Consider the following 72,089-nt stretch of genomic DNA (forward strand, 5'->3'; position numbering starts at 1 on the left):
TTCAAATGAAAAACCCTGACTTGCCGGAGTTCCCAGGTTGGTAAGCGTGGAACATGAATCGGCACATTTCTTGAGAAATTTCACTATGGTGATTTTTCGACCTACATGTGGTCAATCAGGGACATTAAGTTGTACTTGATTTTCTACATGTGATTAAAGGAAAATAATGTGATGAAAGAACCCCGAATTTGTGAAATGACACACAAAACTAATTTTCCGGAAAAACCATTTTGATTAAAACAAACTTAAGTGTTTTGAAATCTAAATGGGAAAATAGTTTGTTGTCAGGGAGAGTTCTGATTGTTTATGCCAAATGAATGGCAAATTGAAGTGATTCGATATCAGTTTGTCATTTTATTTGTACAGTTTTCAAATTTTCCTTGAAAATCAAAATTGAAACATATTTTGATTTTAGGGGGAGAAAAATTTAAAAAAAAAATTAGAAAATTTGAAAATACCAAAAACATTGAAAAAGCAAAAATGAGTTTTGTAGAGAAAAGAGGAAATGATAGAAAATCAGCGGACTATCACAGCATGCTAAGGAAATGAATTGTCAAATGTGATAAACGGTCTCACTGATGATGTGTCGATAGGTTTTTGCACATTTAGTAGATTTATTCGGGATATAAACCTAAAATTTCAAACTTGCGAAAATTCGTGGGGAACACTACTTGGATATATAGGTAACCCCTGAAATCTCGTTTGAAAGGTCTCGTATTCTGATATACTAGGTTTTTGTACTCAATGATGTCTCGGGTATTATTCCGGGACTTCTGCTGAATGGAAGTTCTGACCTAGTCCTTGAATAATGCTTTGCCTGAAATGCTTGAAACATAGCATAAAGCCCTCAGCTGATTAGACAATAAAATTGATAATCATCTGTTGTAGCTGAAAAGATGCTCTAAAGGGGACATACTGCAAAGTCGAAACTGATATCTCTCTGCTGAACGGAAGTTCTGACCTGAGATCCCTCAGTTCTCGCATTTAACCCCTAAATTATGTACAGATATCATTGTAGTGTACTCACCTGTAAGACTGAATATTGGGATTCTGGATACGGGAGTATATTCAAGAGGTGGGACACATGAATTGAGCTAAGTTCATAAAAAACCTAAATCGTATCCTGGATAGATTGAAAATTGTGTGAAAATTTAAGAGGACAACTATATCGACAATCGACGCGAATCGTTTAGAACTTAAAATGATTAAAGCTTAACGGTGCTAGTGATTTGTCTGAAGAACTGATATGATCCTCTTACACAAACTCACAAAAATATCATCTGTATATATTTGTTTACTGCATTTCATTCATAAACAAAAATCCGAAAAAGATTTTCGACCAACTAAAGTTGAAGAGCTGATATTCAAAATTCAAGTGCTAAACATGATGAACAGGATTGGGAAATTTTGTTGAAAATTCTTTGAATGACATATATAAATGGTTTGTAAGATTGTGTGTTTAGTTAATCAAGGTCATTTATTTGAACTTGATGTAACTAATATGTTTGTTGAAAATGATGTCTACCAGTAAGTTTACTAAATTCAATTGTCATAAATTTGTGAAACTTATGTTGAGGTAGAGAATGTGCAGGATAAACAGGTTTGGACTTCATTATTCCCATGGAGGCTAATTGTCAAAGATTGAACCAGATATCTCAGATTCTAGCATATTGAGAGGGGGAGTCAATGAAAGGGGGAGTCTGGATCAATAGTCGAAGGGAAGATAGAAGTCAGAGTCAGGTAATGATTCTGAAGCCTGTGAAGATAGAGTGCTTATGATGTAAAGACAGAGAGTTGAAGAAAAGACTAAGACCGAAGACTCAGGGGCTGAAGATTGCTGAAGACTACGTCAACATCCAAGGGGGAGTCTGTTGATGCACGGAATGTCTGTTGACCTCGTCTACATCAAGTCTTTGGTCAATATAGGTCAACATAGGGTTTAGAATGTCAAAATTAGGTTTTATGTTGATTAGATTCGCTTTTATGTACATTAGTCAGTAGGTCCGCTCATAGGGTCTTATTAGGTTCGCTTATAGGGCATTTAGTGGGTTCGCTTTTGTGTCATTGATACAGGCCCGCTCATATGGTTGTCCATATGAGCGAACCAGTCATGTCTATATATAGCCTGTCAAATTGAAATAGGAAAGCAATAAAGAAGAAGAAATTAGAAAGGAATAGCTGTTGTAACTTCACATATACTGATTCCGCCTTTATACGTGAAGATGAACTGTCTCGGATGACTTTTCAGGGTCAAACAACGGTCTAACAGTCCCTAATATTATCAGTGACTGATAAATGAGTCTCAAATGTTAGGTATTGGAGAATGATATATCAGTCCCTAATAATTTAGTATCTAATGGTCACTTTTCTTGTAGTGTGTTTTTGAAGTCCGTTTCTCTGTTTCCACCTCTGAAACGGGTTAGAGCTATTCTGATTGACTCGTTTGGGTCACGAACCGATCCTACAAAGACTCGAACGAAGATGAAGTCCACAGACAACTGCACCAACACAATTCACTTTGGAACGTGGAACCAACCACGTAAATATAATATGCATACATATTTATTTTTTAGAATATATAGTTATGTATATGTATTTATGATTTTAAAATTTAATACATACAAATGATTTTGAGGAAAAAAAAACAATTCAAACTGCCCAAAACCCAACCAACCCAGCCAGTTCGGTTTGTTGTTTCCAAACCGAGTTAGCTATTCAGTCTATGCTTTACATCAGAACCAATCAAATGGGACCGCAAACACCTATGAACATGTATCTTTTACTTTAACTATGATACATAAAACTTTTATGAACTGCATCGTTAATGCTTTGTGATGACTTTCAAAAGGATTTGAAACGGATTTATCATAGTAATTTCATGCCATGATTGAACAATGAATCGATAATGATCAGGATTTGCAGTGAATATTTGTAATGGCATATTTAGTTTTTGTTTTCATATTATATTAGATGATCATGTTCGAATTTTATTTTTATTTAAAAATTACATTTTTTGTTAAAATGAAACAAAATTAAGCTTAAAAAAGCAATTCATTTTTAAACCTATAGCAAATAAAAAATCAATCCGAAAATACTTATATAAAAACTATATCAATTTAATATCAGGAAGCAAAATATTATCTTAAAAACAAAATATATTTGCAATCTAATATTAATTATAACTGCTATACATATCTATTACAACGAATATTTTTTCATTGCCATTTCCTGCTGAAATAAAGAACCTAAACAGGTCTTCAGGTAGTAAGCGATTATATTTTACAATTCACTTTAGCAAACATAAACCCATTCTGATGTGGCGTGCGGAGATGGATAGGATTTCTACGGTGGAGGCTTTGGCTAGGAGGGGTGTGCCGATGCTCGATGATGTGTGTAGCTTATGTGGGTCAGGTCCGGATTCGTTTGTCCATTTATTCACGGCGTGTCCGTTAGCTTTGGGTTTATGAGAAAAAATTACTTTATGGTGTAGGGTCATGAACTTCTTTGTCTTCTCGTTTCGAGACGTGTTGGAGTTGCACAAACATGGAAATAGAGGGGTGGCAGAGAGTGAGGCGTTGAAAGGTAATATTTACACTGCTTGTTGGTTCCTATGGTTGGCCTGGAATAACACGAGATTCAATGGCAAGAGAAGCGGTTTAGAAGAGGTTTTTAGCGAAGTTAGATCGGCTTGTTATTATTGGTACAAACATAGGGCTAAGAAGGGTTCGCTCCATTGGGGGGATTGGTGTAAATTTGTTAATATGTAAGTTGTGTTGTTTTTGTTTTGTCGTCCCGATTTTCAGGTTCGGCGTGTGTTAATGAAGTTCTCGTTTCAAAAAAAAAAAAAAAAAAAAAGGCAAACATAAACCCATTATGAATTCTTGGTTCTATTTGTTGTAACCCTACCTCATTGTTGTTTGCATAGAATTAAAATTTAGAATTTGCTGCTAGTAGGCTGATGGGAACAAAGTATATCATTGCTACATCTGTTCTCATGAGCATACTATGCTACTAAATTATTTATTAATTTTTTTGGTAAGAAGGATGGCACCGTAGTAAATTTTATTGATTTAAAATAAAAAAGAATACAACCTAAGGGCACTCGTTCTCCCAGAAACCCAACTCTAAAAAACAAAAATTTGCAAAGGCCTAACAAAATGGGAGTATATAGACTCCCGGCCTATAGCCATTAATCTAAACTTGTGGCCACAAACGACCAAAGTTAATAAACAGAAATCTATACAAAGATTCCAAACAGCCTAAAGGAAACAAACTATCAAAACACGCGAACCATACTAGAAAGTAAAACTACACATATAATAAGATCATACAAATCTATACTCAATAAGCTGAACAGGATTCTTCATAACATCAGGATCGGTTTGCCGACCAAATGAGTCGATCAGAAAAGATATTAGACAGAATCAGAGGCGGAATTCATTGATTCGGTCTTCGTTTAGCTTGTATAACACTAGAATCACTATTAACTGTCTTGTTTATTGATCTGGCAACAATTCACACCACAGAGACACTTCGACAGAGCTTCGCCGTCGAAAAACACCAAGCTAATTCCGTTACAAATGACAAGACCTAGACACATATATATAGGCTGGTAATTCCGCTTGAACATGGTTCATGCGGAATTATATTACAAGCGAAATTACATTACAAACGAGATACTCAAGCGAAATTAGGCATTCAATCGAGATTAGCTAGATAATTCCATGCGGAATTACCCTTGGTAATTCCGTGCGGAATTAGCTCCAAGCCTAATTTCATTTGTTTTCTCGTATAACGTGCCTAGATCTGTCAGTACTAATCCAAGACTGTTGGTGCATGCGTCTGTCGACTTCGTCTTGTATCGAGTCTTGTTCCTAGAATGTTAGATCAGGGCACGTAGTTCGAGAAATAGGGTGTAGTTGTAATTTCGTTTAAAGCTAGTAATTTCGCATAAATGTTTAAAACATGTAATTCCGTGCGAAATTAGATTCCGCATGGAATTCTAATTTCGCGTGGAGCAGCTTCATGCGGAATTACCTCCTCTATAAATAGTGGCCAAACGAAATCATTTGTAATGTTCTGTGATTCCGGTACCGAAGTGCTGCCGACGTGCCTCTTGATTGTAAACTGTGTTAAATCAATAAACAAGGTAATTTAAAGTAAATTCAGCTGTTTTTGAAGTCCGTTTCTCTGTTTCCGCCTCTGATGTGACAACCCTCACTAAATCAATCAGGTATCTGTACGACTTAATTAATAATTAATTACTGCTTAATTACTGTGCTTGATTGAAATTATGGATAAACTGCTACTTGAATACTGATACATGTACATACCTGCATCATACTTTATTTACTGTCACTACATTATTTACTGAACTCTAGTGACAATCTTGATGCACGAAAGCACAGTAGCACTATGAACGGATAACTATTAAACATGCTGATATAGCCAGCATCAGGCAGACACTAGGCAGACACTGCCTCTAAGGCCTGTATGAGCCAGAGATATTTTACTACACTAGAAGAGAGTGTAGGGATATAAGGGTTGTAGAACTGCGTCACTAGATATTAGTTACAGTGACCGGATGTGCCTAAAACGTACTCTAAGTACAAAATTCAGCACTATAACTAAAAATTCAGCATTTGGTTAACTAATAAAGTGCCAAAACATTAGAAAAATATTACTACACACTTTCCAAAGTGTCGGGAATAAGTTGTGTCACTAAAATTAATATAAACGACAATTTAAAGCTTTGTTAAGCGCTTTAACGGATTACTATCCAACCGAACAACCGGACTTTACCCGGAACATGAAAATATTGCCATTTACATTGTTTATCTTTTTCTGAGCCAGTTAGGGTCCCTGAATACCCTAACACCCGCTTTAACGCATAACACATTAGTAACCGAGTTAACCTTCACACTTAACTAACTAATGCTTAACTATTGGTTGGATTTGAACTAAGTTACCCCCCCCCCTAACCAAACCGTCCCCAAGGGGGACACCCCTTGTACTTTTGTGATTAAATTAATCACTAATGTCTAATATCTATTAGACATAGTGACCTATGGTTAATGATCTTGATAATTGTCTATAAGAACAAGACTTAGCACATCATAACATTCACCACTTAAACTCACAACACACACTCTCTCCCTCTCTCTATAAGCTCTCGGCCGAACATCCCCTACATCATCCATCCATCTTTCGATCTTGATTATCCAATTTCAAGAACATACAAGTGCTAAGGATCACATAAGAGGAGGCTTGGTGCATTCGGAACTCGAAGGACCTCATCTCATTTCTTTTATCCACTCATTCTTCGACTAGAATCTTCCCTAGCCTCGAGCTAGTAGTAAGTTGCTTGAAAAATACTCTCGATCTATTTTAAAGTGGTTAAAACGAAATATGACGGTTAAAACTCGTGAACATACAAGATATAGTGTTAAAAGTCTATTAAAATGATGAATATGTTGGTTAATAGCACAAGGGTTGTGTAAATCTTGTAAGATTTGTTTTGCGTAGTTATTTGAGGCCGATCTATGTTGTGGTAGCTCGGATCATCATCTAACCCGGATTAGTCATGATCACGGATCATGACATAGACTTTGTTTTAGTGTAAAAAGGGTTAAGTGATGAAACTCTACCACACACTAAACATGAACTTGGGTAAAATCAACTTTACTTATGAAATAGTGTTTAAAACTAATAGATCTACGGATCTACAAGCGGTATTTTCAAAGGACCAAGTGTCAAAGAAATTATATTTTCTAAACCCGGATCTTACATGAGCAAGAATGATTTTTGTAAACACACAAGTGTGTAAACACTTGTGTAACACTAAGTTTCGACAAAGAACTAGTTTTGTCAATTTTTACAGAAAGTTGTAAAGATAGAATTTCTTTAAAAGCGAGGTTTTTTACGAAACCGGATTGATTTATATAAAGATCCACTAAAAGTAATGGGATTTACTTCATAGTTTTGGAAAACTACAAGTTCATGTGATTCTTGCGATTTACATATTTATTGACTAGTTCGATGATGCTTTGGACATTGTTTTGGTTGAATAAGAAAAAATGTTGGTTTGACTTATAAAAGAGAATGATACGCTTGAAAGCGTGGCCACCTCCAGTTACAGGGGAAACTCTGGCGAAATTTTTACAACAACCTAACACTTAGGATTATTTTCACTACAAGGGTTAAAAATACATTTTTGACTTGTTTTCGAATCATAGATTTCGCCACGACTTTATTTACAAAATATCGGAGGTGGGATTTCACAAAATAAAACTCGATAAAAATATATATTTAAGTTACAACGGTATAGTTAATACCACCCGAAACGTAACTTACGCATTTTAAAATATTTATGAACGCGTATTTTGCAAGGTATTATTTTGGAAAATAATGTGAAATAAAATATAATATTTTTGAGAAAAAATATTTATATTTTAGAGTTAGAAATAAAATATATATTAAGTGAGACTTAATAATATATTTCGAAGTTATACGAACGCACATGTATTAAATCCCCCATCCTTGGGAAGGAAAAGAATTACCAAGTATTTACAAAATGTAAACACGAAATAGTTTTCTAACTATTTCCCAAAAACTTAAACCATGAAGCTAAGGCACGGCCGTCCGTCTAATAGAGTTAGTACGTGTAGGTCGTCGCAGAGCTGCTTGATCAGGAGATATACTTGGTAGAGACGCACCACTGTGAGTTCATGTCCCCCTTTTCTCTTAACTGTTTTCAGTTTTCTAAACCACGGGGGTAAAATACATGTTACTATATTTCTGAGTACTTTATACATGGTATGGTTAGCGTAAGGAGGTTTTACTACTTAGATCATGTGAGTGGGTAGGTGGAAACTTGAGGCCATTAATCCTCAGGGTAGGACCGAGGGACAGGAGCGGTAGATCTATCTGGGTGTAGCGAGCCCAGCCCTAGGCCCAACAGTACGGACCTCGGGGTGACTTTGTGCCCAACGCATAAATCCGCTAGGTTTGAGTCTTCCTACTTGCACTTCACACATATCAATGGCCTTGCAAACCATTGGTGATCTCTTTTTCCTTATTTGCTACATACCAGGATTTTATACATACAAAGGTTTATTTACTCACTTACACATGAACTCGCTCAACATTATTGTTGATTTTTCAACTTACATGTATTTCAGGGAATTAAAGGATCTTAAACTGTGTTTATTTCTTATTGGTGTTGTGTCGTATGACACGTTTTCCCGCTGCACTAGTTTCGAGGTCATCCGAGTTTAAGGGATGTGACTTTTTCCTGGACGAGTCACAGTTCTTAAACTGTGTTTATTTCTTATTGGTGTTGTGTCATTTGAACACTGTTTATGTTGTTAGGATGTAATTTCCGTTAAGACAATGTTGTGGTTCTTTACTTTTCAAACTTAATTTAATGGATGATCTTGCATGGTTTTTATTTCATATAGCTTGTTATGATTAAGCTATGGTATTAAGAAGTCACACCAAAATTAACCACGCTTCCGCAAAGCCAGGGTGTGACAGCTTGGTATCAGAGCTCTGATCATAGCGAACTAGGATTCCTTCTCGAGTCTAGACTATGATCACTAGGGCTCTCTCGAAAACATTTTTACTGCATACCACTTAAGTCCAGATCCAAAACGTTTTTATAAACAAATGTTGAGCACATTTTATTTATTATTTATAGGCTCAGTCTGGGAGGCTGAGGCTCGGTCTGGGAGGCCGAGGCTCGGTCTAAGAGACCGAGGTAGTTGTCTAGTGGGACTAGGGAGTCAGTCTGAGAGGCTGGGAAAAATTTGGCTAGTGGGACTAGGAAGAGCAGTCTAAGAGGCCGGGAAAAATTTGGCTAGTGGGACTAGGAAGAGCAGTTTGAGAGGCTGGGAGAATTGGCTAGTGGGACTAGGAATATCAGTCTGGGAGGCTGGGAGGCTATTGGGACTAGGAGAATTATTTGATTGCTTAATTGGTGACTAATGTGTTTACCTGATTGTATGACTGATTATTTGTGTATATTTGTGTTTATGTTACAGACACATGGACTCGTCCGGCACTGGTTATTCAGACACCACGGGCCCTAGACCCATAGTATCAGACGACCTAGAGTCTTCAGAGCGCGAGGTTCACATATCCGACGTTACTAGCACAGACGAGGATGACTTTCAGCCCTTTGCGTTACCTGATGGTGCTGATGAGCTCGCTGATGGCCCTTTGGCCGGGGACCTACCGCTCGTAGAGATCCCTGCTCCCATACCTTTGGCCGTTTATCCTGCTTACGATATGCTTCTCGACGCTGACGCTGATGGCGACGTCGATCTGTTTGATGATGAGCCCCTAGAGGATGATGTTCAGGGCGAGGCCCTTCTAGCTGCTGGTGATCTTGGTGATCTTTTGTTACTCGCAGATGCTCCAGCTGGGGAGTCACCTGCACACTCACCGGTCCCAGACTCCTTCAAGTCTGTGGCCTCCGCACCGTCACACACTCAGAGTGCGCAACACTTTTCTCACGGTTCAGATCCTGATAGGGCATCCTATGTTGCCCTTGCCCCCGAGCTTTGCTTTCGACCACGATGTTGAGGAGGATTCCGATCCTGTCTTTCCCCCAGGATTCGACCCAGATCAGGAGATCGAGTTTATACCACTGGATCAGCCTATGGAGGACCCGGTTGACCCAGTTGGCCCAGTTGATCCCATTGACCCTGAGTTTGATTTTGAGATGGAATTAGATGACCCCGAGCCTGCCATGGCCTCCGAGCCGGTAGCCGCTCTAGACCCTGTGTTTGAGCATGACCGAGTTCATGCTGGCGCACCCGTTATTGATCCTGTGATTGCTGACCCACCCATTGATGATCACCCTGTTGATGCTCCACTACTGGAGGGTGACTATGCTGTTGCTGCTGATCATGTTGATCCCCCACTCATCGCTGATATACCTGCTGACCCTCTTGTTGCACCCCATCTTGACCCTATGCCTGTGCAGTTTGATCGAGCACTTTTTGAGGCACATGCTGGCCCACGAGATGAGCAAGCCCAGCATGGATGGATTGATGACGATGACGAGTACCCACGTTTCGTGGTACCAGTTACTCCCGTTCCTGCACCCGTGTCAGTTTTCCCTGAGATCCCTTTGCACCCCGTTCATATTACTGGTGTCCACCACTCTGGCCTACCTGCGATGTTTCATCAGTTTACACCTCCAGCTCGACCTGGAGAGGGTTCCTCGGCTCATCCCTTTGGACACGTACCGAGACCTATCCCAGTTGTACCACAGTTTTCACCTGCTGTACCCCCTGTTCCTCCATTTCCTGTATCACCTTTTGATCCAGCAAGGGAGCCATTCCTTTGGACCTCACCACCTGTTATGCCACCGACCGACCCCTACCATCCTTTCCATATGGGGTATTCCATTGAGGACGTTTTGATGTCATTTGTTGTCCAGCACGAGGCACTCACACGGCGCATTCAGGAGCTTGAGAGGGCTCAGCCACCGCCGTGCCAGTGTCAGGGTCAGACCCACGCTGCTCCTTCGCAGCACCCTCGACCGCTGTTACCTGACTATGCTGCACGCCTTTTGGCACTAGAGCAGCAGGTTGCTTCTTGGTTGCGTACCCAGAGAGCCATGGAGGAGGACTGGCTCCATTTGCGTCGTTTGTTCTACATCCATTTTCCCCCTCCTCCACCGCCATCAGTGTAGAGCTCTTTAGTAACGTACGGGTAGACGTTGGTGAGAAGACGGCGATTGCTTCGACTTCACAGCATTTTTGGAGACTACATTCTGATTCTGACTTTTGTTGACATGTATATGGATGTATTGACACTGATTTGATATAGTTTTAGACATGGGTGATATAGCCCTTAGTCGATGATGATGTATGACACTATTATGTACCTGTACACTTTACTATGTGGTCTCGATATATGGCAATCGTAATATTCTCATCATATATGATGTTTGATTGATTATTTATGTTTTATGACATGGGATGTTGTGTGATTGATGTATTTATAACATGGGATGTTATGTGATTGGTCTATTTGTAACATGAGATGTTATGTACTGTTACTATCATTATATACGTACGCTTTATTATGGCCTGACCAACGTGAACACATCTTTTAGAAGATGCCGAGACGTCAAACGCCGATGCCTACCAATGAGGCAGAACTCCAGCAAATCATCGCTGCTGCCATCGCGCAATACGCCCCCTCTCAAGGAGGGACTAGTGGAAGTAACTCTGGCAATACTGGCAACAACAATCCACCTCATGGTAATACTAAGTCATTAAGACATACCATGACCTAATTGGACGTCTATAGCAAAGATGCTAATGCCATTCATATGTTGTAACGTATGTGCAGGGTGCACCTACAAGCAGTTTCTAGACTGCAAGCCTGTCAACTTTGATGGCACTGGAGGTGCTGTCGCCTTTGTTCGTTGGGCTGAGAAAATTGAATCTGTTCTTCGCATGAGCAAATGTGCACCAGTCCAGCAAGTCACCTACATTTCTGGGCTATTCTTGGATGGAGCCCTACCTTGGTGGAATTTGCAACTGCAGACTCTTGGAGAAACTGCTGCCTACGCACTAACCTGGACCGAACTGAAAGAACTTATGCGCAAAAAGTACTGCTCTCGCGCTGAAATCCAAAGATTGGAAACCGAGTTCTGGCATTTGAAAATGGAAGGTCCGAAGATCGCGGAATATGTTCAGAGGTTTCATGACTTATCGCATGTGGTACCTTATATGGTCACTCCAGAGTTCAAGCGAATTGAGCGCTTCATTTGGGGATTAGCTCCTCCAATCATAAGCATGGTGACCTCCTCCAAGCCTGCAACAATTACTGAGGCAATTGATCTGAGCGTGGCTCTCACTGAGGAGGCTATCCGCCTAGACAAGTTTTCTGACACAGAGCCAAAGAAGAAGGAGACTCACGTCGAGTCACCAGGAGGTAACAAATGGAAGGTCTCGAACTTCAAGCAAGGCACTAGTGGTGTTGTCAAGAAAGGAGAGTCAAGCGCGCCAGCTCAGGTTACAGCCGGTAGTAGGAAGAAAGGAAAGGGATATATGGGCACCCAGCCCAAGTGCAACACCTGCCAGCGTCACCATTCTGGCCGATGTGGTTTGAAAGTGTGTGAAGCATGTGGGAAACCTGGCCACTTGAAGGATTCTTGTTAGGCCACTGTTGTCCAGGGAGGCCAAGGAGGATTTGGAAACAGAAACAATAACCGGGGTGGGAATGGAAATCGCCCACAAGGAAACAATGGAGGTAATGGGAATCGAGGCAACAATGCGAATCAAGCGGGCGCTGTGAATCGTAACCAAAGGAATAATCAAGCTGGAAATGGTGATGGAAACGGGCAAAAACCTGGATGCTTTAACTGTGGTGATTTTGGGCACTATAAGAGGAACTGCCCAGAATTGAACCAAGCCCAGGGAAGAGTGTTCAATATTGAATCAAGGGAAGCGCGCCAGGACCCCAATGTCGTTACTGCTACGTTCCCTGTAAACCAAAGCTATGCATCCGTTTTATTTGATACTGGTGTCGATTATAGCTTCGTATCGTTAGAGTTTAAGAATATGCTTGGGTTAGCCGCTAGTAAATTAGATATTCCGTACTCAATCGAATTGGCCAATGGAAAGTTAGTAGAAGCCAATGAAGTTGTCAGAGGTTGTGTGATCGAGTTAGGAGAGCATGAGTTTGCTCTGGATCTACTACCAGTCCAGCTGGGGAGCTTCGACGTGGTGGTAGGAATGGATTGGTTATCAGGCAACAAGGCTAAGATAGTTTGTCACGAAAAGGTTGTTCGTATCCCAACCAAAGATGGTGAAACAATTGTGGTCCATGGAGAGAAGCGAGATACGCCATTAAGAATTATCAGCTGTCTGAAAGCGCGAAAGTGTTTGCAGAAGGGATGTGCTGCCTTTCTGGCACACATTGTAGATAAGAAAGCTGCAGAACCAAAGATCGAAGACATCCCTGTCGTGAGGGAATATCCAGAAGTCTTCCCAGAGGACTTGCCTGGACTACCACCTCAGAGGTAAGTGGAGTTTCACATCGATTTATTTCCAGGCGCCGCGCCTGTGGCTAAGGCACCTTATAGCCTTGCCCCGTCTGAGATGCAAGAACTGTCGACACAACTTCAAGAGTTGTTAGACAAGGGATTTATCCGACCAAGCTTCTCGCCTTGGGGAGCTCCAGTTTTGTTTGTCAAGAAGAAGGACGGTAGTTTTCGAATGTGTATTGACTACCGGGAGTTGAACAAGCTGACGATCAAGAATAGGTATCCTCTTCCAAGGATAGATGATATATTCGACCAACTGCAAGGTTCAAGCTTTTATTCAAAGATCGATTAGCGATCTGGTTACCATCAGCTACGGATACAAGAGAAAAGTATCCCGAAGACAGCCTTCAGAACTCGTTATGGACACTACGAGTTCCTAGTTATGCCGTTTGGGTTGACAAACGCACCTGCAGTCTTTATGGATTTGATGAATAGAGTTTGCAAGCCATATCTCGACAAGTTCGTGATTGTGTTTATCGACGATATCTTGATTTATTCAAGGACAAAGGTTGAGCACGAACAACATTTAAGAGCTATTCTGGAGCTGCTGAAGAAGGAACAGTTGTATGCCAAATTCTCTAAGTGCGAGTTTTGGTTACGTGAAGTCCAATTTCTTGGACACGTGGTGAATGGAGATGGAATCCACGTGGATCCAACCAAGATCGAAGCGATCAAGAATTGGGAAACGCCAAAGACGCCAATCGAGATTCGACAATTCTTGGGTTTGGCTGGTTACTATCGAAGGTTCATTGAGGATTTTTCAAAAATCGCTCAACCATTGACGCTCCTCACACAGAAAGATAAGAAGTTTGATTGGGAAATCAAACAGGAAGAAGCGTTCGAGATATTGAAGGATAAGCTCTGCAATGCGCCAATCTTAGCACTACCGGAAGGTACTGACGATTTCGTGGTATACTGTGACGCCTCGCGTCAAGGATTAGGTTGCGTGTTGATGCAACGCCAGAAGGTTATTGCTTACGCGTCACGCCAGCTGAAGGTACATGAAAAGAACTATACCACGCACGATTTGGAACTAGGCGCAGCGATATTAGCATTAAAGATCTGGAGACACTACCTATATGGTACGAAATGTACAATTTTCACAGATCACAAGAGCCTACAACACATATTCAATCAGAAGGAGTTGAATATGAGACAAAGACGATGGGTTGAGTTGTTGAATGATTACGACTACGAGATAAAGTATCATCCAGGGAAGGCGAATGTGGTTGCCGATGCCCTAAGTCGAAAAGAAAGGATCAAGCCCATAAGGGTTAGGGCTTTAGAAATGATTATCCAAACCGATCTTTCCTTGCGCATTCGTGCCGCGCAGAAAGAAGCTCTCAAGGAAAGCAACCTTGAAGAAGAATATCTCCGTGGGATGGAGAAGCTATTAGTACCAAACGAGGAAGTAACGTTATGTTTTGAGAAGAGGATTTGGGTTCCTCTGTTTGGAGGTTTGAGGAAAGTTATTTTTGATGAAGCACACAAATCGCGGTACTCTATCCATCCCGGAGCGGATAAGATGTACCAAGATCTCAAGGATTACTATTGGTGGCCTAAGATGAAAGGCGATGTTGCTGTTTATGTGAGTAAGTGTCTAACGTGCGCTAAGGTGAAAGCGGAATACCAGAAGCCCTCAGGACTTCTGCAACAACCAGAAATTCCCAAGTGGAAATGGGAACAAATCTCCATGGATTTTATTACAAAGTTGCCAAGAACGCCAAGAGGCCATGACACTATTTGGGTAATAGTGGACCGATTAACGAAGTCAGCGCACTTCTTACCTATCAGAGAGAAGGATAATACGAGCAAGTTGGCTGAAATTTACATGAGAGAAATTGTTACACGCCATGGAGTACCCCTCTCGATCATCTCTGATAGAGACGGAAGGTTCGTATCAAGGATTTGGCAATCCTTCCAAGAAGCTTTTGGCTCACAATTGAATATGAGCACCGCATTTCACCCACAGACCGACGGACAAAGCGAGCGGACGATACAAACTTTGGAAGACATGCTGAGAGCGTGTGTTATGGATTTGGGAGGAAGCTGGGATAAGCATTTGCCACTAGTTGAACTTTAATACAACAACAGATACCACACCAGTATTGGTGCCGCGCCATTCGAAGCTTTATATGGGCGCAAGTGCAGATCATCGCTTTGTTGGTCTGACACAGGTGATAGACAATTGGTTGGTCCTGATATGGTCTAGGAAACCACGGATAAGATCGCACAGATCCGAGATCGCATCAAGGCGGCTCGCGATCGTCAAAAGTGTTATGCGGATCGAAGAAGGAAACCTCTAGAGTTTGAGGTGGGTGATATGGTATTGTTGAAGGTATCACCCTGGAAGGGTGTGGCACGCTTCGGGAAGCGTGGAAAGTTGAACCCGCGGTATATTGGTCCGTTCAGAATTTTGGAAAGAATTGAGCTAGTAGCATACAAGCTGGACTTACCTGCTGAACTGAATGGAGTTCACGATACATTTCATGTATCCAATTTGAAGAAAAGTCCAACTCAAGATACCGTAGTCATCCCCACCGACGAGATTCATGTTGACAACACGCTCCATTTTGTCGAAGAACCTGTTGAGGTTACGGATTGTAAAGTGAAAAAAACCCGCCGGAGCAGTGTCAAGCTCGAAAAAAGTCAGATGGAATGCCAGACATGGTCCTGAATACACCTGGGAGCGTGAGGACCGGATGAAAGAGAAATCCCCACTTATTTCCCAAGAACCCTGCTTCTAGAAGCATAACTTAAAATTTCGGGACGAAATTTTTCTAACGGGGGGAAGATTGTGACAACCCTCACTAAATCAGGTATCCGTACGACTTAATTAATAATTAATTACTGCTTAATTACTGTGCTTGATTGAAATTATGGATAAACTGCTATACTGATACATGTGCATACCTGCATCATACTTTATTTACTGTCACTACATTATTTACTGAACTCTAGTGACAATCTTGATGCACTAAAGCATAGTAGCACTATGAACGGATAACCTATTAAACATGCTGATATAGCCAGCATCAGGCAGACACTGCCTCTAAGGCTTGTATGAGCCAGAGATATTTTACTACACTAGAAGAGAGTGTAGGGATATAAGGGTTGTAGAACTGCGTCACTAGATATAAGTTACAGTGACCGAATGTGCCTAAAACGTACTCTAAGTACAAAATTCAGCACTATAACTAAAAATTCAGCATTTGGTTAACTAATAAAGTGCCAAAACATGAGAAAAATATTATCAGACACTTTCCAAAGTGTCGGGAATAAATTGTGTCACTAAAATTAATATAAACGACACTTTAAAGCTTTGTTAAGCGCTTTAACGGATTACTATCCAACCGAACAACCGGACTTTACCCAGAACATGAAAATATTGCCATTTACATTGTTTATCTTTTTCTGAGCCAGTTAGGGTCCCTGAATACCCTAACACCCGCTTTAACGCATAACACATTAGTAACCGAGTTAACCTTCACACTTAACTAACTAATGCTTAACTATTAGTTGGATTTGAACTAAGTTACCCCCCCCCCCTAACCAAACCGTCCCCAAGGGGGACACCCCTTGTACTTTTGTGATTAAATTAATCACTAATGTCTAATATCTATTAGACATGGTGACCTATGGTTAATGATCTTGATAATTGTCTATAAGAACAAGACTTAGCACATCATAACATTCACCACTTAAACTCACAACACACACTCTCTCCCTCTCTCTATAAGCTCTCGGCCGAACATCCCCTACATCATCCATCCATCTTTCGATCTTGATCATCCAATTTCAAGAACATACAATTGCTAAGGATAACATAAGAGGAGGCTTGGTGCATTCGGAACTCGAAGGACCTCATCTCATTTCTTTTATCCACTCATTCTTCGACTAGAATCTTCCCTAGCCTCGAGCTAGTAGTAAGTTGCTTGAAACACACTCTCGATCTATTTTAAAGTGGTTAAAACGAAATATGACGGTTAAAACTCGTGAACATACAAGATAAAGTGTTAAAAGTCTATTAAAATGATGAATATGTTGGTTAATAGCACAAGGGTTGTGTAAATCTTGTAAGATTTGTTTTGTGTAGTTATTTGAGGCCGATCTATGTTGTGGTAGCTCGGATCATCATCTAACCCGGATTAGTCATGATCATGGATCATGACATAGAGTTTGTTTAAGTGTAAAAAGGGTTAAGTGATGAAACTCTACCACACACTAAACATGAACTTGTGTAAAATCAACTTTACTTATGAAATAGTGTTTAAAACTAATAGATCTACGGATCTACAAGCGGTATTTTCAATGGACCAAGTGTCAAAGAAATTATATTTTCTAAAACCGGATCTTACATGAGCAAGAATGATTTTTGTAAACACACAAGTGTGTAAACACTTGTGTAACACTAAGTTTGGACAAAGAACTAGTTTTGTCAATTTTTACAGAAAGTTGTAAAGATAGAATTTCTTTAAAAGCGATGTTTTTTTACGAAACCGGATTGATTTATATAAAGATCCACTAAAAGTAATGGGATTTACTTCATAGTTTTGTAAATCTACAAGTTCATGTGATTCTTCCGATTTACATATTTATTGACTAGTTCGATGCTTTGGACATTGTTTTGGTTGAATAAGAAAAATTGTTGGTTTGACTTATAAAAGAAAATGATACGCTTGAAAGCGTGGCCACCTCCAGTTACAGGGGAAACTCTGGCGAAATTTTTACAAAAACCTAACACTTAGGATTATTTTCACTACAAGTGTTAAAAATACATTTTTGACTTGTTTTCGAATCATAGATTTCGCCACCACTTTATTTACAAAATATCGGAGGTGGGATTTCACAAAATAAAACTCGATAAAAATATATATTTAGTATATATTTTCATAACAACACTCGTGAATTTTTATGATTATTTTGTGAACTATACAAATATTATTTTTAGGGTAAAAGTAATATTACCGAATGTCAACGAATCCAAAATAATACAAACGCCTCTACGATAAATATTTAAGTTACAACGGTATAGTTAATACCACCCGACCTTTAAAACGTAACTTACGCATTTTAAAATATTTATGAACGCGTATTTTGCAAGGTATTATTTTGGAAAATCATGTGAAATAAAATATAATATTTTTGAGAAAAATATTTATATTTTAGAGTTAGAAATAAAATATATATTAAGTGAGACTTAATAATATATTTCGAAGTTATACGAACGCACATGTATTAAATCCCCCATCCTTGGGAAGGAAAAGAATTACCAAGTATTTACAAAATGTAAACACGAAATAGTTGTCTAACTATTTCCCAAAAACTTAAACCATGAAGCTAAGGCACGGCCGTCCGTCTAATAGAGTTAGTACGTGTAGGTCGTCGCACAGCTGGTTGATCAGGAGATATACTTCGTAGAGACGCACCACTGTGAGTTCATGTCCCCCTTTTCTCTTAACTGTTTTCAGTTTTCTAAACCACGGGGGTGAAATACATGTTACTATATTTCTGAGTACTTTATACATGGTATGGTTAGCGTAAGGAGGTTTTACTACTTAGATCATGTGAGTGGGTAGGCGGAAACTTGAGGCCATTAATCCTCAGGGTAGGACCGAGGGACAGGAGCGGTAGATCTATCTGGGTGTAGCAAGCCCAGCCCCAGGCCCAACAGTACGGACCTCGGGGTGACTTTGTGCCCAACGCATAAATCCGCAAGGTTTGAGTCTTCCTACTTGCATTTCACACATATCAATGGCCTTGCAAACCATTGGTGATCTCTTTTTCCTTATTTGCTACATACCAAGATTTTATACATACAAAGGTTTATTTACTCACTTACACATGAACTCGCTCAACATTATTGTTGATTTTTCAACTTACATGTATTTCAGGGAATTAAAGGATCTGGCGCGGTATGACACGTTTTCCCGCTGCACTAGTTTCGAGGTCATCCGAGTTTAAGGGATGTAACTTTTTCCTGGACGAGTCACAGTTCTTAAACTGTGTTTATTTCTTATTGGTGTTGTGTCGTTTGAACACTGTTTATGTTGTTAGGATGTAATTTCCGTTAAGACAATGTTGTGGTTCTTTACTTTTCAAACTTAATTTAATGGATGATCTTGCATGGTTTTTATTTCATATAGCTTGTTATGATTAAGCTATGGTATTAAGAAGTCACACAAAAATTAACCACGCTTCCGCAAAGCCAGGGTGTGACATCTGAAACGGATTAGAGCTCTTCTGATTGACTCGTTTGGGTCACGAACCGATCCTACATGTGGTATCAGAGCTCAGGAAGAAGAGTTCTTGCCAAAACAGCCTTGATTTCTATCTTCTACACCTTCTTTTTAAAATTGAACCAGATTTCACGGTCAAAATGTCATGAATTTCACATATCACATTCGAAACAGTGTTTTAATGAATCCTTGAGAAAATTGGACATTAATTCAATCAAAATCTGATAAAAACAGTAATTCCGCTACAAATTCAGAATGAACGAGATGACGTCAGCCTAATTCCGCTTGGAATCACAGTTTATTTTCAAACGAAATTACATAATTCCACTTTAAATTTCTAATTTCGCTTCTGAGTGTAATTTCGTTTGAGCCTGTTCACACGAAATCACCTAATTCCGCACGAGATTAACTATTTCCGCTTAAATAGTTAATTCTGTTTCAAAGTGTTATTCCGTGTGAAGTAATTCCGCGTGGAATTACTAATTTCGTGTGAAATTGTTATTCCGTTTGAGTAATTCCGTTTGAACTTTTAATTTCGTTTAAAAGTGTTGTGCAGGTAATCTCGTTTGAGGAGTAATTTCGCTTGAAAGATATTCCGTTTGAAACTTCTAATTTCGTTTGAACTTGGAATTATTGTGAAACTTTTGCCGAATCATGGACGACGATTTCTACAATGCATTTGCAACTCCGATTGCACCGGTTACTGCTGCTGAAACTGCGTACAATGAGAACGAGACAGGAACTTATCAGAAACCGCCAAAACTCATGTACATTAAGGATTTTCAAGGATGGAAAAATCGATTTGAGAACTGGGTGCAGGCTTATAAAGTTAATGCATGGTGTTCATTGTTGAAAGATTATGAGAAACCAAAGAATGAACGTGGGATTAAAAAAGCAATTTGTGATTATTCAGAGAGTGACAAATTGAAATTTACAAGTGAGAAAATGATGATCAGTATTCTTCAACAAGCGATTAAAAAAGATATCTTCGTTTTGCTCCAACATAGTGGTACAGCTAGGTCAATTTTGGAAGCATTGATTCAGAAATTCAAAGGAAGCGCGAGTATGATAAAAAACAAAAAGGCGTTATTGAAGAAATCGTTTGATATGTTTACAACTTTCGACCATGAAACAACAAAGCAGATTATTGACAGATATTGTCATCTGGTATTGGAAATGGGAAGATTGGACATTAAGAAAGATGATGATGAATCGGTTGATAAATTAGCCGAAGCGTTACCACAAAATAAGTGGGGAACTTATTTGATGATTTTGAAACACATGAGGAAGTCTCGGGATATGAATTTGGCACAATTTATTCAGAGAATTGAGGAGCATGAGTTGGATATTCAGAAAACAGCTATTATGACAAATCTGAATGCTCAACAAGATGTCAGTGTGTATTTTAGGGGAAACAAATTTGAGGCTACTCCCAGTCCTAGCCCAAAGATCCAAACTGGTTTCAGTGCTGACAGTTCATCTGGAACAAAGAGTAGTAATGTCACACAGAGTGGTGGATCCTCATCTTCATATTCAAGCTTTGATCCGAATCATACAACATCAAGTCCTCAACGACAGAATTCAACAAATCTTCAATGCAACGTCACTTTGAATATTCAAAATGGTCAGAATTTGTCTCCAGAAATAGCCAAGCAACACATGGGATCACTCGTTGCTATGTTGGAATCTTATGAAAGTTTGATTGCGGGCAGATTGGAAATCCGATTCTTACAAAAGAAGATTATGACCAAATTGATGCTGAGGAACTTGAGTTGATGGATGTGAAATGGTGTTTGGCTAGTGCTTGTAGGAGAGCAGAAAAGTTTCAACAAATTAATGGTAGAGATGAGTTTCCAGGAATGGCTACTTCTCCGTTAGGTTTTGACAAATCAAAGGTTACCTGTTTTCGTTGCAAAGGAAAGGGACATTTTAAACGAGAATGCAAAAACCAAGAAGCAACTGGAAGACAAGATGGAAAGAATGATTATTACCAAAAGTCAATTTTTCATCAGATTGATCAACAGTCACAAATTGTTAAACAACCACAAACTGTTCATGCACGTCCCATTGAAGAGAAAAGAGCTTTGTTTGACATAATTCATCAAGATGATGAATTTGTTGCAGAAGGTTTCAGCTTGGATAAATATATTCCACCAGGTTCAGATCTTGTTGCTAGAATTCTGGGTGAAGATGAGGCTAGTCAGAAAAGAATCCCGATTTTTCCAGATCTAGGAAGTGATGTTGATACCGATGATGAGGAAGAATATCTTAACAAAGCTAGAAAAGGCATAGATCCTGACAGTTTTAATTTCTTTTTTGCAGATAAAGTTGAGATGCTAAATCAGGAGAAGATTGCCAGATTGAGGAGAGAGCTGGAAGCAGCAAAATTACTCGCTGATGAAAAGGCAAAGACAGAAGCTGGAGAAGCAAACGTTGTACCAGTGAGAAAATAGTAGAGAAAATTGTTGAAGTGGAGAAAGTGATGGAGAAAATAGTTGAAGTCGAAAAAGTTGTCGAAGTAGAGAAAATTGTCGAAATAGAAAAAATTGTTGAAGTTGAGAAACTCGTTGAAGTTGAAAAGACTGTCGAGGTTGAAACAATAATTGAAAAAGTGGTTGAAGTTGAAAAACCATGTTTGAAGTGTTTAGAGTCTTGCAAACACTGTGAGGAGAAAGACAAGAAGATTAGTGAGCTGGAAGAGCTGAAAGAGAATCTGTTGTCTGATTTGAAGTATGTGAAAGAGTCATACGATGTGCTGAACAAAACAGTTGATAGACTGAAAAAGACGAATTCAGAAATCGAAAATGCAATGGAAAAATTGAGCTCAACATTAATGATGAAGCAGAAGGTCAACAATGAGTATATTGAAGACTGTGCTAAACTAAAGCAGGATTTAGAGCTTGAGAAGATTGAGAGTGAAAGGATTAAACGATTATTGTTGAGCTATACAACATGTGATTATTTGATTGATCGTGTTTATCCTACTGTTGCAGGTCTTGAGGCATTCAAGGAGAAAAAGACTGAAGATACTGATACTGGTAAGAAACAAAGTGTCAAGTATAACAGATGTCCGCCCCCGATCTATGAAAGTTATTTTCCCAGAAATCCAAATGAGGAACATGTTAATAAGGCTCTCAATATCAAGCTAAAGTCTGAAACCATTGATGAATTACTAGACAATATTGATGTCACATTCACAGCGTCTGACAATGATCATGAGTCTGTGTTATTAAAGAAAGTGGTCGATCAGGTGTTAGATATGGATGAAGAGTCAAATTCGGAGTCCAAATCTGAAAGTCTGAGTTCGTCAGAAAAGAGTCCGAGTCCACCTGTTAAAAGGGTTTACAATAAGGAATTCTTGTTATCAAAATCTAATTTGAATGATGTTTCAATTAAAGTAGCTTATACTTTGAATGATTCAGACAAATTATATTCTGATGAGGAATTTCCGATTAGAAGTGTAAAAACGGAAATGATCAAACAGGTTTTCAAATTAACAGAAATTGATATTTCTGAAATAAAAGATTTAAATGATCAAACAGGTTTGCAATTTACTTAGCTCAGTGCGTTTTCCAGATGGGTATGCTGGAAATTTAGCTAAAAATGTAAGTGTTGAGGAAGGTAAGGTATATGGGCTTAAATCACATGATTGTCACGTCTTGATACAACGCATCATTCCTATTGCAATTCGTCCCTTTATGACAAAACAAATTCGCGATGCGATAGTGGAGTTGTCTCAATTTTTCAAGAAACTTACTGAAGTCACATTACACGTGACAGAGTTGGAAGCGTTGCAAAAAGACATAGTCAAGATTCTGTGCAAGCTTGAACAAATATTTCCCCCGTCATTTTTTACAGTTATGATGCACTTGTGTGTGCATCTTCCTCAAGAGGCAATTTTGGGAGGACCTGTGCAATCAAGGTGGATGTATCCGATCGAAAGATACCTTGGCCATTTAAAGAAATATGTTGGAAACAAAGCAAAACCCGAAGGCTCGATAGCAGAAGGTTATGTTGTTGAGGAAGCTATAACATTTTGTTCACACTATTTACGAGGTGTTGAATCAAAGTTGGATAAACGTGATAGAAATGTTGACAAAACCTCTAGTGATGCTCGAAGCTTTGCGTTAGATATTTTTAGATTGAATGGTCGAGGTATTGGGAAGAAAGAAGTTCATATGCTTCCTACTAATCTTATGAAGAAAGCAATATGGTTTATCTTCAACAATTGTCAAGAGGTTCAACCATACTTAGAGTAAGTTTTTTTTTTTAATATTTGGTTGTATATTAGTATTAAGTGTCACCTGTTAGTAAATTTATAGTTTATCTACACGTGGCAGGGAACACTTACAAATTTTACAAAATCAACATCCGGAATCATCAGATTTTTCTAAGATGCAACAGTCTACATTCCCGGATTGGTTTGCAAAACGAGTAACAATCGCACTCTATTTTACTTACTTTACTTTGTGATATTGTACTGCACTCTAATAACATGATTACTATGTTGAAAATTGAGAACAAGTTCGAGAGATGTATGTGCTAAATCCATCTCAAATTAATGAGGAGTTATATGCACTGTCTTGCCTTCCTGATAGTCGAGTTTCGTCACAAAGGGAATACATAGTGAATGGAGTAAAATTTTTAGTTAAGTCAAGCGATGACTGTAGACAAACACAAAATTGTGGAGTTACGGTACCGGGCGTTCATAATGATATCGAGGACGATTACTATGGATACCTTGATGAAGTCATTGAATTGTCATTCATAAGAGGTTATCATATTATTTTATTCAAATGCACATCGTTTGATACTGATCGACGAAGAAAGCACGTGATATTTAAACCTCATTTCATAAGCATAGACACGTCCCGACATGCTTATAAGGATGATCCTTTCATTTTAGCAAACCAGGAAAAACAAAAGTTTTATATAAATGATATACTTAAACCAAATTCACAATGGAAAATCATTGAAAGAATTACCCATAGGCACTTGTGGGATATTCCAGAAAATCAGAATGAAGAAGATATGTTAGTAGATGTCAACCTTCATCATGAAGATGTTGAAGATGAAATTGTTGAAACTGTTGATGTTCAACATCATTCTGATGACACTATAGATGGTTTTATTACTGATGAAATAGATGATTCTGATCATAGCATGGAAGATTTTGGTTCAGAGACAAATTTGGATGAGTCAGATGCTGATAAGCCCAATAATGAAATTGAAAATGACGAGTCAGACAATGATGATTGATAATGTTCATTCTATAAATTTTTTAAGAGTTTTGATTATTTAAATTTCACTAAGTACTTGTCACTTACTAATATATATGTAATAGTATAATTGCCTTACGTTATCTAATCATTTAGTATAAATATTATGTTTGCAGGTAAAAGTTTAATTATCAAGGAAGGAATCACACGTAGTATTTAATAAAGTTTGGCAAAGTTGTACAACACTCGATTTTGGTTTGGATTGGGCTCAATGATGTGTTTTAGAAGCGTGTGCTACTTGGACATGTGAAGGTTGTTAATGTGCTACAATTGGTTGATTTAGATGCTAATAATTTTTATTATGTATTATCTTGAACTTTGCACTTATTTTATGTTCATTTAGACTAATTTTGGAAATATCATGTATTATGTTAAACGTATAATGCATATGCTTTTTTTAAATAGTGTTTAGGTTATCCATGAACTTATGTCTACAAATAAGCTTTGTGCACTAAATAATAGTGTCCAATATAGTTTTTACAAGTACTTTAGAGACTGATTTCCAGTCTTTAGTTCTTTTATGACAGTTGATCGAATTCACTAGGGTGTAAACAAGCCGAGCCGAGCCCAAACTTAACTATGCTGGAGCCTGATAAGTGAAGCTCGTGTTGGGCTTGTTTATAAAAAAAATTCTTTTCTTAAACAAATACTAGTCCACAATATAGTATGTTGCAATAAATATGAGGACTAATTTTGAGCCCATAATTTCTTCTTTAAAATACAATGATTTGTATCGATTATTAGAGACTAATTATCAGTCACTGTTTCTTATGTCTGTATAAAACTTTGGAGACTGAAAATCAGTTCCTAATAAGTTTTCAAAAAGTTTTAACATATTTGGACACTGAAAATTAGTCACCAATCATTTTCTATATAAAAAGGTATTCAAAACTGAATATCAGTCCCTAATTATGGTTGTCTTGAAAATATTAATAACTTATATTCAGTCCCTAATATGTTCCATCTATATTGGAGACAGAATATTAGTCTCAAACAAAGATGTGTCATTTATCATTATAGAGGGAACATATTTGAGACAAAAATCTAGTAGTCAATAATCGTCCTTCCAAAACGCTATACCATGAAAACATATTTGCGACTGAAATTCAGTCTCAAATAAGGTGTTTAGATATTAGAGACTGATTTCTAGTAACTACTATATGGTGCATAAAAATCAGTCCCTAATACAGTCTCAAATGTTACGTATTGGAGAATGAGTCCCTAACAATTTAGTATCTAATGGTCACTTTTCTTGTAGTGTGTTTTTGAAGTCCGTTTCTCTGTTTCCACCTCTGAAACGGATTAGAGCTATTCTGATTGACTCGTTTGGGTCACGAACCGATCCTACAAAGACTCGAACGAAGATGAAGTCGACAGACAACTGCACCAACACAATTCACTTTGGAACGTGGAACCAACCACGTAAACCGACTCATACATGCACACACACATATATAATATGCATACATATTTCTTTTTTAGAATATATAGTTATGTATATGTATTTATGATTTTAAAATTTAATACATACTAATGATTTTGAGGAAAAAAAACAATTCAAACTGCCCAAAACCCAACCAACCCAGCCAGTTCGGTTTGTTGTTTCCAAACCGAGTTAGCTATTCAGTCTAGGCTTTACATCATAACCAATCAAATGGGACCGCAAACACCTATGAACATGTATCTTTTACTTTAACTATGATACATAAAACTTTTATGAACTGCATCGTCAATGCTTTGTGAAGACTTTCAAAAGGATTTGAAGCGGATTTATCAAAGTAACTTGATGCCATGATTGAACAATGAATCGATAATGATCAGGATTTGCAGTGAATATTTGTAATGGCATTTTTAGTTTTTGTTTTCATATTATATTTGATGATCATGTTCGAATTTTATTTTTATTTAAAAATTACATTTTTTGTTAAAATGAAACAAAATTAAGCTTAAAAAAGCAATTCATTTTTAAACCTATAGCAAATAAATAATCAATCTGAAAATACTTATATAAAAACTATATCAATTTAATATCAGGAAGCAAAAAATTATCTTAAAAACAAAATATATTTGCAATCTAATATTAATTATAACTGCTATACATATCTATTACAACGAATATTTTTTCATTGCCATTTCCTGCTGAAATAAAGAACCTAAACAGGTCTTCAGGTAGTAAGCGATTATATTTTACAATTCACTTTAGCAAACATAAACCCATTCTGATGTGGCGTGCGGAGATGGATAGGATTTCTACGGTGGAGGCTTTGGCTAGGAGGGGTGTGCCGATGCTCGATGATGTGTGTAGCTTATGTGGGTCAGGTCCGGATTCGTTTGTCCATTTATTCACGGCGTGTCCGTTGGCTTTGGGTTTATGAGAAAAAAAATTACTTTATGGTGTAGGGTCATGAACTTCTTTGTCTTCTCGTTTCGAGACGTGTTGGAGTTGCACAAACATGGAAATAGAGGGGTGGCAGAGAGAGAGAGGCGTTGAAAAGGTATTATTTACACTGCTTATTGGTTCCTATGGTTGGCCTGGAATAACACGAGATTCAATGGCAAGAGAAGCGGTGTAGAAGAGGTTTTTAGCGAAGTTAGATCGGCTAGTTATTATTGGTACAAACATAGGGCTAAGAAGGGTTCGCTCGATTGGGGGGATTGGTGTAAATTTGTTAATATGTAAGTTGTGTTGTTTTTGTTTTGTCGTCCCGGTTTTCAGGTTCGGCGTGTGTTAAGGAAGTTCTCGTTTCAAAAAAAAAAAAAAGCAAACATAAACCCATTATGAATTCTTGGTTCTATATGTTGTAACCCTACCTCATTGTTGTTTGCATAAAATTAAAATTTAGAATTTGCTGCTAGTAGGCTAATGGGAACAAAGTATATCATTGCTACATCTGTTCTCATGAGCTTACTATGCTACTAAATTATTTATTAATTTTTTTGGTAAGAAGGATGGCACCGTAGTAAATTTTATTGATTTAAAATAAAAAAGAATACTACCTAAGGGCACTCGGTCTCCCAGAAACCCAACTCTAAAAAACATAAATTTGCAAAGGCCTAACAAAATGGGAGTATATAGACTACCAGCCTATAGCCATTAATCTAAACTTGTGGCCACAAACGACCAAAGTTAATAAACAGAAATCTATACAAAGATTCCAAACAGCCTAAAGGAAACAAACTATCAAAACACACGAACCATACTAGAAAGTAAAACTACACATATAATAAGATCATACAAATCTATACTCAATAAGCTGAACAGGATTCTTCATAACATCAGCAAGATCCAAAACTTTAATCCTGCAAAAACCAGCAACAAAACCACAAAACCTGTGAAGATATACTTTACCTCAATGACCCAATTAGCTATACCATTTTTTACTTTTTTAATGACAAAATCATTGATATTTCACCTCAGATAAACTATCCAACAGAGCTCCTTAACAACTTATTCAATCCCTGGGTTAAATTCAATATAAATCCAACATCTCCCATCCTGCCAAGTATTCTTGTGATCCAGCTGATCCCAATTACTTATAGAACCAACAAATCAAATGATCCAGCAAAGCATATCCAACACATAACAGATCCAACCAGAAACCTGCAACATATATTCTGAGCATTGACCCTATCTTTACGACGGTAGTGAAAAAGACTGAAATTCCACAACCGAGCAGCTTCCAGTGTCTCCTTATTAATATTAATCCTTATATTTACATGCAACTACAGGATTGAATAGCATGCATTTTGATGTAAAAGCAGGCATTAATTACACCTTGAACTTTTGTATAAGATATTTAGCAAGGGATTTGGTCATATATTTCAAACAAGTAAAACGCTCAAATTTAGGGATGGGTTGTGTAATACTGAATTGGCTAAGATATATAAATTAAAAAGCAATACCTCTGGACTTCGTGTGCCATGCGTTCGAGCTAGAAAAAATATGCCCTAAAGCCTTAACAAAATATATAATGCAATGTTTTCTGGACTGTATCCGGCAGAGAAGCTGTTGATGCATTTTTGTGTCTGTCACTAGTCTTGTACGTTATGTTGTATTTTGTACGTCAGTTATCGAGTCTGTATTCGCAGTCGTCCAAGTCGGATATCCTCCTATCCGCTTGTGTCTGACTTAGTTGTCTCTCTTTTGTGTAATGGTCGTAAAACAATGCGTGTCGCATATTAAGGGTATTTCTGTCAATTATGTAAGTGTTGTCTGTGCCATCTGTTTGCTGTCTGTTTGCAGCAAACAGAACTCATGTCGACGAAACAGACCTTTGATATGTTGTTCCTGTTTCGTCAAAGTCAACGACGAATCTCATGTGATTCGTCGTCTGTTGGGCTTTGTTTTGGGCATAATTCTGTTTCGTCGGCCCATCTCTTATTTCGCCGATGTTATCAGCCCAGCTGCTATAAATAGGCATAGATAGTCACAGTTTAGAGTCAGAGATGAGAGAATACCCTGCAAGTCTGTAAAGTGTGTTTGTATCAGTTTGTTCTCATCCAGCAAACGAGTGTGTTTCTTTGGTTAACCATTGTGTGTTACTTTGTTCTATGTTTGATTTGCTTAGTTAAGTGGATTCCGCGCACTTAACTTTGTTTGCTATAAACAAGGCTTTGGTAGTGAAAATCGATCCTCTGATTTCGGGACCTACAAGTGGTATCAGAGCGGTGGCTCTTATCCTTGTTTAAAATCAAACATAGTTCGGTTGTTTTAACTTGTGTTTGTGTGTTTTTCTCAGAAAGTTGCTTAGTATTTTCTGGAAAAAGATCACTTAAAATCTGTGAATGTTGGTTGTTTGCTATAAATTTTACCAAAAACCTTGTTTGTTTAGGTGTTTACACATTAGCAGTAGGTTTTTGTTGAAAATTCTAGCCAAAGTTGTGTTTTGGAATTTGTCAGGTTCACCGGTTGTTTGTGTGTTCTTCATATCTTCATACTATATTCAAACTGTTCTTGAAAAGTACACTTTTTGATCTTTATCAGTCAAAGAGATAAGGTGTTGTTACTTTGAAAATTGTAATAGTTTAAGCTTTTATCCACCATATCAAAAGTTGGTGATAAAGTATGGGTTGAAAGTCGTGTGTGATTGACAGTTTGGGTATAAACAATTCACCTACTTTACCAACCCCTGACAACCTTTTTGACGAATCAGACCTTTACGAATCAAACTTATCGACGAATCAGATTTCAACGAAACAAAAAGTGTCTCGCCAAAGGTCTCTTCGACGAAACGGAAAAGTGTTTCGCCAAAGATCCCTTCGACAAATCAAGAGTTGTTTCGCCAAAAAGTCCATTTGACGAATCAGAAATCTGATTCGCCATTATACTTTGACGAAACAGAATTTCATCAAAACAAATCTGTTTCGTAAAAGGTGTTTCGTCGTAAGTGTTGTCACTTTTCAACAGAAGGTTTGTAAGTCTATCATAACATTGTGTTTTCAAGTGTTTGATCAGGTATTCTACAAGTATACATAAAAAATGAGTTGCACAAGTCCATGGGACTGGAGTACGGACCCACGACCAGGTCAAAGTTCAAATCAGACATCTATGGCCTCTTACTTAGCAAACTCCATACCTCAACAACAACCGTCCATAAGTGCAAGTCAATGGGCCTTTGTATCAAATCAAAACCAAAGTATTCAAAATCTCTTGTTGAGCGAGAGTGAGACGGGTAGCAACAATCGCCTGCCAAAGTTAAATCACATGAATGATTATCCATCATGGAAGGGACGTTTCCATACCTATGTTCAAGGGCAAAGCACCGAACTTTGGTCGTGTTTCATTAATGCGGTCAACCCTGCCCTCGAAACAGCAGCATCAACTTCAGCAGGTTAGGCTAATATGCTTGAGGATGATAAGAAAGCTTATGAATTGGAGAAAAAGGCGTTTTCCATACTTACACAAGCGCTTCACAAAGAAATCTATCATCAATTTGGGTATTGTAAGACCACGAAAAGCCTATGGGATGCATTGGTGGCGAGAGGAGAAGGGAATGCAGCGTCTAGGAAGACTCGCCATGATCTGTTAAAGAAAGAGTTTGAATCATTTCAGTTCTTGGAAAATGAAACCCTAAATGATATGACTTCACGTTTCTATCATTTGATTAGTGAAATGAGTTCTTACAATGTTAATGCTAACCATCAGGAAATGATTGCATGGTTTGCTGATGCTCTACCTCCTAAGTAGAGTCCATTCATTGAGCTTCTGAAACATACGGGTGCACTGGATGCAGCCAATGACAGTCTCTATGAATTCATTCAGAAGTTAGAACACAAGAATGAAGAAGAAATTAGGAAGGCTAAAAGAATTGCAGCTGCACCTCCTCAAAATAGAGAAATGTATTTGCCTGGTTTTGGTCCTTCAGCTAGTTCTAGTTCCGTTCAACAACCGAAGCTTCAAACGGCGTTTGTATCCAATACAAACTCTTCTCCGTTTCAACAGTTCAATCAAGCACAACCACAGTGTGATCAAAGTGCTTATCTTTCACAAACCATTCCTACACCTCAAGTTACCACTGCTCAACCACAGTTTGATCAAAGCACCTATCTTTCACAGTCAATACCCACACCACAGTCACAACCACAACAACAAGCTCATTATGCCAACAATCCTCCACCCCTCAACCCTAACACGATCAGAGTCGATACTTCAAACCTCTCACAAGTTAGCATTAAAGTAGCAATGGAGCATATGGAAATCATTAATAGAATGGTCAGTGCTTATTGTGGGTTGGTAGCAGGTCAAATTGGAAACATCAATATGACCAATGAAGATTATCAACAGATCGAAAAGGATGAGATGGAATTAATGGATATCAAATGGGCTTTTGCTAGTGCAGTTAGAAGGGCGAAAGACTTCATGGCTCGAACTGGAAGAACTTCGTTGGAAGGAAAAAGGGATACGAAGTATGGGTTTGATATAAATGTTGTCACATGCTTCAATTGTGGCGAGAAGGGGCATTTCAAACGTGAGTGCACCCGACCAACCAAACAAGGCAATCATAACCCATTCAGAACCAGTCTGGACCACCAGAACCAGTCTGGACCATCAAATACTTCAAATGTCAATGCCCAGCAAGAGAATCGTGAAAGGAGGATTGTAGCAGTTAACAACAATCAGAACCAGTCTGGACCATCAAATCCCAATCGGGCTTTGACCGTTCAAGCTGATGAGGTATGTGACTGGTCTGTACAGTTTGGGGAAGGTGATCAAGGAGGAGGAACAGCATGTTATGCAAAGATCATCAATCACATCAAGCATGTTCATAAGGATGAGTTTTACGGGTTTAATTAACAATCAAATTACTTAAGTTGCAAATAATCTCCTCCTAATAGTAATAGTTCTGATACTCCTAATAGTTGGTCGATTTGAGATCCAAGGTTCATAGTTCGGTGTCAATGGTTCTATCTTACAATTTGTAGGATCGATTACGGACCCGAACGAGTCGTTCAGAAGAGTTTATTCTCAAAACGAAAGGCGGAAACAGTCGTATTGAGGTCAATTCAGCAAGATATACTCATTAACTGTCAATTTTATTGATTTGATGACAATTTACAGCGAGACGACACTTCGGCAGCAGTTCGGCACTGAAACCGGAATTGTTGCAACTGATTTCGCTTGAAGGGGTATTTATAGGCCCATAATTCCGTTTGAAGAGGGTTCCAAGCGAAATTAGATTCCATGCGGAATCTAATTCCGCGCGGAATTACCATGTAACCTTTCAAGCGGAATTACATTTATCTCGAACTACGTGCCCTGATCTAACATTCTAAGAACAAGACACGATACAAGACGAAGTCGACAGATGCATACACTAACAGACTTCCCCTCGAATGTTGACGAGTCTTAAGTGTCGAGTCTTCAACATCTTCAGTCTTTATCAGTCTTTGGGCTTCTCATGAAGTATCTTACAATGTAAAGCATCCTCAAATCTTTCTCTCTTCTCTTCTCTATCAGCACCAACAAATCTTCCTCGAACAAATAATTTTCCCTCAGATCTTTAACGAATCAGGATCGCAATCTCGCAATCTGGCTCTCAAGTCTTCTAATTTTCTTGATCAGATCTCTTGATTCCTTAAGTTCATCAGCATCAGCAACTTGCGTGAATATCAGGCTCAGAATCATAACCTGGCTCTTAGCATCTACAGACTCCCCCTTTCGATAAGCTGGGATCACAGTCTGGCTTACACAGGTTCAAGATCGTCATCTGACTCACTTTTCTGATCAGGATTGAAACCTGGCTTTCTCTAAACACAGAATCCTCAGGAATCAAAACCTGGCGTTTCTCATATTTCATACCTGCACAATCTCTACCACACAATAAATTTCACAAATTTTAACATTTGACAAATTTATGCTTTCTGTCTATCACTTGTAGAATACAAATAAAAATTGATTTAACCAATTTATAACTCTGATGAACCAATTGTAGATATAGAATGATTTAATCATTTAAAATCTTCTGATCACCTCTTGCAGGAAAACATACACAATCTCCCCCTCACAAAATGTCCATCATGTTTAGCACTTAGAACTTTGAAAATCAGCTCTTCAACACCAGTTGTCGAAAATCCTTTTGGATTTTTCAAAATTTTATGCTAAAACACACTCAAAATCTTTTTGGGATTTTTGAATAAAATGAAATGCAGTAAAGAAATATTGACATACAGTATTTTTGTGAGTTTTCGTAAGAGGATCATATCAGTTATTAAGACAAATCACTAACACCGTTAAGCTTTGCACATTTTAAGTTCTAAACAATTCACCTAGATTGTGAATATACTGGTCCATTTAAATTTTCACACAAAGTTCAACTGTTTCGAGATACGTGTTAGGAAACTTTATTTGTAAGTATTGAAGAAAATCTCAATCAACTGGATCTCTGAAGAAAATAACAGTCCTGAAGAACACAGCAAGATGAAGAAAAACAGTTGGGACAACCGAAAAGCAAAGTATCTACTACAAAGAATCTCAAGTTGATAAAGAGTTGATTTGGATTATCAGAGAAGGTCGTTTCTGATGGATCTGATTATATTGATGAAATATCATCAGTCTCTGACAAATTCTGATCATCAAACTTTCTAATGATTTGTTCACCAGAATTTCTGATGAAGTGCCTTATCAGAAATTCTGATAACAGACCCACTTGTCTAAAATCACAACTCTATCCTGCCACCCATGACAGAAGCATGACATTATTGGTTTTCATGATTACAAATGCAACTTGAACGATGGATTCAATGAATATGTCGAATTGCTACTTTATGCAGGACTTATTGCATGAATAAACAATTGTTTATTCATGCCCACAGCCGTCTATAAATAGAAGGCTCGAGAGGCAGAAGATACTTGAGTTTGAAACTTAGCATTCACATGCATACACTCAAACTCCAACTGCTCTTCTCACCCACAGAAATCAAGATTCATTTGTATTAGATAATAATCTTACAATCACCTTGTTAAACTAATTTGTTTCAAAGTGATATAAACTTGATAATTCTGTAGGTCTTGTTTCTTGAAAGTCTGATTTCCATTTCCGCACATCTTTTTCACATACACTGAAATCACTTGCCATATTACGTAAAAAGAAGTTGTTAAGGCCATACTGGGTCCAACAATTGGTATCAGAGCAGATTGAATAAATTATTTTCAAACGATCAATCTTTTTTTCTAAATATGGCCAGCTTTTAAACCTGGAATAATGCTTTTAACATTGGTTCTATGTCCAATCCTCCGACTCTGGTCAGAGAGGAATACCCCCAATGGAAAATCAGGATGGTCAATTTCCTTAATGGTCATGACCGAGCTCTGTTTCAATCCATTGAAAGGGGTCCACATATACCAATGACTGAAATACCAGTAATTCCAGCAACTGACCAAACACCAGGAATCCCTGCCTCTCGTGCTCCAAAAAGTGAAATAAACTGGAGCCCGGAAGACAAGGATCTGGTGGTTAAGGATGAAAGAGCAAAATCACTCTTAATAATGGCCATCCCTAATGACATATTTTCACAAGTTAATGCTTGTGCATCAGCCAAGGAAATATGGGATCAGTTGGAAAATATTTGTGAAGGAGGAGAAAGGATGAAAAGAAACAAGAAAACAAACAACGTCTCCTCCTATGAAAGGTTTAAAAGTTTACCTAATGAAAAGTTAAATGATACATATCAATGGTTCACAAAACTTTTAAACGAGCTAAAGAAATTTGGAATAACTAAATCAAATGATGAAAGAAACATTAAATTTCTTGAAGCTTTGCCTTGAGAATGGAGAAGTCTCACAATAACTTTGTCCTCAACCTTAGAACTAGGAAACATGAGTCTTCATGACTTATATAGCATCTTGATCCCCAGAGAGGAAGAAATATTTGAAGAAACCATTCAAAGAGGGGGATCTTTAGCTCTTATCTCTAATTCACAAAGACAAACAACTTCCAATGATCCACAACCATCAAACAGCCAGGCCTTTGAAACTTCTGATTCATCATCAGATTTTTCAGCCTTTGCTGATGCAATAGCACTGCTCACCAAAACATTTGAGCAAAGGTTGAGGGGAGGAAGCCAGAGGTACCAGAAGAGTGATAGAAGGAGGATGGATGATAGATCTAAAGAAGATGTTAGTTCTAAAGATAAGGGAAAGGCTGAGGTGGTGTGTTACAAGTGCAAGCAAAAAGGTCATTATGCATCTGAGTGTAAGACCAAGAAGCTGAAAGATGTTGCTTACTATGAAAAGAAGCTTGAGGAAGCTAAGAAGCAACAACAACAAGTTAGCTTAATTGCTGGAACAGATACATAGCTATCTGATGACTCTTCTGATGAAGAAGAAGAAGAAATGGCCAACTTCTGTCTCATGGCACTTTCTGATGACATACCAGAGACTTCAGGACAACAGGTAAGTTTAGACAATCTTGATCTTGAACACAAGCTAAATGAGCACATGTCAGATTTTTTAAACTTGCAAGTTAAACATCAACCAGATGGTAAAAAATCTGATGAGTTGCAGAGGACCTTGAATAAAATCATTCTTGAAAACCAATTACTGATAGAACAAAGTTTAGATCAAAGAGCTAAAATTGAGTTCTATGAAAATGAAAGAAGAGATCTTTACAAGAAAATCAATGATAAAGAAATTAATGTAAGAGGTTTTCAAGAAGCAAAAGAATTCATAAATTTCATAGAGTCCACTACAATGAACAAAAGAGAAGGGTTGGGTTATGTAAGAACAAACAATAACAAACCTACTGTCTTTGTAAAAGCTACTCAACAGAATTCTGATATCAGAATCTGATTCTGAAACTTGCAAATCAACATGTTCTGTATACTCCTTTGAAAAGCCAAATTTTGAATCAAAAAGAAGTGAATGCAGTCAAGAGTTTCTAAAAACTCCAGAAGCAGTTCACTCATCTTTTCAAAACTATCCCTGCATTCCATCACAAGAAGGAAAATCAGAAATTTCTGATGATTCCTGTATGTGTGTTGAAATACTGAAGCTTGTTCAACACCATCTCCAAAACAAAAACAAAAATTCTGTTAATGGCTCAGCATCCAACAGAAATTCTGATGATAGGTCATCTAGAAGAATTAATAGAACCAGAATATCATCAGAAAGTGTACCCAAGCATGCCTGGGTACCTAAACCCTCTAATCATTTCATTTCAGGACCATCATGTGCAGCAGATCTGGTACTGCGACTCAGGAAGCTCCAAGCACATGACTGGAGATAGGAGCTTACTCAGCAACTTTGTCTCAAAGCTGGGTAAAATGGTGAACTTTGGAAACGGAGTGAAAGGAAGGATAATGGGATACGGATCTATCAGGTATGGATGTTTGACCATTGAAAGAGTAGCTTATGTTGAAGGCTTAAAATATAATTTGCTGACCTGTGGTCAATTCTGTGACAAAGGTTTTCAGGTAACATTTTTACCAGAAAAATGCTTGCTAATAGGTATGGATGATAATAAAGTATATTTGAGTGGAAAAAGGATAAGACAATCAATTTATTACTTTGACTTTAAAGAAGAAAATGAACATCCTAAACTATGTTTATTTTCAAAAATTAACAAAGGAAGTAGTTGGTTGTGGCATAAAAGATTGGCTCACATAAATTTCAAAAACCTAAACAAATTAGCAAGTAAAGGTCTGGTAAAAGGGTTACCTTTCATATCCTCTAAAAAGGATAAAATTTGTGAGGCTTGTGAGATGGGAAAGTTAAAAAAGAGCTCTCACAAGTCAATTTCTGAATCTTCCATTACACAAAATTTGGAACTTTTACACATGGATTTATGTGGACCCATAGGTATAGAAAGTTTTTCTGGAAAGAAATATATGCTAGTAATAGTTGATGATTTTTCCAGATATACATGGGTTGAATTTTTGAGAAAGAAAAGTGAAACACCTGATCTGATCATTAATTTTATAAAGAAAATTGAAAATCTGTTAAAACTAACAGTAAGAAGGATCAGATCAGACAATGGGACATAATTCAAAAATTCTAAAATTGAAAGCTTTCTTGTAAACAAAGGAATCTCTCATGACTTTTCTGCTCCCAGAACCCCTCAACAAAATGGGGTCGTTGAAAGAAAAAATAGAACCTTAGTAGAAGCCGCCAGAACAATGCTTGCATATGCCAAAATGCCCTCTCACTTTTGGGCAGAAGCAATTGCAAATGCATGTTTTACTCAAAACAGAACTCTGATCAACAAAAGGCTAAACAAAACACCCTACAACATAATAAATAATAGAATTCCAAGTGTAAAATTCTTACACACATTTGGTTGTAGATGTTTTGTTTTCAATGATTTTGAAAGCCTTGAAAAATTTGACAGAAAAGCAGAAAAAGGTATTTTTCTTTGATATTCATTGTCCTCAAAAGCTTATAGAATTTTTATTCTTAATACAAGGACAATCAGAGAAAGTTTATATGTCTCATTCGATGACTCATCAGAGACTGAAGTTTCTGATGAATACATGAAAGAAATAAACTTTTCTGACAAACAAGAAAATTATGAGCATCTCTTTGAAATGATATCAGAAGATCTTTTAGAACATGATAAAGCTTGTACATTTAAATCATCAGAAATTTCATGTACTAACCCTGAAGAACAAGTAAATAGCACAACAGAAAATCAAAATTCTGGTGCTTTACATGAAACAGAGGTAACTGAACAGGGGAATCTTCAAATCCATCAGAACCAACAATTGTTCAAAACAGGTTAAGATGGATCAAAGGGCATGTTCATTCTGATATCATTGGCAATCCAGCTGATGGTGTGAGAACAAGATCTGCAACTGCACATGAATGTGCACATGCTAGGTTCTTAAGCACAATAGAACCCAAATCTGCCAAAGAAGCTCTGAATGATCCAGATTGGATACAAGCTATGCAAGAAGAGCTGGATCAATTCGAAAAGAGCAAGGTGTGGGATCTGGTACCCAAGCCCAAAGACAAATCTGTCATAGTCTCAAAATGGGTATACAGGAATAAATCTGATGAAAATGGCATAATCACAAGGAACAAAGCAAGGTTAGTAGTCAAAGGTTACTGTCAACAAGAAGGTATTGATTATGATGAAACCTTTGCACCTGAAGCTAGATTAGAAGCTGTAAGAATTTTTCTTGCTTATGCTGCATCCAAGGATTTCAAAGTTTATCAAATGGATGTAAAATCAGCTTTCCTAAATGGTAAAATTGAAGAAGAAGTTTATGTGCAACAACCTGAAGGCTTTGTTGATCCAAAATTTCAAAATCATGTCTATAGATTAAACAAAGCCTTGTATGGATTGAAGCAAGCTCCAAGAGCCTGGTATGAAACATTATCAAACTTCTTACTCAATTCTGGATTTACCAAAGGTACTATAGACACCACACTGTTTCTCAAAACACACAAAAACCATACCTTGTTGGTTCAGATATATGTTGATGACATTATATTTGGATCAACAAATGAAAAATTTTGCAAAAAGTTTAAAAAGTTAATGACCAGTCATTTTGAAATGAGCATGATGGGTGAATTAACCTTTTTCTTAGGGTTACAAGTCAAACAAAGAATTGATGGAATATTTTTGAGTCAATCAAAGTATGTCAAAACAATTCTACAAAAATATTCACTTGAAAACTGCTCAGTTTCAAAAACTCCCATGGCAACACGGAATAAATTGGATTCTGATAAAGATGGAATAAGTGTAGATATTAAAACCTATAGAGGGATGATAGGGTCATTGTTATACTTAACTGCAAGTAGACCAGACATCATGTTTGCTACATGTTTTCTGGCCAGATATCAATGTGACCCTAAGGACTCTCATTTAAAAGCTGTAAAAAGGGTTTTCAAATATCTAAAAGGCACACCAGAACTTGGTCTCTGGTATCTAAAGGATACAAACCTTGAATTAATTGCATACACAGATGCAGATTATGTAGGGTGTAAGATAGACAGAAAAAACACATCTGGTGCTTGTCAAATCTTGGGGGAAAAATTGGTATGTTGGGCAAGCAAGAAGCAAAACTGTCTTGCCACATCAACAACAGAGTCAAAATATGTAGCAGCAGCAAGCTGTTGTTCACAAGTGTTGTGGATGCAAACTCAACTGAAGGACTATGGAGTAAATCTGACAAAAATACCAATTTTGTGTGATTCAAAGAGTGCAATTGCAATAACAGAAATTCCAGTTCATCACTCAAGAACCAAACACATAGATGTCAGATATCACTTCATAAAAGATCATGTGGAGAAAGGTAACATTGAAATGTATTTTGTTCCAACTGAAAACCAAATTGCTGATATATTCACAAAACCTCTTGATGAAAAGAGACATAATATTTGATCAGCAAACTTGGCATGGTCAACATAAGAGATGAAAATGTTTCAGAAATAAAAGCAAAACAAAATGAAAACCAAGTTGATAATCATCAAGTTACTGAGAATGAAAGGACAATTAAACAAAATTCTGATGCAGAAATTCATCTATCTGATGAAAAATCAGAAAACTTAATAAATCATCAATTAAATGTGATGATTTACCATAAATTCTGATTCACATCAGGAACTTTTGTTTAATTGTGCATAATAATCAGTAATCATCAAAAGTCCATATCTTCATACATATTCCATTTGTATAAATTTTTTTTGGTTGTTTGTTGTTTAAAAAAAAGGGTGGAAAACATGACATGCATGAAGATAAAACTAAATCCAAAGAATTCAATCGTCACAAATATTTAAAAAAAAAAAGGGAAAAGGGTTTTTTTTTAACATGCAACGCCATTCGGTTATAAGGAGTTTAACAGAAACATGTAGGCACCAATATCATTAGGAGCTATGAAAGTCATTCGGTTATAAGGAGCAAACTTGGCATGGTCAACTTAAGAGATGAAAATGTTTCAGAAATAAAAGCAAGACAAAATGAAAACGAAATTGATAATCACCAATATACTGAGAATGAAAGGATAATTAAACAAAATTCTGATGCAGAAATTCATCTACCTGATGAAAAATCAGAAGGTTTAATAAATCATCAATAAAATGTGATGATTTATCAGAAATTCTGACAATATATCAGAAAATCTAGAAAATCTGATGAAATTTTTATCAGAAATTCTGATATTCATCAGGAACTTTTGTCTAAATGTACATAATGATCAGTAATCATCAAAAGTCCATATCTTCATACATATCCCATTTGTATAAATTTATAGTTTTCTTTAATTTAATTTTTCTTATTTTTTATTTCTTTTATTTAAAAAAAAGGGGGAAACATTGATGACATGCATGAAGATAAAATTAAATCCAAAGAACTCAATCCCACAAATGTCTTTTCTCAAAAGAAAAATCATTTTTTTTGAGCATGCAACGTCATTCGGTCATAAGGAGTTTAACAGAAATACGTAAGCACCAATATCATTAGGAGCTATGAAAGTAGCCGCCCAACTATTTGAATGCTTACTCACACAAAAGGCTTAGTAGACTGTCATATTCACTGCAATAGATATTGTCTTAAATGAAGAGAAGAAATTTTTTTTTGTTAATATGAAACTATCACTTTCACCTATAAATATTAACAATCTGAAAAAGACATTCTTCACAACAAAATCTTCTCTTCAAAAGCCTACCATCAGAAAAACTTCTTATTTCAAAATGAACCACCCAAGATCAATGGAATCCAACCAATATCCTCTCATACTTCACGAACATCATAATCTCAGACTAAGATCCAACTTAGAAGGACCTGCATGGGAGGACTGCAGGTTTGTGTACAATATGATCATGAGAAGTCCCTTGGGCTTTGCCATGTCTACACATGTCACCATATATCCAGAACTTCTTCAGGAGTTCTGGTGGAATGCTCAAGTTGTTATGAGTGGCACTTCTATGTGGATAAGAAGTGAGGTTATGGGGGTAGAGATCACCCTAAAAGAGGAAACACTCAAAGATGTCCTCAAATTGGGTGACTGCCGAAGGATCACCATATTGGAAAAAGCAGAAGTACAAAGGACCTTGACTGAAATGGGCTACAATTCAAGCAATGTGTCAAGGCAAATTTGCAAATCTGGGTTCATACCACCTTTTCAATATTTGGTAACACAGCTGAGTGTCTGCTTTTTGAAAAAGACAGGACACTTTAATGAGCTGTCTTACAGGATGATGGAAGTGGCGCATGCTATTGTACAGGAAAAACGTTACAATTACGCTAAGTTTGTCATGAGAGACTTAGAAGGAAACGTCCATGACCGCAATCCTTTTCTGATCTACCCTCGTTTCGTAACCAAAGTAATCACAAGTCAACTTGACTTTGGTGGTGTGAGAAGTTGTTATACAAGAGCTGAACTGGCACTTCAAGAAAACTTAAGAGTTGCTTCCCTGGTTCCATCAACCTTTCATACAGGGAGAATAACCACTGGTTATACGTGAAGTGCATGTATAACATGTTGGATGAAGATGATGAGTAGTTAGGTCTATATGTGTTTGTTTTAGCTTGTTAAGTTTTTTTTTTTGTATGTTCTAACCCACTTTTGTTCAGTAACATATTCAGGTTTTCTTAATTAAATGATTAGTTAAATATGTCAATAGGTCCAGGGGGAACTAAGAAATCTTGTCTGATGATAACATGGAAAATCTGGTAAGAATCAAATGAAATCTGATAGGAAATGATAAATCATCAGAATATCTGATAAAATTTATCAGAAATTTCATTAAAACATCAGAAATCTGATGCAAGAGAAACAAAAAAGAAACTGAATTATTTTTAGATATGTTTCTTTCAATTTTTTTCTGAGGACTGGAACAAGCTATATGAAAGAGACTTCCTGATAACATCAGAACAAAAATGCGGAGTTCACAAGATCAAGGTAAGAAATTTTATCAAACTCCACTCATTCCCTCTCATCTTAAAAAACAATTTGATTCAAACTCCTATAAATGAATCAAATATCTTCTGATGATATATATGGGAAAATTCAACTCTTTAAGAAACATGTAGATCTTTCAATATATATATCAGTAAAAGAACAACATGGGAAAGCACTCAATTGAAGAAAAGCCTTTTGGTTGGACCTATTTTGAAATCAAAAGGGGTCCCACCTAAAAAGGTGCAAGTTGGATACTGAAATCAAAAGGGGTCCCACCTAAAAATCGTTGGAATCTCTAATTGTCTTAAATGAGATATACATTAAATTAGAGATAACCCAAGGGTTTTTCAAAAACGGTTGCGTCTTTAAAAGATTAAAACATCATTAAGGTGTCATAAAACACCTTGAATTCAAACAACCCACGAAAAACACTCAAAAATCTCTGTCTCAGCTCACTATAAATATCCCCTCCAACAATAGAGACGTCCATCTTCAACCTCAATTCTCAAAACCCTAAAAACCCTTTTCAAAAGCAAAAACCCAAATCCTTAATGCTACCTCGAACAACAGTCCACCTCCAGCTGAACACTTTGTTCCTCTAAACACTCAAGCTGAATATCTTCCTTTGAAGAACAACAATGAAGCAATGAACACCAATATCGAACAATATGATGTGAAGTGTCAAATTCTCATTGAGTTTCTGATCAGAAGCCCAATAGCTCATGCTCTTACAAAGACCAGAGAGGTACCAGAAAGATTGATACAACAGGTTGTACACACTCTCGAAGCTCACAGAATAAATATGGAGCTCAAAGCACATGTATGGGAAGATATCTTCATCAAAATCACACCAGAGAAAATAAGGGAATGTTTGGAACAACCCTTAAATCAAGAGTATGAAGATGCACAGCCAAAAGAAGACATGTTTGAACAACTTGATGCTGTAATGGGATGCAAGGCGAAGATTTCAAAAATCAACGAGTTCAAGAGGAACAAGCTACCTGCCTTCTGGCAAGTATTGATGGAAATATTGAATAAATGTTTATCATCCAAGATCGGAGGTACCGATCAGATAAATACGAATATTCTAACAATCATGTTCAGCCTTATAACTGGGTTGAATATTGATTTTGGAACAGAAATATTTAATCTGATCAAAAGATCAATTCTGACCAAAATTGGAAAGATAGATTCACATCTACCATTTCCCAGACTTTTATCCATCATAATTTCTGATGCTTTTTCTGAAAGAAATCTGCAAACTCCAAAATCAAAATATATGTGGAAATCAGAAATTATGAGACCCTGGAGTGCTGCAGGGTCTTGGAAGTCAGACTTTGATGTACCTGTTCTACCAGAAAATATGATGGATCTTGTACTAGAAATTTCATCATACAGAGCAGAATACATGGGAATGTTAAGTAGGCAAGCAGAAACAAAAGAAGGATTTGAAAAGGTGTCACCCATGGAGCATGATGCAGAAGAATCAAGCGCACCAAGAATAGAGTAGCAGGATGAATCTGATCCACATCTTGCTGATAAAGATGTGCATATGACTCTTGCAACAGAATAACATCATGCTGAAGGCTCACATATTGGAAAAACAGGTGCTACAAAATCTAAACTCAATATATTTTATACTTCTGAAAGTGATTCTGATGAATCAATTCAACCAAGATATGAATATTACAAAGAAGCACTGTTTTTACAAAACAAAATGTGAGTGAAACAAAAGACCCATTTTCTGAGTCAAACTCTGAGGAGGAAAATGTGGTAACAACAGGTGGAGATCAGTTTACTGATCAAGGAAACCTGGATGAGAAAAATAAAAGTTTCTCAACAACTCATGGAGAACTTGAAAAGGTTCAAGGATGTGAGGAAAACCAGGACTTGAATTTGTTTCAAATTTCTGGTGAGGAAACAGAGAATTTGGATACTTCAAATCCCCTTAACCTCAGAACATCAGAAAATGTGTTCTCTGGTGGTGCTAGAAGGGAAACATCTGTTGTTTCTCCTATTTCCCAAGAACAACCATCTATGTCTCTAAAACAACTTCATAAAGAACTTGAAGATGAAGCAGCTGCTGAGAAAACAGTCATAAACGAAAAACTTGATCTGATACTGGAAGAAATCAAAAATCAAAAATCAGAAGTCAAAGCTCTATCAGAGACTATCAAAGCTGTGCAGAAACAAACTGAAGAAAATAGCGCAGCTCTCAAAGAGATACAAAGTCCTCAGAAAACAAAGGAACTTCTTCAGAAATGGAAAAAGGCTCTTAAAGAACTGCGTGATATCAAGAAAAAGATGACAGAAATTGCAACTGCTGGAGAAAGTTCAAGTTCAGGAAGGCTTCTTGAAGAAATACAACTGCTCAGAGCCAACAGCAGCAGTCTAACTGAGGCTTTTGAAAAGTTGGTACTGGAATTAAGTGAACAAAGAAGTAAAGAAAATCAGGAGTTTCAGAAGATAAAGGAACAAGAAGAAACAGAAAGTCAATCTCTTACTAACATTCATTTGCTAGTAAAAAGATTGCAACACAATGTTGCCACACTGGCAAAAGTTGATCTTCATAAACTAAAGACTCAAATTCCACAAGAAAGCCAAGCAAAAGAATCAGAAAGTCCCCAACATCAACCAGAAACCATCCAACAAGAACAAATAAAGCAAACAGAAGCTGTAACAGTTCAAAAAGAAAAACAGACCATGGGCCCACCACCAGATAAACAAAAGTTACCCAAGGGTCCTCCACCAAGCATATCAAAGCCAGACACTTCAAGTTTCCAACATAAAGAATACACTTCAGCTCAACCATCAACTACAACCATCACTGGAGAAACAGAATTTAGTATAAGGATGGACACAAAAGAAAAGCGGAGAATGGAACCTAAAGTGACCTCTTCAAAAAGGCCAAGAAAAATAATGAAGAACATCTGAAGCAATACTATTGGAAAGGTCCATAAGACAACCCCACAAGGACACTCTCACCAATGAGTGAAGGTATTTATGAAGAAAGAATGGCAGCCGGGTGATATTGCACAACAAATTGACCAATCCAATAGGATAAATTGAAAGAGTTGATACTTTGACTACTGGAGGAGGCTTACTAGGGAGTGAAAGTCAAAACAAGTACACCCTAGTCAGAAAAGACAAAGATGTTCAAAAAGTTACTGATGCAGACTTGGCTGATGAAGTTCATCCAATGGACATAGTCAAAATGAAGAACATTATTGATGAATGGAAAGGTGGTTCAGTAGTGATCAGAAGAGCCCTTGAAAGTGTTAAAAATGCAGGAGCGAAATTATACAAAAGAGCAGCATTAGCAGACTTTGATATGTGTATCAATTTCGAGTATAGCACTAAGGTGTTAATACCTCCACCCAACACAACTATTCCAGCTGAAATCCCTTCAAAATTGGCAAGAACTGGTGCAATCTTTGACACACCAGAAATCTGGCTCATAATGAGAAAGCTCTTTTCAGAATCAGTGAAATTTGCAGGTACTCAAACCAAACTTTAAAATATATAAGAAACTACATAAATGAAAAACAAGAGCAACTCAAGATGAAAGGAAAGAACAATGAGCAGCTGAGAAAGAAAATTGAAGATTGCACTGAAGATTGGATGGAAGCAAGAGAATGGTACAAATCGATGTACAAGGCAACTCAAAAGATAATTGATCACAAAAAGAAGATGAAACCAGGAGACAAACATAGAGGTGGAGTGAAGATCAATTGAATGAATTGATGAGATAGAAATTTTTTTGAACAATATTTAGAATTCGTTTTTCTGTTTCTTTTACAAATGGTTGGATGGTCTATGCTTTAACTTGTATGTTTTGTGCTTTATGTTTGTGGGACATAGTCACTTGATCTTTCTTTTTCAAGATTTAATTAAAAGTTGTTTACATTTGGACATAGAGATAGTTCATTTTCTTATAATACTTAGGGGGAAACTGTTAGGAAAATTTATTTGTAAGTATTGAAGAAAATCTCAATCAACTGGATCTCTGAAGAACAGTCCTGAAGAACACAGCAAGATGAAGAAAAACAGTTGGGACAACCTAAAAGCAAAGTATCTACTACAAAGAATCTCAAGTTGATAAAGAGTTGATTTGGATTATCAGAGAAGGTCATTTCTGATGGATCTGATGATATTTCTGATATCATCAGTTTCTGACAAATTCTGATCATCAAACTTTCTGATGATTTGTTCACCAGAATTTCTGATGAAGTGGCTTATCAGAAATTCTGATAACAGACCCACTTGTCTAAAATCACAACTCTATCCTGCCACCCATGACCGAAGCATGACATTATTGGTTTTCATGATTACAAATGCAACTTGAACGATGGATTCAATGAATATGTCAAATTGCTACTTTATGCAGGACTTATTGCATGAATAAACAATTGTTTATTCATGCCCACAACCGTCTATAAATTGAAGGCTTGAGAGGCAAAAGATACTTGAGTTTGAAGCTTAGCATTCACATATATACACTCAAACTCCAACTGTTCTTCTCACCCACAGAAATCAAGATTCATTTGTATTAGATAATAATCTTACAATCACCTTGTTAAACTAATTTGTTTCAAAGTGATATAAACTTGATAATTCTGTAGGTCTTGTTTCTTGAAAGTCTGATTTCCATTTCCGCACATCTTTTTCACATATACTGAAATCACTTGCCATATTACGTAAAAAGAAGTTGTTAAGGCCATACTGGTCCAACAATATGAGATTAGTGTTTTAAGTACTTAAACTTATTCGCGTGTCCCACCACTTGAGTATACTCCCGTATCCAGATCCCAATATTCAGTCTTACAGGTGAGTATACCTAGATGATATCTGTTAAAGGGTTAAATGCGAAACCGTGAGAGCTCAGGTCAGAACTTCCGTTCAGCAGAGAAATGACGGCTCGTCTTTTGGTGTGTTCCCTTTAGAGAATCTTTTCTTCAACAGCACATGATTAGCATTTTTCAATGTTTCATCATTTTTTGTACTGAGGGCTAGCTATATTTCAAGCAAATGCAAAGTATTATACGGGGAATAGGCCATTGCTTCCGCAAAATCAGAAGTCCCGGGATAATACCCCAGATATCACTAAGTATAAAGACCTAGTATCTCAGAAAGAGAGACGTTTCAAACAAGATTTCGGGGGTTACCCATATATCCAAGAAATGTTCCCCACGAGATAAGTAAGTATGAAATTAGGTTTATATCTCGAAAAAAATTTACTAAATGTGCAAAAACCTACTGGTACATCCACAGTGAGATTGTTTATCACATTTTTGACTTTCCATTTCTTTAGCATGTTGTGATAGTCCACTGATGTACTATCATTTCCTCTTTTATACAAAAACTCTTTTTCGAATTTTATCTTGTTTTTGGATTTTTTTCAATTTTCTAATGTTTTTTAATTTTCTGAAATTTTTACTTCCCTTAAAATTCAAAAACATTTAAAGAAACTTGAAAACAAACTGTACAAGCAAAGTGACAACTGTTGTGAAATGCTTCAATTCTCCATCCACTCGTCATAAACAATCAGAACTCCCCATTACAACAACCTATTTTCCCATTATGATCTCAAAACACTTAAGTTTGTTTTAATCAAAATGGTTTTTCAGGAAAATAAGTTTTGTTGATATTACAAACCACTTGTAGGTTCGGGGTTCATTTCATCACCTTGTTTTTAACCACTTGTATGATGATTACATCAAGTTCAAATTAATGACCTTGATTAATCACTTTGTAAGAACAAACCTCTGTACCACTTGTAGGTACGCACAATCACACTTGATACAAAGAATGATGCCGATTCATGCTCCACTCTTACCAACCTGGGAGCTCCGGCAAGTCAGGTTTTTAATCAAAGAATATGTCCACCCAAGCCTGACCAGCCTTGGGTTATACCGAGCTACCAACACTCGGTTTCTTACCTACCATCTTCTTCTCATAGAACTCTTTAACCCCTTTGACTTTTCTGTCAACCATTTTTCCAAAGATGTGTTTCACTTTGGGGTTAAAGGCCTTTTCAATATCAAAGACCTTTTTATCAGAATAAAATTGGTTCGAAATTTCAACTTTACCAATTTTCTTCTTAAAATTTTCAGCCCGAAGTGGTGGAAAATCACATCATCCACAATCGGCACTGATTTTTCACCTTTTACCTCAAACTGTGGCTCATCTGACTTTGTGGAATCAGATTCATCGCCAGAAGATAGCTCCTCTGATTTTGACGAATCAGAATCATTGCTAGAACTATCATCAGACTTCTTAACAACCCATTTCTGGTTGTCAAGGTTTCGTCTTCTCTTATAAAACCTCTTTGAACACTCACCAACCTCGAATTTTGAGTTTTTGAATACAACAAACTGTTCGATTGGTGGTTCATTTTCAACAATTTTTCCTTTCATTTTAAGAGAAACTCCCTATTTTGATTGTATTGTCTTGGAACAATCCTTGGCAATATGACCAACAGTGTTGCATTGGAAACAGGTTCTCGTTTCTTTCTTCTGCACAGCTTCGCTTCTCATTTCATCTTGCTTCTTAGCAAGGAATTCTCTGTTTGTCTGCTTTCTGAACAAATTTTCTTTCTCTTCTTCAGAGGATGTACCTGAAACAAATATCATATTTGATTTAAAATCTCGAACATATTTTTCATTTTTATAATTTTCTGGTGGAGTAAATCCAAGACCTTTCTTTTTGAAATTACGGTTATGGTTTGGTTTCTTTCGATAACCAGAACCAGAACTGTAACCCTTTTTCTTGTTTTCTCTTTGTTGAACTTTTGAGGTGTATTTTTTAGGTTTATCAGTAAGATTTACATCTTTTATTTCAGAAATATTAATTTCTGTTAGTTTGAAAACCATTTTGATCATTTCAGGTTTAACACCTCTTATTGGAAATTCCTCATCAGAATATAATTTATCAGAATCATTCAAAGTATATGCAACTTTAAACGTTTCGTCATCCAAATTAGATTTTGATAACAAGAATTCATTATTGTAAACTCTTTTGCCCTGTTTGATGGTTTGACTCAGAGTGCTGGACTCAGACTTTGATTCTGGCATAGACTCCGATGTTGATTCCTCAGTTTCATCTTTATCCAACACCTGATCGACCACTTTCTTTATTAACTCGGATTCATGATCAGTGTCTGATGAAGTAAACGTGACATCAATATTTTCTGGCAAATTGACTAATGGTTCAGACTCCCACTGTAAGTTGGTTGCTTTTTCGACTCTTTCTGAATTTGGATTTCTCGGAGAATATCCAATTTCAAGCGGGGGTGGACACTTGTTGTAACTGACACCTTGTTTCTTACCAGATGTTTTTACTTTAGTATCCTTCTTTTTTTTCTTTCTTCTTTTCAGGAGTCTTTTCTTGAGAAACCTTCTGTTCTTCAGTTACTTCATCATCCTCAAATGCCTTCATGCCTTCAACAGTTGGATAAATCCTGTCAATGACATAAGAAGTACATGAGTAACTTTTTAACAATCGGTTAACTCTTTCTGTTTCAATTCTTTGCGTTTCCAGTTTTTGTTCCAGAACATCACACTTCTCAATATAGTTGTTCACAACTTTCTGCTTTGTCATGAATGTTCCTTGAAGCGTCTTCATTGCTGTTATCTGTTCATCACTGGATTCATTATATTGATTCATAGCTTTGTTCAGTACATCATAGGATTCCTTCAATCTGTTCAAGTTGTGAATCAACGTACTGTTTTGTTTCTTTACAGCTTCACAATTTTCACAAATCACCAGTCTTTTCTTTGCATCAGCTTCTTCATCAATCTTGAAAGCTGAACTTCTTTCACTTTACTCTTCACCACTGGAACCTCATCATCATCACTACTGACTGGTGTTTTGACCTTTTTCTTTTTCTTTTTACCTTTTTCATCTTCACTATCACTTTCTTCCATCATTTTCAAAGGCTTTCCATCCTTTTTGCATAATACTCATTATCATCATCACTGTCTTCTTCAACTCGAGCAACAAAAGCTTTGTGATTTGAAGCTTTGTTTGGATCATAATCATCCCAATTGAAATTTGCCCAGCTAAAACCTTCTGGCAACTTTTCATCATCTTGATTGATTAGGCATGCTTTGTTGTTAGCTGAAATATACTTGTCCCAACTGAAATCTTCTTGATTCACCAAACATGCTCTCTTCGAAGACTCTTCAATCTCCTTCCTGCCATGAGCAGTTTGCATTTGTTGTTGATGTGGTTGTTGAGCAACTGGATGATAAATCGATTTTCGATAGTAATCATTGTTGTTGAACGGATTTTGAGCTCCACTTGTTTCACGATTAGTGCACTCCCTCTTGAAGTGTCCTTTTTCCCTGTAACGAAAACAAGTAACTTTAGATTTATCAAAACCCAAATTAGAAACACATGCATCACGGAAGTCATCTCTTCCTGTGAGTTGTTTGAATTTCTCAGCTCGTCTCAACACACTAGCTAAACACCATTTTATGTCCATTAATTCCATCTCTTCAGCGTCAATCTGATCGTAATCCTCTTTTGTCAGCATTGGATTACCGATCCTTCCTGCCACTAAGCTTCCATAGGACTCTAACACAGTCCCTAACAAAGACATGTGGCTTTTTGCAACTTCTTCAGAATACTCCTGATCATTTTCAAGATTCAATACGATGTTGCATTGTAGCTTCTTGCCATTCTTGGTTGCTGAAATGTTCGGATCAAAAGATGGATATGATTAAAAACTTGTGTTGCTGTTTGATCCTTTGGATGAACTCTTTGCATTGAACGCAGTTTCAACTTTCGGTGACATGCTGGTGGTTTTATCATTCAACCCTGCTTTGTAATAAAGCCCAGTGTCTTGTTCACCATCAAAATCTTTCATTCTTGAGATCTTTCTTGGTTCCATCTCCTGAGCCTCAATCTTTTCAATGAATTTGCTCAGTGTTAGACTGCTAAACCTTTCTTGTTCCTTAGCATCATGAGATATGTGCCCCAAGTCTCGTGTGGCAACGCATCAGCTAGCTTTTCAATCAATTCCTCATTATCTTTAGTGATGCTCAATCTCTTCATGTTCATTAGCAAATTGCAATATCTTTCAATAATTTGCTTTGTGCTTTCATTTTTCAAACCACGAGACAGATCAAACTCTTTCTTCAAAAGTGACTTTTTGTTTTTAACCATCTCTTGACTTCTAACAAACTTTGAGTTTAAAGCTTTCCAAATCGAATAAGCACTTCCATTATGTTGCAATAAAACCAAAATGTCTTCTTTCACAGCTTGTTGTAGAAGACTTAACATCATTTTTTTCATTTTTGTATTTCTTTTTATCATCAGCACTCATATCTTTGATAGCAATCTCCTCTTCATCGTCATTCGTCGGTCTAACGTATTTTGTCTCAACACATTCCCAAGCATCCAAATAATTTGCTTGAACCCAATTTTCAAAACGTCCTTCCCAACCTTTATATTCCTCAATGTTCATGAGCTTAGGCGGTTTTTGCATAGTCCCCGTTTCATTTTCCAACATTGTCTGCTGAGTAACAGTAATCGGAGTAGCAAAGGCTTTATAGAATTCCTCTTCCATGTTACGGTTTTTCAAAGTTCACAAAACAGTCATGTTCAAACGGAATTACTTTCAAACGAGATTCCTTTCAAACGAAATTACACTTTCCAAACAGAATTAAACTTTGGAACGAAATTACCCTAATTTCGTTTGAAGATGTACTATTTCAAACGGAATTCTAATTACGTGCGAGATTACCAAACGGAAACAGAAATTCAAGCGGAATTATTAATTCTGCGTGGAATCACTCAAACGGAATTTTGACTTCGAAGCGGAATTACTAATTTCGTTTGAATCCTTTCAAATGAAATCACCAACAGAAACGGAATTATCTAATTCCGTGTGAACTTTCAAGCGGAATTAACTTTCTGGAGCGGAATTAACCTCTAATTTCGTGCGGAATTATGGTGATGTCATCCTCTCGAACTGAAAATTGTCAAATTGATCAAGTTTTAAGCCGTTTTTAGTTCTGAAACTTTCTAGGGTTTATTAAAACAGTATTGCGCAGATGATGTGTAAAAATCAAAGCATTTTGACCGTAAAAATCAAGTTTAATTTGAAAAAGAAGGTGTAGAAATCAGAATTTGCAGCTGAATTGGTATGAACTCTTCCTCCTGAGCTCTGATACCACATGTAGGATCGGTTTGCCGACCAAATGAGTCGATCAGAAGAGATATTAGACAGAATCAGAGGCGGAATTCATTGATTCGGTCTTCGTTTAGCTTGTATAACACTAGAATCACTATTAACTGTCTTGTTTATTGATCTGGCAACAATTTACCGCACAGAGACACTTCGACAGAGCTTCGCCGTCGGAAAACACCAAGCTAATTCCGTTACAAATGACAAGACCTAGACACATATATATAGGCTGGTAATTCCGCTTGAACATGGTTCATGCGGAATTATATTACAAGCGAAATTACATTACAAACGAGATTCTCAAGCGGAATTAGGCTTCAATCGAGATTAGCTAGATAATTCTATGCGGAATTAGCTCCAAGCCTAATTTCATTTGTTTTCTCGTATAACGTGCCTAGATCTGTCAGTACTAATCCAAGACTGTTGGTGCATGCGTCTGTCGACTTCGTCTTGTATCGAGTCTTGTTCCTAGAATGTTAGATCAGGGCACGTAGTTCGAGAAATAGGGTGTAGTTGTAATTTCGTTTAAAGCTAGTAATTTCGCATAATGTTTAAAACATGTAATTCCGTGCGAAATTAGATTCCGCATGGAATTCTAATTTCGCGTGGAGCAGTTTCATGCGGAATTACCTCCTCTATAAATAGTGGCCAATCGAAATCATTTGTAATGTTCTGTGATTCCGGTACCGAAGTGCTGCCGACATGCCTCTTGATTGTAAACTGTGTTAAATCAATAAACAAGGCAATTTAAAGTAAATCCAGCTGTTTTTGAAGTCCGTTTCTCTGTTTCCGCCTCTTAAACGGATTAGAGCTCTTCTGATTGACTCGTTTGGGTCACGAACCGATCCTACATGTGGTATCAGAGCTCAGGAAGAAGAGTTCTTGCCAAAACAGCCTTGATTTCTATCTTCTACACCTTCTTTTTAAAATTGAACCAGATTTCACGGTCAAAATGTCTTGAATTTCACATATCACATTCGAAACAGTGTTTTAATGAATCCTTGAGAAAATTGGACATTAATTCAATCAAAATTTGATAAAAACAGTAATTCCGCTACAAATTCAGAACGAACGAGATGACGTCAGCCTAATTCCGCTTGGAATCACAGTTTATTTCCAAACGAAATTACATAATTCCGCTTTAAATTTCTAATTTCTCTTCTGAGTGTAATTTCGTTTGAGCCTATTTACACGAAATCACCTAATTCCGCACGAGATTAACTATTTCCGCTTGAAATAGTTAATTCTGTTTCAAAGTGTTATTCCGTGTGAAGTAATTCCGCGTGGAATTACTAATTTCGTGTGAAATTGTTATTCCGTTTGAGTAATTCCGTTTGAACTTTTAATTTCGTTTGAAAGTGTTGTGCAGGTAATCTCGTTTGACGAGTAATTTCGCTTGAAAGATATTCCGTTTGAAACTTCTAATTTCGTTTGAACTTGGAATTATTGTGAAACTTTTGCCGAATCATGGACGAGGATTTCTACTATGCGTTTGCAACTCCGATTGCACCGGTTATTGCTGCTGAAACTGCGTACAATGAGAATGAGACAGGAACTTATCAGAAACCGCCAAAACTCATGTACATTGAGCATTTTCAAGGATGGAAAAATCGATTTGAGAACTGGGTGCAGGCTTATAAATTTGATGCATGGTGTTCATTGTTGAAAGATTATGAGAAACCAAAGAATGAACGTGGGATCGAAAAAGCAATTTGTGATTATTCAGAGAGTGACAAATTGAAATTTACAAGTGAGAAAATGATGATCAGTATTCTTCAACAAGCGATTAAAGAAGATATCTTCGTTTTGCTCCAACATAGTGGTACAGCTAGGTCAATTTTGGAAGCATTGATTCAGAAATTCAAAGGAAGCGCGGGTATGATCAAAAACAAAAAGGCGTTATTGAAGAAATCGTTTGATATGTTTACAACTTTCGACCATGAAACAACAAAGCAGACTATTGATAGATATTGTCATCTGGTATTGGAAATGGGAAGATTGTACAATAAGAAAGATGATGATGAATGGGTTGATAAATTAGCCGAAGCGTTACCACAAAATAAGAGGGGAACTTATTTGATGATTTTGAAACACATGAGGAAGTCTCAGGATATGAATTTGGCACAATTTATTCAGAGAATTGAGGAGCATGAGTTGGATATTTAGAAAACTGATATCATGACAAATCCGAATGCTCAACAAGATGTCAGTGTGTATTATAGGGGAAACAAATTTGAGGCTACTCCCAGTCCTAGCCCAAAGATCCAAACTGGTTTCAGTGTTGACAGTTCATCTGGAACAAAGAGTAGTAATGTGACACAGAGTGGTGGATCTTCATCTTCATATTCAAGCTTTGATCCGAATCATACAACATCAAGTCCTCAACGACAGAATTCAACAAATCTTCAATGCAACGTCACTTTGAATATTCAAAATGGTCAGAATTTGTCTCCAGAAATAGCCAAGCAACACATGGCATCACTCGTTGCTATGTTGGAATCTTATGAAAGTTTGATTGCTGGCAAGATTGGAAATCCGATGCTTACAAAAGAAGATTATAACCAAATTGATGCTGAGGAACTTGAGTTGATGGATGTGAAATGGTGTTTGGCTAGTGCTTGTAGGAGAGTAGAAAAGTTTCAACAAATTACTGGTAGAGATGAGTTTCGAGGAATGGCTACTTCTCCGATAGGTTTTGACAAATCAAAGGTTACATGTTTTCGTTGCAAAGGAAAGGGACATTTTAAACGAGAATGCAAAAACCAAGAAGCAACTGGAAGACAAGATGGAAAGAATGATTATTATCAAAAGTCAATTTTTCATCAGATTGATCAACAGTCACAAATTGTTAAACAACCACAAACTGCTCATGCACGTCCCATTGAAGAGAAAAGAGCTTTGTTTGGTATAATTGATCAAGATGATGAATTTGTTGCAGAAGGTTTCATCTTGGATAAATATATTCCACCAGGTTCAGGTCTTGTTGCTAGAATTCTGGGTGAAGATGAGGCTAGTCAGAAAAGAATCCCGATTTTTCCAGATCTAGGAAGTGATGTTGATACCGATGATGAGGAAGAATATCTTAACAAAGCTAGAAAAGGCATAGATCCTGACAGTTTTAATTTCTTGTTTGCAGATAAAGTTGAGATGCTAAATCAGAAGAAGATTGTCAGATTGAGGAGGGAGCTGGAAGCAGCAAAATTATGATTTTAATATCGATGATGAGGAAGAATATCTTAACAAAGCTAGAAAAGGTATAGATCCTGACAGTTTTAATTTCTTTTTTGCAGATAAAGTTGAGATGCTAAATCAGAAGAAGATTGCCAGATTGAGGAGAGAGCTGGCAGCAGTAAAATTACTCGCTGATGAAAAGGCAAAGACAAAAGCTGGAGAAGCAACCGTTGTACCAGTGAGAAAATAGTAGAGAAAATTGTTGAAGTGGAGAAAGTGATGGAGAAAATAGTTGAAGTCGAAAAAGTTGTCGAAGTAGAGAAAATTGTCAAAATAGAAAAAATTGTTGAAGTTGAGAAACTCGTTGAAGTTGAAAAGACTGTCGAGGTTGAAAAAATAATTGAAAAAGTGGTTGAAGTTGAAAAACCATGTTTGAAGTGTTTAGAGTCTTGCAAACACTGTGAGGAGAAAGACAAGAAGATTAGTGAGCTGGAAGAGCTGAAAGAGAATCTGTTGTCTGATTTGAAGTATGTGAAAGAGTCATACGATGTGCTGAACAAAACAGTTGATAGACTAAAAAAGACGAATTCAGAAAGCGAAAATGCAATGGAAAAATTGAGCTCAACATTAATGATGAAGCAAAAGGTCACCAATGAGTATATTGAAGACTGTGCTAAACTGAAGCAGGATTTAGAGCTTGAGAAGATTGAGAGTGAAAGGATTAAACGATTATTGTTGAGCTATACAACATGTGATTATTTGATTGATCGTGTTTATCCTACTGTTGCAGGTCTTGAGGCATTCAAGGAGAAAAAGACTGAAGATACTGATACTGGTAAGAAACAAAGTGTCAAGTATAACAGATGTCCGCCCCCGATCTATGAAAGTTATTCTCCCAGAAATCCAAATGAGGAACATGTTAATAAGGCTCTCAACATCAAGCTAAAGTCTGAAATCATTGATGAATTACCAGACAATATTGATGTCACATTCACAGCGTCTGACACTAATCATGAGTCTGTGTTATTAAAGAAAGTGGTCGATCAAGTGTTGGATATGGATGAAGAGTCAAAGTCGGAGTCTAAATCTGAAAGTCCGAGTTCGTCAGAAAAGAGTCCGAGTTCACCTGTTAAAAGGGTTTACAATAAGGAATTCTTGTTATCAAAATCTAATTTGAATGATGTTTCTATTAAAGTAGCTTATACTTTGAATGATTCAGACAAATTATATTCTGATGAGGAATTTCCGATTAGAAGTGTAAAAACGGAAATGATCAAACAGGTTTTCAAATTAACAGAAATTGATATTTCTGAAATAAAAGATTTAAATGATCAAACAGGTTTGCAATTTACTTAGCTCAGTGCGTTTTCCAGATGGGTATGCTGGAAATTTAGCTAAAAATGTAAGTGTTGAGGAAGGTAAGGTATATGGGCTTAAATCACATGATTGTCACGTCTTGATACAACGCATCATTCCCATTGCAATTCGTCCCTTTATGACAAAACAAATTTGCGATGTGATAGTGGAGTTGTCTCAATTTTTCAAGAAACTTACTGAAGTCACATTACACGTCACAGAGTTGGAAGCGTTACAAAAAGACATAGTCAAGATTCTGTGCAAGCTTGAACAAATATTTCCCCCGTCATTAATTACAGTTATGATGCACTTGTGTGTGCATCTTCCTCAAGAGGCAATTTTGGGAGTACCTGTGCAATCAAGGTGGATGTATCCGATCGAAAGATACCTTGGCCATTTAAAGAAATATGTTGGAAACAAAGCAAAACCCGAAGGCTCGATAGCAGAAGGTTATGTTGTTGAGGAAGCTATAACATTTTGCTCACACTATTTACGAGGTGTTGAATCAAAGTTGGATAAACGTGATAGAAATGTTGACAAAACCTCTAGTGATGCTCGAAGCTTTGCGTTAGATATTTTTAGATTGAATGGTCGAGGTATTGGGAAGAAAGAAGTTCATATGCTTCCTACTAATCTTATGAAGAAAGCAATATGGTTTATCCTCAACAATTGTCAAGAGGTTCAACCATAATTAGAGTAAGTTTTTTTTTTTTAATATTTGGTTGTATATTAGTATTAAGTGTCACCTGTTAGTAAATTTATAGTTTATCTACACGTGGCAGGGAACACTTACAAATTTTACAAAATCAACATCCGGAATCATCAGATTTTTCTAAGATGCAACAGTCTACATTCCCGGATTGGTTTGCAAAACGAGTAACAATCGCACTCTATTTTACTTACTTTACTTTGTGATAATGTACTGCACTCTAATAACATGATTACTATGTTGAAAATTGAGAACAGGTTCGAGAGATGTATGTACTAAATCCATCTCAAATTAATGAGGAGTTATATGCACTGTCTTGCCTTCCTGATAGTCGAGTTTTGTCACAAAGGGAATACATAGTGAACGGAGTAAAATTTTTAGTTAAGTCAAGCGATGACTGTAGACAAACACAAAATTGTGGAGTTACGATACCGGGCGTTCATAATGATATCGAGGACGATTACTATGGATACCTTGATGAAGTCATTGAATTGTCATTCATAAGAGGTTATCATATTATTTTATTCAAATGCACATGGTTTGATACTGATCGACGAAGAAAGCACGTGATATTTGAACCTCATTTCATAAGCATAGACACGTCCCGACATGCTTATAAGGATGATCCTTTCATTTTAGCAAACCAGGCAAAACAAATGTTTTATATAAATGATATACTTAAACCAAATTCACAATGGAAAATCACTGAAAGAATTACCCATAGGCACTTGTGGGATATTCTAGAAAATCAGAATGAAGAAGATATGTTAGTAGATGTCAACCTTCATCGTGAAGATGTTGAAGATGAAATTGTTGAAACTGTTGATGTTCAACATCATTCTGATGACACTATAGATGGTTTTATTACTGATGAAATAAATGATTCTGATCATAGCATGAAAGATTTTGGTTCAGAGACAAATTTGGATGAGTCAGATGCTGATAAGCCTAATAATGAAATTGAAAATGACGAGTCAGACAATGATGATTGATAATGTTCATTCTATAAATTTTGTAAGAATTTTGATTATTTAAATTTCACTAAGTACTTGTCACTTACTAATATATATGTAATAGTATAATTGCCTTACGTTATCTAATCATTTAGTATAAATATTATGTTTGAAGGTAAAAGTTTAATTATCAAGGAAGGAATCACACGTAGTATTTAATAAAGTTTGGCAAAGTTGTACAACACTCAATTTTGGTTTGGATTGGGCTCAATGATGTGTTTTAGAGGCGTGTGCTACTTGGACATGTGAAGGTTGTTAATGTGCTACAATTGGTTGATTTAGATGCTAATAATTTTTATTATGTATTATCTTGAACTTTGCACTTATTTTATGTTCATTTAGACTAATTTTGGAAATATCATGTATTATGTTAAACGTATAATGCATATGCTTTTTTTAAATAGTGTTTAGGTTATCCATGAACGTATGTCTACAAATAAGCTTTGTGCACTAAATAATAGTGTCCAATATAGTTTTTACAAGTACTTTAGAGACTGATTTCCAGTCTTTAGTTCTTTTATAACAGTTGATCGAATTCACTAGGGTGTAAACAAGCCGAGTCGAGCCCAAACTTAACTATGCTGGAGCCTGATAAGTGAAGCTCGTGTTGGGCTTGTTTAAAAAAAAAATTCTTTTCTTAAATAAATACTAGTCCACAATATAGTATGTTGTAATAAATATGAGGACTAATTTTGAGCCCGTAATTTTTTCTTTAAAATACAATGATTTGTATCGATTAGTAGAGACTAATTATCAGTCACTGTTTCTTATGTCTGTATAAAACTTTGGAGACTGAAAGTCAGTTCCTAATAAGTTTTCAAAAAGTTTTAACATATTTGGACACTGAAAATTAGTCACCAATCATTTTCTATATAAAAAGGTATTCAAAACTGAATATCAGTCCCTAATTATGGTTGTCTTGAAAATATTAATAACTTATATTCAGTCCCTAATATGTTCCATCTATATTGGAGACAGAATATTAGTCTCAAACAAAGATGTGTCATTTTTCATTATAGAGGGAACATATTTGAGACAAAAATTTAGTAGTCAATAATCGTCCTTCCAAAACGCTATACCATGAAAACATATTTGCGGCTGAAATTCAGTCTCAAATAAGGTGTTTAAATATTAGAGACTGATTTCTAGTAACTAATATATGGTGCATAAAAATCAGTCCCTGTTGATGCACGGAATGTCTGTTGACTTCGTCTACATCAAGTCTTTGGTCAATATAGGTCAACATAGGGTTTAGAATGTCAAAATTAGGTTTTATGTTGATGAGATTCGCTTTTATGTACATTAGTCAGTAGGTCCGCTCATAGGGTCTTATTAGGTTCGCATATAGGGCATTTAGTGGGTTCTCTTTTGTGTCATTGATACAGGTCCGCTCATATGGTTGTCCATATGAGCGAACCAGTCATGTCTATATATAGCCTGTTCATTTGAGCGGATCTCAGGACATAGGTAAGCTTTTGGAACGGAACTCTGTCAAATTGAAATAAGAAAGCAATATAGAAGAAGAAATTAGAAAGGAATAGCTGTTGTAACTTCACATATACTGATTCCGCCTTTATACGTGAAGATGAACTGTCTCGGATGACTTTTCAGGGTCAAACAACGGTCTAACAAGTGGTATCAGAGCTCAGGACGAGGAGTTCATACTACTACAGCTTGATTCTACCAAATTCTCTGATTTCTACTCACTTTCCTTCATACTTTTTCGATTTGAAGTGGTTCCTACGGTTGAAATTGTCTGATTTTTTAGTATTACGTGCGGAACATACAGTTAACAAACCCTAGAAAGTTTTAGGTTAAAACTCGTCTTAAAAATGGTTAAAATTGGGTAAATTGTGAGATCCGCTTTTACGGACTTCGAGAGATTCGCTCGAAAGATTCAACAGGTTCGCTTGTAATAATCGATCTGGTCTGCTTTTTCAGACAATTTTACTGTTAGGTTCGCTCGAATGGACACATTCAGGTCCGCTCGAACGTACATTTCTGGTTCGCTCATTTGTTCAAGAGATAGAATCGTTCATCCGGTCCGCTTATTCGGACAAACTCCGGTTCGCTCTTTTGATCATATCCTGGTTCGCTCATCCGGACATAATTCAGTTCGCTCATTTAAACCAGTGTAGGTTCGCTCGAACTGATAGATACTAGGTCCGCCTATTTGGACATAACTTGGTCCGCTTATTTGTCACAATTGCTGATAGTTTTGGTTTCGCTCGAGTGTTCATTGTGATTGTTATTTTGAGTGATCTTGTTTGATTGTACAAAACGTGGCAAAAATGTTTGACGAACAAGAAAACAAAAATCTTCAAAATTTGAATAACTGGACTAAGGAAGCTTGGTATGAGATGAAATATGGTAAGGATGTTTATGTAAAACGATACGAAAATTTCTTGTGTATGAAGAATGAATCGATGGAGATGTTGAAAGAAAGGTTTTATGAGTTAATCATCAAATTAGAAAAACATAAGGTTTGCCATTCAAATGATGAAAAAAATTGTTGATGCTTTACCTTTGGAGTGGGATAAATTTGTGAATGGACTGAAACGGGATTCTAGTCTATCACGTTTTAATTTAAGAAGTTTCATCAATACAATAACAAATCATCAGTTTCATGAAAATGCAGATAAAAGGAAGTTATTGGATGAAATAAAAGAAGAATCAAGAAAGATAGATTTGAATGTAATCATTGAAATGAGAAAACGAATTGATATGTGTCTTGCAGCAAAAAAGAATATGAGATACGATATTAAGAGGGGTTGTTATATTGATAAAAATTCGAATCCTCTTGATTTTGTTAAAATTTTTTGTGCAGGTACATACATGATGGAAACAAAGAAAGAAGCTGAAGGTGGTAAAATGAATGAAAATTGCTTGAAATGCGAAAAATCAGAAGCAAACAGTGTGAAACTCTTGAAGGATGTGGAGAGTTTGACATTGGAAAACAATACTCTAAGGTCGAGAAGAAGGCTGATGAAGATCAGATTTTGAGTTTGCGCCTGAACTGTGAAAAATTGAGATCTGATAATGACAAACTTTTAAAGATTGTTGAAATTTTATCATCAGAAAACAAAATTTTGAAAGAAAATGAAAAAGATTTTGAAAGTAAAAGAAAATCTTCAGAAGATGAAGATTTCTGGATTAAACTGGAAAACAAAAATCAAAAAGAGAATGAAACAAGATTTCAAGAACAGTTAAAAGTCTTGGAAAATGAAAAATCTGTTCTTGAAAATCTTAAAATTGAAAATAAAAAATCAATCAAGTCTCATCTTGAAAGAATATCTCAGCTTGAAAATGAAGCTGAGAGTTCAAGAATCAAGGTTGATGAACTTGAAAAGAAGTTGAAAGGTTTTGTGACTTCATCAGATAGGTTGAATTTTCCCTGTCCAAAACCAATCAACTCTGTTCCAATAAGTGACAAGGTCACAAATTTTGACAAGGTCAAAATTGAATATTGTGATGACAAATCTGATGATGAAAAAGAAAAGAAAAGAAAAATATTTTTAGATTTACAAGACAAATTTCAAAATACTGTTTTGCAATCTACTGAAATAGGTGAATGCTCAAAGCAAAAACCTGTTAAGAAGAATGCAGAACACAAACAAAAAGATAAAAATTTGAAAAATGTTCAAAAAGATAATAAAAGCTCATCAGATCGGTCATCCAATCATTATAAAAAATCACAAAAATTTAAAAATGAAAACTCAAAAATAGTTGGTAATAAGTGGTGCAGGTTTGACCACAGTGTGTTGGAATCTGAGGCTGTCTGTGATTGTGTTTGTTTGCATAAAACGAATAAGTGCAGCGGAAATGAGTAGCAAACTTTGTAAACACAAACAAAGAAAAGTGTAGATTGATAAACAATTGCTTTTCATCGAGTCAAAAGATTTACATAAACGCAAAAGATTAAAGTGCAGGCTTACAATCTAAACTCCCCCTCAGCCTGATACACCAGAGTTGGTTGCACAAGATGAAAGGATGAATTAGGAGAAAAACTCACTCAAAACGATCAAGTGTAACAGTACAGAGTACTGTCATACTTATAGGCAAACCAAACTACTGATATGCTTTAGCTGACGTCACCATGATAGTGACATCTAACGACCTAACAAACTACAAATACTGTTCTATACAAACTACTGTTATGTAACATCTGATAATCACTAAAGTACAAAACATAAGGAAACTACTGCTTCACGTTCCACTGTTGTGGCCTTAGCACAGATGTTGAGTCTTCAGTGCTTTCTTCAAAGGTGACCAGTCTTTGAGAGGGCAGTGCATGAGTCTTCAGCAGTACTTAGGACACATCAGTAGATAGAGCAACAGAGTTTGTCTTTAGCAGTTGTTAGATAATCATCAGAGTTTGGTTTATCAGTTGTTGTAGTTGAGCAGCACTTAACATCCATCAGCTGTTAAATAACCACTGTCAAGGGGAAAGTTTAGAGCAAACTGCTGCTTATTAAGAGTCCACAGATGGGATCCGGTTTTGGCTTTACATTATCTGTTCCTCTGTTAGGGTTCAATCCCAACAATCTCCCCCTGGAACAGATAATGCCAAAACCCTTCCTTATTCAGGACCTTTATTACTCATCAAGAGTGCCTTAGCTTGTTCTTTGAATTCAGCTTCAAATTCTTTGGCACTCTGGTCATCTTCATCCCTGCACAGTGAGAGCTCAAGGAGATCCTGCAAATCTTGAACACTAAGGCCTAGTGCTTCTTTCCTTGATATATGCTTCACCTCACCATTGGCTCTGACCAAGGTCAATACGTGGGTCTTTTGATCAGACATCCACTTTAGTATTTTAAAGCCTAATGGGTTTCTTGGGAGAGATTTATCTTCTGATGAGTTGAGGGATAATGGCCTTGAAAACACATGCAAACTCTCAGACATTCTTTTGAAAGCGTCTTCTATGACTTTGTTTGCTGCAGCTATGTCTTCTGCAGTTTCTTGTCCAGTAAGCTCCTGTTTTTCATTGTCTAGCATGTCTGTTGCAATGTTTGAGGATGCAGGGCTGTTTAATAACTTCACAACAAGGTTTTGAAGCTTTGATGAGCTATCTTCTTTCAGACCCATTTTCATGATGGTGTCTTTGAAGAACTCTGCTTCTTTTTCCTTGACCTCTTCTTCAGTCAGCTGTTTGCCTTCATCTTGTTTTGACCCAAGTGTAGGACTGTCTGCTGATTTTAGCAATGTCTTAAGGTTTTCAATTTGTTGTTCCATCTTCATCATTTGTTCTTTCTTCTTCCTTTTCTTCAGCCTTTCATAGGCATCATCAGTTTGCTGCCTAGACCATTTTGATATGGCTTCAGAAGTGTCTACTTTAGCATCCACTAACTCTTTCTTCTTTCCTTTATATTCAGCAGTGAGATCAGCAATGAGTCTCTTGTACTTACTCTAGTTTAGAGCAGTTTTCTTCTTTGAAGGATCATTTTTGATTCTTTGGATACTCTCAGCCTCATGCTTCAAAGCTACTAAAGGCCATTCTTTAAAATGGGATTCTTCAGCAGGATAGAACTTTTCTTTCATGATGAAAGCTAGAAGCTGTTCTCTCAGTTTCTTCTTTTGATCTGCCTTTTCTTTGTCTAGCTCTTGAGCAAATTCTTCCATCTGCTTAACCTTTGCAAGGTAGAACTCCAATCTATTAGCAATGCCTACTTCGCTTAGCCTTTCTTTTTCACTGTCAACCTTAGCTTTAACTTTAGCTTGCCTAGCCTTTAACTTGAGATAATCAGTTATATCTTCTTGAGCTATGTAGCCAATGAGTGAGGAGAATTTTCTTTTTGAAGGATTTGTTTCTGTATAAAACTGTCTCATCTCATTTTTTATGGCATCAAGCTCTAGTGGATATTTTTCAGCATTTGGATCATGTATCCCTTTATTGGCAGTAATAGGTTTTCTTTTTCTGCTAAAGAGCCTTGGTTGAGATATAGGAAAGGATAGAGCATTGGTGGATGGTTGGCTAACAACTGTTGAAACAACTGGTGTCTCAACTGCTGCTGTCATTACAACTGCTGATGTGTCAGCAGATGTCTTCTGCTTTTGAGCAGGGAATGAAGGATTTGATGGTGGTGGTTACTCATCATCAGGAACGAAAACCCTTCTCCTTTTTAGTGGAGGAGAGGCTGATGATGTTTTGGGTGGATCAATGGTTTGTGATTGTGACTGACTGACAGTATGTTTCAACCACTGTTGTCATTACAACAGATGTTATAACATCTGCTGTCTTCTGCTTTATGGCAGGAGGCAGTGGTGGTGATGTGATTGTAGATGATGATAGTGGTGGTTTTTGTGTTATAGACACAGATGATGATGGAAGTGGAACAGTAGTTGTGGTGGTGTGTGTTGAAACAGTAGTTGTGTGTGTTGAAGGTGTGTGTGTTGATGAGATGGCAGCTGTTTGGCTACTGACATCAGTTTTTGTAACTACTGTTGTATCAGCTGTTGAAGTTTTTGAGGATTTGGGTTTCTCAGGTTCAATGTGCATCCCATCATCTATACCTTTCTTTTTCAACCTGATTTTCTCCCCCTTTTTGGCATTATCTGCCAGGGGTGTATCCATGAAGAAAATGGTAGATGGACCTTTCTCACTTTGAGCATTCTGTTGTATGCTGCCTTTTATAGCCTTGATGTCTGCTTGAGTGTCTTTGAACCGAGATTCCACCATCTTGGTCAGCATTTTTACTTGAAGAGCATGCTTTTTATCAGCCATTTGTTGCTGTTGCTCAAGCATGGGTTGGAAGATATTCCAAAGCTCATTTGCAGCAAGTGCTTGTGGAGCGGGTGCTTGAGCAGGAGGAGCAGAAGATTGGGCTATTTGAGCTTCTAACAGCTGCTGCACCATATCTTTTATTTCGGCAACAGAAGATTCTAGATTTTCAACTCTGGCCGTCAATTCATTGTACTTTGAATCATCACCTGAATTAACAGGATCATCTGAATCCCCACCAACAGTGGTTGTATCAATGTGTGACTTAGGAGCTGCAGCCCAAAAGTCATCCATTGATGCCCCTTTTTCTTGGTACTAGGGACTTCTTTCTTCAGCAATCGATGAACCTTTGATGTTACCAGCAGCTAAAGATAACTTGCTGGTGGTTACCAATGTTGCCATAGAAGAAATTGCCTTCAAGGGAGTCTTAGTTTTGTAACAACTGTCCAACTGAAGATCCGTTGATCCATCAGTTTTAGTTGTTGCTCCACTTGAACTACCACCGAGAGTTACTTGTAACTCAGGGGGTGTAACCTCCTCAGCTGTTGCTGGGATAGCAGAGGTAAGTGCATCAGACCCAGTCACATGTGGAGGTATACTCTCAGTAATGGGTGATAGAGAGGAACTGGTTTGTGTCTGTGCCATATCAACTGCATGCAACAGGGGTATTATTGATTGTGGTAATGTGATTGGTGAGGGTATGGGTGTTGAAAGAAACATGTCCTTGGGATCAGGACTGTGGAAGATGGATCCGAGTGGATATAGAGCTTCATAATTTGGTGTCCCTGTGCTTACAACCTGATCCTTTTGTGAGGATGCAGGAGGAGTTTTAGGCTGGGGTTAAGATCTTTCTTCCATCTGCTGTGAGGAAGTAGCAGCAGTGGTTTCTGGTGACTTTTGTGTTGTCACTGGCAGTTGCTCTGGCATCTCATCTTCCAGAGTTGCCTTTGTTTTGGGTTTGGTAGGTTTTCTGGATGGTTTTCTTTTGGTCTTTTTGGTGGTGGCAGGTGTGGGTTTCAGAGCAGTGGGTGTGCTACTCTGATCACCTGGAGCAGTGGGCTCAGCAGTGGTTACTTGAGGGTCAGTGGCAGTTTCTAAAATCTGCTCTGCCTCTTTTGTTTTTAATTTTATTGGTGCCATCATTCTTGAAAAAATTTCTATTGTTAAACAGTTTATTTTGAATGAGACACCTTGTTTGGGCAATTCTGCATCTTTCTCAACAAATTTTTGTTCAAAATAGTAGCTTAGAAATCTTGGAAAGAGCAGAAATGCTTTATTATCAACGTTCTTTACCAAATCATCAAATATTTCCTGGGAGTAGTTATAGTTTTCATTGTTCAAAATTGCATACCCCAGGCATTGGATTTTTGTTGGTATCTCATTGAAGGACGTTGTTTTATTTGAAACACACATGAGCAGTGTGTGGAATAAAAATCTGGGTGCAGAAGGGAAGTAACCCTTTTATAGGGTGTCCCTGTTTGGTTGTTCTACATCGCCCCTTTTCATGAAATCCTTTACCAACTCGTCTTTTGTAAAAGAGGTTTTTCCATTTAAATCATCGAGTTTAAAGGTTTCAGAGATGGATTTTGGTGAGATATTTACCTTCTTACCCTGTATCGAGGAGTTTATTGCGGCGATGATATCTCCTTGTTTTTCAAGGGTGGCATTTTTCCAGAACTCTCTCTGGGTGTCAAGGTAAATAGGAGCGTCTGCTGTTATCAAAGTTTTGTACTTTGATGCAGAAAGGGTGTCAAGGATGGAATCGAAGGTGTGGTTATCGGTAGGTTTTGTGAGTATACCTACATAGTTGTGTGGAGATTTGTAGCGAATCTCCGGTGTTTCAGCAGCCATTTGAGTGGCATCTGCTGTTGTGGAAGAAGATGATGGTTTTGATTTTATTTTCGATTTAGGTTTCGTCATTTTGATGAAGAAGATCGAAAAAGATTTTTGGAGTTATGAGAGGGAAACTTTTATGAGAAGAGAACTTTTTGGAATTCAATTCGACAGTAAAACCCTGTTTGGATTTAATCAGGGCTTTATTTAGGGAAAAAGTGATTGCTGATGTGGCAGCGGTTATTTTGATCTGAAGGCTAAAAACGGACCACGTGTCAAACATCTGATGAAATGGTAAATGATGGAAGACAGTTGTTTTAACAACTACTGATGGATTAAGCATCAGTAGTTACAACGGTAATAAAATGAAATGGTGGGTGTAACAGTGGATGGAACAAAGATTTTAAACATCAGTGTTTTTGAAGAGCAGAGGTTGACACTATAGTAGTGGACAGACTTTAGAGAGCAGATGTTATGGCACAACAACATTTTAGGAACAACAGTGGATAAAACCAATGAGGATCATATGTTTAACAACTGTTTGTGCGGCAGTGTTTTGACTTTTGACAAATTCTTTTAGCACCTGTTTGTTTAGATGTAGAAAATGATTTGTTCTTGTAAAAGCACAATCTCTTGTCTATCATCTGTTGAGTACCAGAAATGCTATTCTTAATAATACACATTTTAGATGCATAATATCAAGATTAAATTGTCAGCAGTGATTCTCAAAAATTTGTTCAAGGTTTTGCCATCTGTCTATTTTTCAGACAGTGGTTTAGCATCCCAGATAATGAAGATATTTCTACTTGAGCTGCTCATTTTGTGTCTAATTACTGGAACTAGAACATGAGTATCTCAGTAGTCTAAGTCAATTTGCAATTAATTTATGATCAGTGGAAACCTAACTTGAGTTTAATATGATCTCGATATGTGTGCCATTTCCTTTTGATTAAATTTAGGGATAGTAATTACACACAAAAATAAGGTAATTACATCCAGACCAGAGATAAACTTTTACTATAAAAAATGAGTAAAAGATCATAATATATTTTAAAGTAAAATAAAATACATCTGGTTTTATTTAAAGGAAAACACCTAAAAAAAATAAAGGATGTTTTGAAGATAATCAAAAGGATCCGACAGTTTTTAAGTAAATGATCAAATTATTCTCAAGTTGCTTTGACCATTTTTGGGTCATTTTCTTGTCAATTGATTGTAAATTTATTTTAAGCATAATCACTGGAGATGCTATTGTTATTAGAACAATTTCTGTATTCCTGAGTGCACACAATTGCTTAATACCCACTGATGACCTAGCTTTAACCTCAAAGGTGTTTTATGCTAATGCTCTTTTCTTTTGACTTCAAAAGTTTTGAGCTAGCCACACTTTGAGATTGTTTATTTCCCTTATCCCCTTTTTACCCTTTTTATTCATATGTTCAAAAATACTCACTAGGAGATTTTGTTTTGAACATACCTTGTCTATAATCACTTTGAAGCAATGTTTTAAGAAATCTGACCATATTTGAGCATGTTTTAGTTCAGATCTCACATTACTTATGATTAGGACTGTTTTGACATCTAATTTTCTTAATATGTGTTAGACAAGGTTGATTTGGTCCTTTTGAAGGTACTCAACTTGCCTTTCAACACATGAGTGATTTTGACTAAAGTTTTATCTCCCTCTTTTCAATATCAGCAGTATGCAGGTGTTTTAGATGAATACAAGTTTTGCTGATCTGAGGTACATACTTTAGTGTTTATTGAAAACATCACAAATATCGAAACAACAATTGAAATCAATTTTCAAACATTGAACGATCCCATAACTTATCAGATATTTTACAGATCTGAAAGTTATGAGTGACATATGCATGATAACACTTGTTGCTTGAGATTTGTGTGTCATATGACATCTTGGTTGACTTACGGAGTTTTAAATAGCCATTTTAACCATGATTTACTTGTTACTCTGTATTTCAACTGAATGCAACCAACCTTAGTATCAATGAATTTTGAGCTGAACTGTTATGTCAAATTGATTGTTAGATCGAATTTGACTGTCCAAGCTCTGATACCAATTGTTGGAATCTGAGGTTGTCTGTGATTGTGTTTGTTTGCATAAAACGAGTAAGTGCAGCGGAAATGAGTAGCAAACTTTGTAAACACAAACAAAGAAAAGTGTGGATTGATAAACAATTGCTTTTCATTGAGTCAAAAGATTTACATAAAAGCAAAAGATTAAAGTGCAGGCTTACAATCTAAACTCCCCATCAGCCTGATACACCAGAGTTGGTTGCACAAGATGAAAGGATGAATTGAGGAGAAAAACTCACTCAAAACGATCAAGTGTAACAGTACAGAGTACTGTCATACTTATAGCCAAACCAAACTACTGATATGCTTTAGCTGATGCCACCATGATAGTGACATCTAACGACCTAACAAACTACAAATACTGTTCTATACAAACTACTGTTATGTAACATCTGATAATCACTAAAGTACAAAACATAAGGAAACTACTACTTCACGTTCCACTGTTGTGGCCTTAGCACAGATGTTGAGTCTTCAGTGCTTTCTTCAAAGGTGATCAGTCTTTGAGAGGGCAGTGCATGAGTCTTCAGCAGTACTTAGGACACAGCAGTAGATAGAGCAACAGAGTTTGTCTTCAGCAGTTGTTAGATAATCATCAGAGTTTGGTTTATCAGTTGTTGTAGTTGAGCAGCACTTAACATCCATCAGCTGTTAAATAACCACTGTCAAGGGGAAAGTTTAGAGCAAACTGCTACTTATTAAGAGTGCACAGATGGGATCCGGTTTTGGCTTTACATTATATGTTCCTCTGTTAGGGTTCAATCCCAACACAGTGCCTCAAAGTCAAATCCAGCTTTTCGAAGGAGTGACGACTACCACAAAGCCAGACAATGCTATGATCTAAGCGTTTGGTGTGAAGGTGGTACATGGTATGATAACAGGGTGTGTTACAACTGTGGCTACCAAGGACACATCGCTGTTAACTGCCAAAGATGGAATTATGAGACGAGAAGATGCTTTGACTGTCAAATCAGAGGCCACATTGCCAGAGATTGCCCAAGGAGATCGATGGGAAGATCGAGGGTTGAATCTCAAAGAACGGCAAAGAAGACAGTCAACGTCAAGCCCAAAGAACAGAAGGTTCAAGAACCTAAAGTTCAGGAAGCAAAAGTAAAACTTTCTCAGGGGCAAAAAGATAGATTGCGAAAGAAGAGGCAGAGAGTATCTGGAGAAGATTTTGTCCTCGGGTTCTTCGGTTGGTAAGAATAAGAGTTCTGATGAATCGACTTCCTCGATTGCAAAGTCAAACAAGACGGTTTCATCAGATACGAATTTGAGGACAAAAGAGAAAAAGGAGAAAAAGAAAAGTGTCGGCGATGAATCTGACAGGTCAAAGTCAGACAAGCCACACTTAGGCAATGATTCTGGTGTGACAAAACCAGAAGAGCCTTTTGTTGAGGTAAAATTGTCAAAAACACCCAAGGCTGGTCAGGCTTGGGTGGATCTTTTCAAATGAAAAACCCTGACTTGCCGGAGTTCCCAGGTTGGTAAGCGTGGAACATGAATCGGCACATTTCTTGAGAAATTTCACTATGGTGATTTTTCGACCTACATGTGGTAAATCAGGGACATTAAGTTGTACTTGATTTTCTACATGTGATTAAAGGAAAATAATGTGATGAAAGAACCCCGAATTTGTGAAATGACACACAAAACTAATTTTCCGGAAAAACCATTTTGATTAAAACAAACTTAAGTGTTTTGAAATCTAAATGGGAAAATAGTTTGTTGTCAGGGAGAGTTCTGATTGTTTATGCCAAATGAATGGCAAATTGAAGTCATTCGATATCAGTTTGTCATTTTATTTGTACAGTTTTCAAATTTTCCTTGAAAATCAAAATTGAAACATATTTTGATTTTAGGGGGAGAAAAATTTTAAAAAAAATTAGAAAATTTGAAAATACCAAAAACATTGAAAAAGCAAAAATGAGTTTTGTAGAGAAAAGAGGAAATGATAGAAAATCAGCGGACTATCACAGCATGCCAAGGAAATGAATTGTCAAATGTGATAAACGGTCTCACTGATAATGTGTCGATAGGTTTTTGCACATTTAGTAGATTTATTCGGGATATAAACCTAAAATTTCAAACTTGCGAAAATTCGTGGGGAACACTACTTGGATATATAGGTAACCCCTGAAATCTCGTTTGAAAGGTCTCGTATTCTCATATACTAGGTTTTTATACTCAATGATGTCTCGGGTATTATTCCGGGACTTCTGCTGAACGGAAGTTCTGACCTAGTCCTTGAATAATGCTTTGCCTTAAATGCTTGAAACATAGCATAAAGCCCTCAGCTGATTAGACAATAAAATTGATAATCATCTGTTGTAGCTGAAAAGATCCTCTAAAGGGGACATACTGCAAAGTCGAAACTGATATCTCTCTGCTGAACAGAAGTTCTGACCTGAGATCCCTCAGTTCTCGCATTTAACCCCTAAATTATGTACAGATATCATTGTAGTGGACTCACCTGTAAGACTGAATATTGGGATTCTGGATACGGGAGTATATTCAAGAGGTGGGACACATGAATTGAGCTAAGTTCATAAATAACTTAAATCGTATCCTGGATAGATTGAAAATTGTGTGAAAATTTAAGAGGACAACTATATCGACAATCGACGTGAATCGTTTAGAACTTAAAATGATTAAAGCTTAACGGTGCTAGTGATTTGTCTGAAGAACTGATATGATCCTCTTACACAAACTCACAAAAATATCATCTGTATATATTTGTTTACTGCATTTCATTCATAAACAAAAATCCAAAAAGATTTTCGACCAACTGAAGTTGAAGAGCTGATATTCAAAATTCAAGTGCTAAACATGATGAACAGGATTGGGAAATTTTGTTGAAAATTCTTTGAATGACATATATAAATGGTTTGTAAGATTGTGTGTTTAGTTAATCAAGGTCATTTATTTGAACTTGATGTAACTAATATGTTTGTTGAAAATGATGTCTACCAGTAAGTTTACTAAATTCAATTGTCATAAATTTGTGAAACTTATGTTGAGGTAGAGAATGTGCAGGATAAACAGGTTTGGACTTCATTATTCCCACGGAGG

General features: G+C 36.9%; 1 protein-coding gene across 1 annotated transcript; it reads left to right on the forward strand.

The window, feature by feature from the left end:
• Positions 1-23,120: 23,120 nt before the first annotated feature.
• LOC118483704 lies at positions 23,121-23,788 on the forward strand. Its single transcript, XM_035979199.1, has 2 exons — positions 23,121-23,563; positions 23,649-23,788. Exons 1-2 carry the CDS (start codon positions 23,169-23,171, stop codon positions 23,779-23,781), a joined length of 528 nt encoding a protein of 175 aa, XP_035835092.1. The 5' UTR covers positions 23,121-23,168; the 3' UTR covers positions 23,782-23,788.
• The last annotated feature ends 48,301 nt before the right edge of the window (positions 23,789-72,089 follow it).

This window comes from Helianthus annuus, chromosome 11 (genome assembly GCF_002127325.2).
Source record: "Helianthus annuus cultivar XRQ/B chromosome 11, HanXRQr2.0-SUNRISE, whole genome shotgun sequence".
Taxonomy (NCBI): Eukaryota; Viridiplantae; Streptophyta; class Magnoliopsida; order Asterales; family Asteraceae; genus Helianthus; species Helianthus annuus.

Bases quoted from the DNA above. Each gene is read 5' to 3' on its own strand.
- LOC118483704 (XM_035979199.1), top strand. From the start codon at position 23,169: ATGATGCACTTGTGTGTGCATCTTCCTCAAGAGGCAATTTTGGGAGGA. The intron at 23,564-23,648 runs GTAAGTTTTTTT...TACACGTGGCAG, and splicing joins GAGGTTCAACCATACTTAGA to GGAACACTTACAAATTTTAC.